Below are 72089 nucleotides of genomic sequence, written 5' to 3' on the forward strand. Positions count from 1 at the left end.
ATTAGGTATAAAAGGAAGCCTACCCTACCATTTGAAGGGGTTTACCTACAATTCAAGTGATCTCTTAATTACAAAATCAGTTCAATTCCAAGTGAACGTGCAATCAAGCATTCATCAAGAATTGAAGGAGAAATCAAGTTAATAAAGATATTTAATAAAGATATCATCTTTTAAATTAAGAAATGGGCAGGAGATTAAGAATACAAACCTTCCATATTGCACACTTCAAGGTATACTAAAATCAGTTTAAAGTGCATTCATTTAGGGACCTTTCATAAAATATTCTCAACTTACATATCATAAAAGGATCTGCTCCACCAATACTAGATAGAAGAGAAAGTACTTTAATGTAAAGCCATCGGGATAAAATGCTTTCAAGACATATAAAATCAAGTGATCTCTTAGTTATAAAATCAATTCAATTCCAAGTAAACAGGCAATCAAGCATTGAAGGAGAATTCAAGTTGGTGTAGGTGAATTTGGAAGATAAAAGGACTCAATGAAGCCATTAAAGACTTTTGAAGGTCTTAGGAGTGAAGAGCCAATCAATTATGCACACAATGAAGCCATTAAAGACAATCACCATTAGCATAGATTGCAGGATATGCGCAAGATGTGTTTGAAATGGATTTAGAAACTTCCAACCAAATGTGATTAGTGAGTATAGATGTTGTAGTGCAACTGCCCAGGTACACATGCATGCAAAATATGTAAGCTTAGATAAGGCACATGAACTATTTGACATAATGCCTCAAAGATCACCCAATATCCAATGACGGTTGGGAGAAAGAAAACATCAATTTTTTGATAATCTTAAATATTTCTTTATTCATCACTATAAATCTATTATGAATATAGTCTCAATATTGTAGAAATTTATTCTATTATGAATGCAATATTTAGGGATGTAATCTTTATATTTTTTTTTTAATTAGAAAAGGTCCTAATACAATCCCCAACTAATTAATCTATAGAAAGATACCACTAAAGAAAGAAATTCAATCCTCACCACTATGGTCTTGAAGGCTTTTAAGAAACTTGGATTCCTATTTTGGCCCGCTTTTCCTTGACCCTATGTTAAGATAGTAAACTAGTTTGAGAGAATCTATTGAGTGGGAAATTGTGTATGGTTGCAATTATTTTCATGCATGGAAAGTGATTTAAAGTTTGGACCAATAGAGGATAAGTATTTCTTGAACCTTCAAGGACATGTGTAGAGCACCGCATGGATGTTTCTCCATTATTGAACTCTTTGAATATGTAAGTAAATTATTTTTGGTTGATGATACAGAAAGTGTGGTATTTATCTTTTCGATATGTTGTGGATAATATTAATCAAATATGGAATTTTTTTGATGCTATATACACTATGTTTTGGATTAAATTTAGGTAAGCGAAGAGGTAATGGAAGAATAAAAGAGGTACACAAAGGAAGAAGAGTGAAATAGGTGGTTTGGGATGGAGGTTAACTCATCAACATGAATGAATGCCTCATCTACAGAAGTAAAAGGTACCTCTAATGGTTTCAAAATTTGTCAAAATAGTTATGATATACCAAATAATCAAGTGGAATATCCTTTAGGTAACTAATATTATCTTCAAACTATTTATTTTGATTTTCATCATATCCTTTCCATGTGCATTTCCCTTGGTTTTAGTCCCATTTTTTCTTTATTTTATATATATTCAAAACAAAATTTATAGATGCCTCTACTTGTCTCACCACTCATTAATTGTTTGGGATTTTCATTCCACTCACCAAGGTTGGCATCTATTCTAAGAATTTGTGTCATGGCCAAGCTAAATTATTATTCTCTCCATCTTGTTAATGACCATTTCATTAATGAATCCTTCCTCATAATTTTGGATAAGTGAGACAATGTTAGCTCAAGGAATCTTTTCAATCCTCTTTCAAGATTCTTTCCCAAGTAATAATCTTGCATATTGGAAAATAAATTATGCTTCTATTTTTCCAAGCTACTCTTCCTTATAATGTTTAGATTTATTCTAAAGTGCTCATTGTGACTCATGTTTACTACTCTACTTATTAGTCTCATTCCAATATCTCCTACAAAAATATGGAATGATTACATTTATATTTTATTTGTGTCTCCTAAATATCCACAAAATTTGGAACAATAATACAATTTTTCAATAATACTATGAGCATCACTTTGATGAAATGAGTACTAAGTGATCCATTCTTATGAGGGGTTCATAAGAACTACTCATGAGAATGGGTCATCTTGACTCTAAAACTATGCAAGTGAATCTTGATATAAATATCATAGTATGAAAGTCTTGTGAAAACACTCATTCTTCTAGCATTGAAAGTTGTAAGAGAGTTATTAAGGGGATTCTCGTGTGTATAGATTCAATGTATAAGTTCAAGACAGATTTTGAGGTGATATTTCTTTCCTTTTGGTACATCTATCTTTAACTTGGATGTTCTTTTGCCTTCATGGTAGGGAGTAAGTAATTTTTATGTGGGTTCCTTTTTTCATTCTTGGATTATTAAGGAAAACATAGTTTGTGAAGAGGAGGTTTTGCTTGTTATCTTATAAAAAAATTGGGTATTAGCTATTATAATAAATGATAGACAAAACAATGTCCTCTAAGGATGTTGAAAAGAAATATCTATATGATGGATTCTCTTCCCAATTTATCTTCAAAGTTATTTAGTAAATATTTGGGAAACCAAAATAGGGTATGTTGATTTGCAAAGGAAGAACTAAATCTCCCAAGCTTGTTCCAACAACCATAAAATTTTATGATTGGGATGCAAGGGAGATTAGTGGATTTGATGGGTTGGATTTGGCTAGATTCACCTAAGACAATTGATGGTTTATTAGGCATTGTTGTCGTCGATGCATTGTTAAGGTTATTATGGTTGATTATCAAAGCTAGTGGGATTCAAATATAGAGGCGTGTTTAAGATAATTCTTATCATTGGTTGGTTAATAAACATATGGTTTCAAGATTGATGCACAAACATATTAGAAGGGCACTTTTATGATATATGTGAAATAATCACATTATTAAGAAAAATAGTAGGTAATCTATAGGCAAGAATACTCCATATATAAATATTCTATATGAGGGACATGACTAATTCCACAAACTATAAGATTGACTAGGCTTTTCTCATTAGTGGAATCATATAATAGCTAGTGTGTATTGTTGGCTAGATGCATGAATTTGTAGTTTCCATACAACTAAGAAATGATAATGTTTCTAAGTACAAACCAAGTGGGAACTATAGACCCACTAATCTAATTTGTAACCACTCGCCATGACTATATTATGATAAATCTCTTATTGATAATAGAGAGTATCTAATGCATTTATTAAGACCCTGGTTATGGTCATGGTAGACCACACAAAGAATGACTTCCATAGGAGGCTAAGAAGGTGATCCATGAACAAGAGTTTGTTTCATTCAATCCTTAACATTAACTATCATTAAGGTGGAGAAATTTTTGAGGTGAGAAATTTAGTGAAATATTACTTAATATTCTAACTGGAGATATTACATACTAATCATGAAGTGTGAGTTCATATGACTCACTGATATATAATGATAAAGTATTACATAATTAAAATTGTAAAAAACACTACCTACTTGATATTAAATTTATTATTATTCTAATGTGCAAAGAATAAACAAGATTATCTAGGAATTAAATCTATTACAGTTTCATCATTAATAGATGGATGGATTGAATGAGTGATCGGTGAAATAGTTGAATTTGTGCTTATAATTCTAGAGATGGGAGAGTTTAAAAGCATTGCATGTACATCGATCATTGACGGCCGAATTAATGCATCTACTTGTGCACATAAAAGGCCCACATGAATGCATCTTAAAACTTACTCATTGGATATGCTTTCTACTATTGCTTTGTCAATCACATCCACAATATTTCCTCTCGCAAAAGATTTCCATACCTAAACAAGAATGACTAATACTCATCTTGATGAGATAAATAATATAATGTACCTCTCTATCTGGATTCTTTGTATTACACGGGGAGAAATGGGGGTGATGGGGGAGGAGATTACAATCTTGTATTAGGATGTAGATTTATTTTCCGACCATATTAATGTAACGAAAATGAACTGAAAATTATCTTGATTAATCTGTTCTAATACCCTAACTAGCAAGGAATTTTGTTGATACAACTGTAGCACAAGTTCAAGAAAATTTCACCGCCAAAATACCAGTCCTCAAGAGCGCTCGCATCCATAAATCTTTCTCAAAGATGACTTCTTCCTCTGCCCGTAGCTCTTATTGCTATTGATGGAGGCCCAAGCATCGCCATTTACACAACCCATTTTGGGCTCCCTTGCGGTCATCCTCACTAGTTATGTGCCAGCCCTTGGCACTTTGTGCCCATGGCACTTCATTCCCCCATTCCCCGCTGCGGCCGTGTTTGTCACCAATGATTGCTACAGAGGCGAGACGAATGAGATAGGCGGGATTTTGTAAAGAGGTGGGATTTTGGTCTTTTCTTTTTTTTTAAGTAATGCATGCATTCGTCGAAATTCCGATGAACACGGGCACTTTTTCAAAAAAACCCTAATGTCATTGGATTATCATCGGAATTCCGATGAAATCGGGCATTTTAAAAAAAAAAAATCAGGTTTGATCACAAAATACCTTCTCCATTGGAAACCTCCGTCAGAATTATAGGCTAAATGTATTAGTGTGAAAATTAAAATTGGTCCAAGATTGGACAGTCTTATTACTCAGTGGGTTGAGCTATCAAAGGCATCAATTCAAGGAGAACGATCACCAGAGCAGAAGATGCACTATATGACCGACATGATCCAGCAAACAAAGACTATCCTTTTTGACAATAAAAAATTCATGCAGAGCTTAAATCTACTTTTGGTTGACATTTTTCAACTTATAAGCAACCGGTTACAAGATATGAGGTAGCATTTTTTTATTCTTTTCTTTTTGACGTCCTTTGTCATTGATGTCAAAGGTGGAGTAGTAGTATGGAGAAAAATAATTGCACAAAGCAAATCACTTTCTCAGTGGGAGCACACATTTTTTGGATCAGATCTTGGAATTCACTTTTGGATAACAGTTTTTGAATTTTTCTCATGAGTGTTGCCATCAATGCCAAAGGGGGAGTTTGTTGGAACTCTACACTCTAATGAGAATATGGTTGATGTTGTCATTGATGGTAACCAACCGATATCTGGATTCTACATGCACCGGCATCACAGACATAATCACTGACAGGCACTGGCACCGAAAAGCATATTCATCGGCATCCAGATTACATCGACAATGAAGCATACGGGCACCCAGGTTGACATGTGACAAGTTTTGTTAATGTGAATTATATTGTAAATATAATTATCTGTTGTAAAGTTGACTTGGTATATTGTAAAGACTCGTATATGTATGAGATCTTATAGGTCATTTTGATGTGGTAGGCATGGTTGAATGTAATAGGAAATTATTGTATAAGGTGATATAGTGGACAACGAAGATTTTGGTTATGGTATATGACTGAGCTTAAACCGATACTGAACTAGGCATTAGAGATGCTATTTTGAGTAGTACATTATATTGGATTTAACTATCCATATTGTAGTCAGTGAGACTCTTCATTGAGTAGTGTGCTCTAGGCTATTGGCCTCCCTCCATGTGCAAGCCCCTATTGTAAGTAATATTTACTCATATTGGCCAGTGAGTAAATATTGTGGGTCACAAATCCCACCAAAGTTTTTCCCACACTGGGTTTCCTCATTAAAATATCTTGTGTTATGGTGTGCACTTATTCTATCTCTGCTATTTCTATTTACTACATTGTTTCTTATTTACTAGTACATTGATTTGGGTTGCAAAGTTATAAATAAGTTTAAATATTTCATACACCAGTTAGACACTGATTCATCCCCCTCTCAGTCTCTCTAGGACTGTCATTGCATCTAACAAACTAAAAAACAAGTAGTTCTGCATAAATGTCTAACTAATAAGAGATTTATAAGTACTCACACAAGTGACATCCATGGTTATAAGGTACAAGTTGCATGGAATGTTGCCATCTTGGTCAAAATACAACACTATCATTTTATGCACGAGGCTATAGCATGGCTAAAATTTGGTTGAAAAAGAATTTAATAGATTCCATGATAAAATAGATTGCCTGCAACATAGCATGGATTATTGATAGACTTCCATACTATTGGCATTATGGATGAATTGATTATGTGTGGCAATAATGTTTTGTCATTAATGTCAACACTAGCTATTAGTGGCAAATAGATTTACATTGGCTGATATGGATGGTTACTGGCAGACATGTTACCGGTATAAGATATAGTGTTACCAGTAGAAGATATTATCTAGTTGGCACTTCGGGCATGATTGGATCAGTGAAGTATATTGGATTTCATGTGTTATATGCTCCATAAGCATGTTTTGGTTAGTTGGTATTGGCTTGGTAATTGGAGATTATCATACACACTGGTAAACCCTTACCGGTACTAGTTTAAGGCTTTATCGGCATAGCTTTCAATGATGAATTATGACAGGATGCATAAGTGGTGTTGGTGCAGCTTCTTGATGTTGCTAAAGATGTTTGTTGATTGTGTTTTAATTGCTAGAAGATGTTGCTTTGGCATGGTGGACCCAAAATAGATCTAGTACCTATCTAGGTTATGGACCGATATCATGTTAGCGTTACTCTACACGTTACTTGGATGTTTCGAGATGGTTTATGGATTTTCTATTATTGTTTTGGTCTTAAGCCGACATGGCATATCATTGTAAAAAGGAATTATGTAATGATCTTATTGTAATATCTTTAGGTGGTCGACCTAATTGGTTTAGGCCTTAGGGTTTGTATAAATAAGAGGTAGAACACTTTGTAAAGTATCATGGTTATTGGAAAGGTCATGGTCAAGGACTTTAATGTGCAAATATTGTAATATCACTGAGGCAAAGGAGTTGGTTGATCATTGTTGATCGAATTGGATTCAGAAGAGGATTTAGTCCTCCGACATTGAGCTTAACCGAGACTGTAATCAAGCATAGTAGATGCTATCTCTAGTAGTTCACTCTATTGAATTGTTGTCTATTTATCTTGAGAAGGTTGTAGCCTCTTTGTAGTCAGTGAGACTCTTTTGTAATGAGCAGTATGCTCTAGGCAGTGTGCCTTCCTGCAAGTGTAGGCCCCTCATTGGAACACATACTTTCTACATAAGTATCATCTAACTGTGGGTAGCTTTCCCACCGTGGTTTTTCTTTCTTCGGGTTTTCCACGTACAAATCATGGTGTTGTGTGGTATGGTTTCTTTACATTGATTATTTGGTTAATTGCTAAGTTGTATTGTTATCGATATCTATTCCTACCAACATCTATTTGTGCTTTACCGGTACTTGATCTGTTTAAGGTTATATTGTGGATTAAAAGTTATAATCTATTAAGAACTGGTTCACCCCCCCTCTCAGTTGTTCACCAGTTATCCTAACACATACATCTCCTTTCCCTTTTTAACCTCCATTTTGGCTAGTTTCAGCTTCAACTACTGTGCTCTGCCTCCTCTCTAAAAAGTACTCATCTTCTTCACATCTAACTCTTGAATATCCAAGTATGAAAAAATCTCTTTATATTATTAATTGTCGCCCCCAACCTATTGTGTTTTACCCTCACTCATTGCATGCATTTATTTTGATTTGAATTGACCCAAAATTAGAAAATGTGACATAAAATTCATACCTGAGACTACTTATCTAGAGGACATTTGCAATTGGTGGTTGATCACATTTTTCAATGTACCATATAAAATCATTATTGAGGCCTTGGATTTGAAAATTCAACATCTAATCCCACAAATTTTCTATCCTAAATTTACCGGGTTTATCAAATCATGGTTTATTCTAGATAATATTATTTTTGTTTAGCAAGGCAGGGAATGGTCTTGTTGTTCTTGATTGCAACCCCTTTTTTTAAAGATTGAATTTTCCAACTTCTATGACCATATTGAATGACCTTTTATTCTAGCTATGATGGGTGCACTTCGTTCCCCCCCCCCCCCCCCCCCTCCCGCTTACTCAATCAATTAAGATATCATTTTGAGATGCCTTTGTGTGTATCACCACTAAAGGTTACTGATATCATGCCTTTGGACTTCACTCTTCCATTTTCTACGGTTGTCCTCTTGCTCCCTCTTTATATGTTCAAGTAGTTGAAGGGTTTGGGTATCTTCTAGTTAACATCAAAATTTGAAAATTTAAAATATATCAAACTGTGAACTAGGTTCATGCAAAAAATGGTCATATGACACAAAATGATGCTTAGGACTTGCTCAGAAAATTCTTTCCCTCATTTCTTTGTAATTTTTAAAACTCATCCATTTTTCACATTTTGACTGACATATTTATGATTGACGACAATGTAGGTTAGGAATGACAACCTTGGATCACATGCTCACTCATTTTGCAGAGATACATATTTGAGCCTTCATACAACATTGAGACCAATTTGAAGTTCAAATTTTGGGTATTATAAATATGGGACAACAATTATCAACTGTAAAATGAAATCCATTCAAAATATCTTTCCAAATCTCTTTTAAAAAAGTAATTTAGTAAGACTTCAAATTTGTGAATCAATAACGTTTAATATAAAGGGTATTTTTATCGTGAAATTATTATTTTTAAATAGCATACAAGTGTATAATATTTGCACAATTTCAAGAAAAAATTAAATGTAAAATAATTACAAAAGAATGATTTTTTTAAAAAAAAATCCATATAGAATTTATATAAAATTAAGTGTGAATACTAAAATAAAATAAAATTTTCATGAAAATGAAAATTTATATATCTATATAATAAATAAAAAATTTCTTAACATTTAAAAAAAGATGTACTTAAGATATCCATGCAAATTATATTAATTATTTTAACTACTACACTCAAATAAGAACTAGCATCTAATATAATGTGAAGTCTAATCTAAATAACTCACACATTAATTATAACAATTAACCAGAATAATAATTATTCAAATTTTAGTATCTGTTAAATAAAATTCACTTTGTTGTCAATTTCTCACAATAATAATGTGCTTTTTCATACCTACAAAGAACCTAACTTCAATTTAATTCTCTATGAATTTTACCCAACTTGTCCCACCAGAATTTCTAGCTTCTTATATAATTGCAGCAACACTCATTTTTTAAATTTATATTAAATATCAATAAGAAATAATTATATGTTTAATATAACTATTCTTTGATTTAACTTAATTTAATAATTATTTATAGATTTTAACCGATAAAACATAAAACAAGTGATTAAGATGGAACACAACTAGAAAGGGACACATCACTATAATAAAATTCACTTTGTTGTCAATTTTTCACGATAATAAATAATGATTTATTATGATGCGCCTTTCCATACCTACAAAGAACCTAACTTCAATTTAATTCTCTATGAATTTTACCCAACTTGTCCAACCAAAATTTCTAACTTCTTCTTATATAATTGCACCAGCAATCATTTTTTAAAATTTATATTAAATATCAATAAGGAATAATTATATGTTTAATATAACTATTCTTAGATTTAACTCAATTTAATAATTATTTATAGATTTTAACCAATAAAACATAAAACAAGTGATAAAGATAGAACACAACTAGAAAGGGACACATCACTAGGCTCCAAGATAATCACAAGAGGGTCTCATTCATCATTCACATTATAAACAATTTCCTCTTTTAAAGTTTATTCACATACAGTCTTTTGAAACAAAGAACAATGCCTGCAACTGGTGTAAAGGGAGGTACTTGCCACTTTTTCTTGTTCTAATTCATTTTACTTGTATTTAAGAAATCATTGATGGTGTCTATTGTTTATATCTAGATTCCCATGTCATCAATATTCAATATATAGCCTCATACAGTAGTCCACTTTGATTGTAGTTCATTGATCAGAAAAATAGGTACCTATATACATAAAATAATTCTTCTTTACATTGTTAAGAATTTCTTGAAATCATCATTCTTTGTTGGTAGGAGTTTTCTACATTCTATGAAATAGTGATGAAAGATTTTGGTCTATGATGGATCTTAAAAAGTGATTCAAAATCTTGACTAAAAAGTATATACAGTTTAAATCAAAATCAGTAGAACCAGAAATTTTTTTCAGAATTACAACAAGTTTATCGTTTTGACTGCCCTTCTGAACCTGCCAAGAAATGACAATTTCCTGATTAGAACTATTATCAACATTATATCTTGATACGTAATCTTAGAAAACTTATTTTTAATTGTACTTAAATCTTTTTTTAATTTTAAATCATCAAAAAGCTTTTGAACATTGGATATGAATACTCTCAATGTGTATTACGGCAGCATTAAAATCCAAGCTATTATTGTCCGTTGATGAATTGTAAATATAATCATAATAATAACCAGGGATTTAATATCTTTCAGCATAATCTTCAATGTTTCTACTTTATTGAGATGGTTGGAGTTCTGTAACTGCACCCAGATACTGATGTTTTTCAGTCTAAAATTACAGTCAATTCGTGCAAGATTTAAAACCAAGTAACGCGAACAAGGGAACTGATTTTTTTTAGGCTGAGATCATCAGCGTGTTTACTGGTACAACATCGCTTTCTTGGATTGCTCTGGTTTCCTAACCATTGTGATCTTATCTTTGAATTTAAAGCATTGACATTAATATGGTTGTGACAGTACCACATGGGATGTTATCAGGCAGCTATATTTTTTTGAACGATACAGATCGGAATTCAAATCATGGAGGTGACTCCTCCGACAAGAGTAAAATGTCTATTTCTTGCAATGCTACACTTCCAATTGAATTAGGTATGTGCTTTATTAATTTATCTATCTCAATTTATATATAGCTAAATTTTGATATGTTTTACTTGTATCGGTTAGATATTAATATTCTAATTAATTAATTATTGCTAGAGGATTGTTCAACATAAATTTACAGATTATACATTTAAAGGTTATCATTTGAAGTCTTTAAACATATTTACAATAATCTCTGTATGATACAGATTAATAACTTTTTGTTCAGTTTATGTAGCTTAATATAAAAAGATATACATACCCATAATCATAAAGTAATCTAAAATAATAATTTATAGTTGTATAATAATGAATATTAGAATATTGAAATATTAATTCTTAAATTAGGACAACAAATGAGAAAGATAAGGCACATATACCTTGAGTCTAAATATGAATGCCCAAAAGATGTTTGAAGACTAGAAATAGTAAATTTGTCAAAACTCTACATCAAACCATGAATGATGAATAAACTATCTAGTCATTTTTATACTTTTGTTGCTTCATTTATTGATGTTTTTTTTGTTTCCTTTCTTTACTCCACTATCTATGCTACCAATGTTTAGAATTACCTTTAAAGGATTACCGAAACCATTAGATTTCACATTGTACTATGCCTTTTCACACAAAACAAAATAATTTCTGATTGTGTCAATAAAGAAAAACACGAAACCTTATCCACACAAATTGTCTAGAATGATTATGTAGATCTGCATTATCTTAATTGCTCTAATATGTGTTACTAGCATTATTTTGCAAATGATATGATTAAATAAGCTCAAAATAGATATGATATGATACTATGATAAGTGAATGTAATTCGATGCTTTAGAATATAAAGACATAGCAATAAATTAGACAAACATATGTTCAATCCTTGCTAAGTAAGAAAACAATCTGTAAAATCGAGGTCAAATCCATAGCCACAAGATCAAATTGCATGTTATGGTAAAATGGAGAAAAAAGAAAACGTATTAGAATTGATGCATATATATATATATGAAAATATCAAAACATGTACATGTACATGGATATGTAAATGTACATGCATCTTATATATGTATGTATGTATGTATGAGTGTATGTATGTATGTATATGTGTGTGTGTGTTTGTGTTTGTGTGTGTGTGTGTATACATATATATGCATCTTCATAAATATGTCTACATACATACAGTTACATTTTCTCTTGATATACACAAAAATATAAATTCCATTATTACAAATTCAATGATAGAATAAGCTAGAGTAATGTGGACAATGTGTGTGTGGGTTATGTCAAAACTTGTGTCAAATAGCCTTATAAAAGAATAAATATTATACTTGTTCACTCACTTAGATAAGAATATACTTAAAAATCTAAAAATCTAAAAATGAAAGCCCAATCTAAAATAAAAACGACATTGAGAAACATGACTAAATTAATAATAAAAACAAAAGTTGTGAAACAATTAAAGATCAATTATATTTATAATGATAAACTTAATCATAAATTTAATATTTCACTATATTTATGTAATATAACTATAAATTTGACATTTATAAGATAGTATAAATCATTATATATTAGTATAATTTAAACATTATTGTAGAAATCAATGATTTCTAAGATCGTACTATTAATTTAACCAAAGTATGTATATAATTATAATTATAATAATTTATAATCTGGTTCAAACATCTCTAGAGTTAGCTCTCTGCCTTACACAACTTCTTTACTTAAACTATAATTTTTTTGATTTGTGAAATTAAACATATTTATATACATTAATATTTTAATAAATGAAGATATTTCATCATACCCTCTTTAGTAATCTTGTAATCTATTTGCTTTGTAAATGGCTGATCTCCTCTACAAGTTGGTTGGTTTGTTTGTGTTGATAACTATGCGTCTGGGATTTAACTATTGTGAGTTATTTTTTGTCTGATGCCTTGTGATGTATATAGCCTGGTAAAATTGGGTGGTGGACATCGTTTTTGGATTCAAGTGGTGGGATTAATTTTCACAATTCCGTGTGGTGGAAATCATTTTTTTCTTTTGGGACGTCTGCATTTCACATTCTAGATCTATGTATTTCTCCTTATATTTAATAAATTTTCAATTGTTTATGCCATTTTTATTCAAAATAAAATAAAAATTATGTATAAATATTTATACTTAAATATATTATTACTGTCAAACTAATAAATATAGGTGAATTCATTTGAAAAAAATTAAAACGATATTCTTGATGTTTTTCAATAAATTATTTTTAATAAGTTTTTAATAATTCTAATATTGTGGATTTGGTTAGCTTGATTTCTCTGGGATTGTTTTTCACTCTACTAGGGGTTTTTTTTTTCTACTTACCAATTTTTTGCATCTATCTTGCATCATACAACAGTAATTATAGGAATTTTTAGGGATTTTAATGGCCACAATCAACTTCAAACCAATAGTTAACAATGGTGTTGGTGTTTTACCATCTAGCATGAATTGCTCTACCAAACAAGGGAGACCAAAAATTTGTTTCAAATTATTTTCGTAAGGCATGCCTTCTAATAATCCATGGGATGTGGTTTTAATAGCTTCAAGATTTGATTTTGCATATCAATGGTTAGAGAAATTTATGCTTATTGGGTATTTTGTTCAGAGGATCCCCCCTGAAAGCATGCTTTGAGGTTGGGTTACCAAGTCATGGATACCTCATGGGATCCACCCCATTAGTGTCAAAAACCTTACCAAAGGATTTTTTCTATTTTTCTTTGTTAAAATTAACCATGTCCAACTCATTTTTCAAAATGGCCCATGATATGTTAGGTCGTCCTTACTTGTTTTTCAACCCTAGTCCAACGAATTTTGTTTCTTTGAAGAGAAGAAGATCAAAATCCTAGTTTAGGTTGAGTTATTGGGTCTTCTTCTGCTTTGTTGGAATTTTCTTTCATCCATTACTATTTCCCTTGGGAAGGTTGTTTATGTTGAACTAGACCAATTCTATCATGCTTGACCCCAAAAAGGGTCAGCGTTGAGGTTAACTTGTCTCATGACCTTTTGATCCTATTAATTGAGATAGTATTACCTCAGTAAAAATATATTCTTTATTTTTACCAAGAATTTATTATGTAATCCATGCTTTGACTATATTCTTGGATTATCAATCTTGTAAAATGAGATATTATTGAAACCCTATTTACATCACAAATATACAAGAATTGTTTTTTAGAAGTTTAATCTTAATCTTAAAGATTCATTTTAGACTAGTGCCTTATTAGGGAAACAAAGCCTAGTCAATAACCTAACATCCATACTTGCTTAGGAAATGCACCCCAAACCCTTAGCTTAGTGAAATCAATGCATTAGACCAATCATCCTATTATGAATTTTTTTATAGTTCTTAAGATCCTTGATATCACATTCAAAATCACTATATCCTAACTCAAGAAATTTAATCTTTCCCTTAGAAAGAAGCATAAATTAGAACATAAACCTTTATAACTCACATAGATGAAATATAAGAAAATTGTTCATTATATCTGAAAAGATTTGAATGTATTGTGATTGAGACAACCACACAAAATATATTTGAAAGTTCATTGTATTACTAGATTTGGAATTTACTTTACAACTATAGAATACAAGATTTTATCTTTTTTCTATATTGTCTTAGCTATGACATAGTATTAAACTACTCTCAAAAATTCAAAGGCTGAAGAAGGTACAATGACTTTGATTTCCCTTATATAGAAAATAAGGGAGTGAACAAGCTTCAAGAAAGTTATAGAAGTGTCATATTCACATTTGATAATCATTTCTTACAAATTATACCAAAATGTAGGATATCAGAAATTAGTAGAGGAATGAAACAAAAAGACAAGATGAATACATTAGGCTTACCCATTTTACAAAAATAGCAAGTTTGTTGCAAAGCCAAAAATGTTAGAGTATTCATTGCTACAAGGAGATAATTAAAATCTCATCTTCTCCAAGATTGTTGTTCTTTGACTGAGATCCTTTGACCATTGAAAATGACACATATTATTTAGTCTTCATCAAGATATATTTTCAAATATTTTCTAAACAAACATTGTAGTTATAATTTGCACCTTACCTTAATCCCACCTGATAGGTCCCTCTCAAATTCTCCTAACCCTCTATTGGACCCAAATTTGGTAATTGAGATTTATGGGGGCCCCATGGAAAAAACTAACCCTATTATTAGCTCCTATTCTAAAACTAAGTGCATCCCCATCCACTTTAATTCCTTAAGGGAAGTGAAGCATAAGCCTTCTACTCCAGCTCCTAAGAAGGTGGAAGTGTTGGAGTTAGGCGATGAGGAGGAGGTGGAGGTTTTAGAGTCTTCTTATGATTCAAAATTCAAATGGTCATCGGTGGCTTTTGGGAAGGCTGCCACTCTTCCCCCTAATGAGTATATTCATGAACATGAAAAGAGCCCCATTAATTTGGAATCTACTGCCTTAAAGCTAGAAGAGAATGTAGAATGATAGGAATTGGTTATCAAATGGCTTCTTTCACAGTTTGATGTGGTTATGACAAAAATTAATAGACTCGAGGCAGTGGGAGAGGTATCGCTAGAGCAGACAAATGGGTAATATGGCTAAGAAGATGAAATTTAGGAGAAGGTGGAAGGGAAGATAAAGGAGCTCTCATATAAGCTTATGTAGAAGGCCTAAGATAGGATGATTTTAGATTTGAAGAAAAATTAGGAGATCCAAAAAGGAAAAATCGAGGAGATGTATGATCGAAGCTAGGAGATGGTCCTCAAAAATTCATCTTCCTTGAAAGCTATACAGGAGGAGATTAATTGTAGGAAAGCCAAACAAAAGAGACACACTTTTTTCTCTTATATGTCTATGGAACCCCCTATGTCTGTGGTTAAAGATATTCTTGATTCGGGTACCCTAATTTCTACTAATGATTCCAACAAAAAATATATTTTTTTGATAAATTTCTTATTTTATGTAAGGATTGTCAATAAGGCAATGCCTCTGACCAATAGGCAATCCTTTTGTGTTTATGGAGGTTGGTTTGTTTTGGTGTAGTTGTTGGTAGTTTTTTTTGTTGTTCTTGTCTTTGGTCCTTTTTGTTCTTAGTGGTTTTCTGTTGTTTTCTACTTTTTGGTCTCTCTCTCTTTGCTAGTTGTGCACTTCTTATGTACCCTAGGTGACACTTTTTAGTGGATATGTGATGGTATAGGCCTAACCCACTTTTTATTAATTAGAGCAATGTATCTCAAATTAGTGAATCACTATTGTTAAATACAAAGGGTATTTTTATCTTGAAATCATTTTTTTTAAATAGCATGGAGGTGTATAATATTTACACAATTTTTAAATAAAAGTAAAACAAAATAATTGCAAAATAATGAATTTTTTCAGAACCAATTGTTAAATTTATCTAAATAAACTGGAAATAATAAAATAGAATAAACTTTTCATAAAAATGAAAATTTATATATCTATATAATAAATAACTTTTTCTTAACTTTTTCTAAAAAGATGTATTTTAGATAGATCCACGCAAATGATAATAATTTTTTTAACTAATATGCTACAATAAAAAGTCAGAACCTAATGTAGTGTGAAGTCTCATCTAAATAACTCACACATTAATCATAACAATTAACTAGAACAGTGACTATTCAAATTTTAATGATTGTGTCACTTCCTTTGTCAATTATCTACAATAATGAATGCTAAATTATTGCGATGTGCATTCCATACCTTCAAACAATCTAACTCCAATTTAATTCTGTATGATTTTTTTTCTAACTTGTCCAACCAAAATTTCTAACTTCTTCTTAAATAGTTGCACCAACACTCATTTTTTTAATTTATATTATATATCTATAAGAAACAATTATATGTATAATATGATTATTCTTATGTATAACTCAATTTAATAATTATAATACATTTTAACCAATAAAACATAAAACAAGTGACTAAGATAGAGCACAACTAGACCCATCATCAACATGTAATCAACATGTACCATACCATACATCATCACTAGAGTCCAAGATAATCACAGAAGGGTCTCATTCATCATTCCCATTATAAGCAATTTCAATATCCTCTTCTAAAGTTTATTCAAACGATATGGATTCTATTTTGGAGGGAAGGTACTTGCCAAGAAAAATGCTTGCAACTGTTGTAGAGGGAAGGTACTTGCCACTTTTTCTTGTACTAATTCATTTTACTTGTATTGAAGAAATCATTGATGGTGTCTGTTTTTTATATTTGGATTCCCATGTCATCAATATTCAATATATAGCCTGATACAGCAGTCCAATTTGATTGTATTTCATTGGTCAGAAAAATAGGTATATAGAATAAAATTCTTCTTCTTTACATTGTTAAGAATTTCTTCAAATCATCATTCTTTGTTGGTACGAGTTTTCTACATTCTATGAAGTAGTGATGAACGATTTTGGTCTATGATGGATGGCAAAATGTGATCTAAAATCTTGACTAAAAACCATACACAGTTTAAACTAAAATCTTCAATGTTGCTAATTTATTTATTGTTGCAGTTCTGTAACTGTACCCAGAGACTGGTGTTTTTCAGGTTAAAATTACATTCAATTGGTGCAAGATTTAAAACCAAGTAACACGAACAAGGGAACTGATTATTTCAAGATTTAAAACCAAGTAACACGAACAAGGGAACTGATTATTTTTAGGCTAAGAACATCAGATCGCGGCTTTCAATACGTTTTCTCCTCTCCAGAGTGATTAGTGTACTGATTCTTGAGCCATTTCAATCATAAAAGCCCAATTCAACTTGGCACTTCTAGATGTTCACTGGTACAACATCGCTTTCTTGGATTGCTCTGGTTTCCTAAACATTGTGATCTTATCTTTGAATTTAATGCATCGACATTAATATGGTTGTGACAGTAGCACATGGGATGTTTTCAGGCAGCTAGATTTTTTTGAACGATATAGATCGGAATTCATATCATGGAGGGGACTTCTCCGACAAGAGAAAAATGTCCATTTCGTGCAATGTTACGCTTGCAATTGAATTAGGTATGTGCTTTCTTAATTTATCTATCTCAATTTATATATAGCTAAATTTTGATATACTTTACTTGTATTGGTTAGATATTAATATTCTAATTAATTAATTGTTGTTAATGGATTGTACACCATAAATTAACAGAGTATACATTTAAAAATTATCCTTTGAACCACAAACATATTCTAATAGTTGGATAAAATTATTAACTCTTTCTTGAATTTATTATAGACTATTTAAAAAAATATACATACACAATAAAAAAGTAAACAAAGTTAATAATTGATAGTTGTAGTAAATATTAGAATATTGAAACATTAACTATTAAATTAAGACAATTAATGAGAAAGATGTGACAATTATGTCTTAGCGTGGAAATGATGTTTAAAATCTACTTTAGATACACAATTCAAGCTGTCTTAAGCCTATAAATAGTAAATTTGTCATAACTCTAGATCAAAGCATGAATAATCAATAAATCGTCTAGTCAGTTTTGTATGTTTGCTTCTTGATTTGTTGAGTTTTTACTTGGTTTATTTCACTACCTATACTACCAATGTTTAGAAATAACTTTAGAGGATTACCAATATCGTTATGTTTAACATTCTACTATGTTAACACACACACAAAAAAAAAGGATTTACGATTGTGCCAATGATCAAAAACCAATAAACTAGATCTATCGGAATTTTCTAGAATGATTATATAGATCGACATTCTCTTAAGTTCTCTAACTTGAGTGTTAGCAACACTCTTTTCAAATGATATGATTAGATAAGGTCAAGCAAGATGAGGTATGATAGTATGATAAATGAATATGATTGGATGCCTTTAAATACAAAGACAACAATAAATCACACAAACATGTGTTCAATCATCTCTAGGTAGGAGAATAGTGTGCAAAAGCTCACCATCTTTATGTCTTTCAACTTTTAGAGGTCAATTCACAATCACAAGTTCAAATTTCATGCCCACAATAATGATCAAGACACGTATATGGTAGAATTAAGATAAAAATAAAATGTATTAGAATTGATGCAAGTATATGTATATGAAGAATTGTTTTCAGAATCTAAAGAGATTAAATCAAGCATAAGATGCACAAAATCAACCTTAAAATAATGGAAAGAGGATGATTACATATAGCAAGAGTGATTGGGTTGAATAAGAAGTCGAACCCAACACTCAATGAGTGGTGGCAAGAGCCTTTCACTAAACTAGCATAAGGTGTCGAGACTAAGCCGACACCTCTCTAATCAACTCCTCGATGATCATGAGAACTTGCATGGAAAAGTGTCAAGTAGAAATAGATGACTAAGTAGGCTTAAGAACCCAAAGTGTAAATAATTAAATAATTACACTAACACCCCCCCTGTAAGCATAGCTTAGGAGGAAAATAAGAGATGGCTCCCGACTACTATCCTAGTGAGGTACCCATGTACAAGGTAATCTCTCATGAAGTGGAGAAAGGTAGAAAATCCAATGGGAAAAAAGCTACCCTCCAAAAGAGAGAAATTATGCATAAATATTATACAAGTGAAGAAGTAATACTTCTTTCACTAAGTACAATATATGATTCCCCCCATAAGAGAGAGAATGATATAAGGTTTATGAGACACCCCCATAATACATGTCCTACTACAGTAAGGCTAGATCATCGACAAAGGATCCAAACATAGATCCAAGAATGCAAAACAATGTTCCTTCCTTTGGGAAAACATGAAACCAACTGAAGATGTAGGATATCTCCCCATTCCGAATGGGAATATGAAGGAAGATGTATGTATGTGCATGAATCAAGATGAAGTTGATTCAAGGATAATGATGTCCATTGTGAAGTCTTTGAACTTTGCTCGTGTGTTCCCATGTCGATGCTGAAGGATGCCATAACCAAACCAGGTGCATGCCTACAAGATGAAGATGATGACAATCCAGAACCATGTGAAAATAGATGTAGAGCATGTGTATCCAAAGAACATAATGGTGATGTAACCTCATCAAAACTGTCATCAAATAGAAGATAGTTGTTCTCAATGTGTGCTTCCAAGTTAGTAATGTGAGACTCTACAAACAGACAAGAAATGTCAAGTAGAAATGTGTCCCAATCAACAATGTTAGTAAGAGAAATGTGATCCTACTACAAAGAAGTACTCAAAGTTGTTGAAGAAGCGACTGTGAAATCCGATGAAGCAACAGGAGGAGGTGAGTTCTCGATTTCCTCTATTTCAACTGGAATTTTTGTATTTATATCATAATGTGGAACATTATTTATGATCATTGCAGGATCGTGTGGGAATGGAGGAACATTTGTATCTCCATAAAACTCCCAAAGTTTGATCCATATTGCATGTGGACATTCAACATCCATGATGGCATACAAACCATCATCTGGAATATGTAAGTTGATTAATCAAGCAATATGATCATGAGTATTAAACCATTTATCCTTCTGAAGCTGTTTACCTAGCTCAGAGACAAGTCCATATAAATAGGACATGACATTATGGTACCTAAGATGTTTTAGGATGCCATCACACAGGACTTATAGTTACCCTTGCTTAGGCTGATTACAGAAGTATGAGTTTTATAGCCCATGATAAAAAAACAAGTCAATTCCCTTAGAGATAATATATCAACAAAATTTTAACCCCCTTGATTAGGCAACTCCCCTAATTTGGCACTTTATAAAGTAGTTCTTTTGCAAGAGTTTTGCAAAACTAATTAAGCCCACAATTTGCGGCCTCAGACGTCGATCCTGTGTGAAGCATTTTGGAGTTTTGTTGTATGATAGGCCGAGCACCGCGCATTACACCATGGATCTAGAGAATGCTGGTGATAGATGTGTTATAGGCATGTGATCTGGAGCACGCTAGTCTCGTGGCGCTTCCTTCACTTCCTTCCAGCATGCCACGCAAAGGTATCTTCCCTTCTAACAGCGCCGAGTCCATCGTGGGCGAGAAGTGCAACAAACAAATTTGACTTGGGCGCAGAGATCTCTTTCCACGTCCTCAACACAAGGTTTTGCCGCTCAAATTTATGTCGAGCTGTGAAGGGGTCGCTCAAATTTCCATCCAGCTACTGCGAGGAGGGGTCGAATGGCTCTACCGTTACTTGGTCGCAGAGGTAGTGTGGGCGCTGCCTGAGAATGGCAGGTCGTCGAAAACCAGGTCGACTGTGTGTGGGGGCCCATACTACCCTACCCGCTGCTTCGTACCAGACTTGCAGTCCGCCTCTGTTGTGCAGGTGCTGACAACTATCAGCGGTAGGGGTGTGAGTGGACCACAGTTGACGCAGGTGCTCCACAAGCTGTGGAGCTGTGGACCACTGCGGGCCACAGAGTAAGGGTTTGCACAGGGCCGTGGGAGCACCGTGGGGTTTGCACAGGACCATGGGACACTCTGCACGCTGTTGAGCCACGTTTGTAGTGGCTATCCTCCTACGCCATTTTGAATACCGCCCCTGGCTCTACGTATTCGGCAACCTGAGCCCGCCGACTAAGGTCCACTCAGCCAGTAAGTGCAGTGGCGTGGTAGCAATGCACGAAACCCTGACCTCAATACATAGACGTTATTCTTGTATTCAACTTAAGGCTTAAAAAAATTCCGAACTGCTCTGATTCCATGTAGAAAATCAAGATGGTGGAAAGAATATCAAATACGAGATTACAAGTCAGAACGAACAATTTGTATTTCCACAATACAAAGGATCGGTGGCCATATTCAAAGCAAGATAATAGCGTAACAACCCACAACTGGAGGTGAGGTGACGTGTCAAGTGAAATGCTACCTTTTTACAAATGACTCACCCTATTGACAAGGTCAGTTGACATGTGCTATAAGTCGCCTAACCATGATTAAATAAGTTTTTATCTCGTGTTTGGAAAAGGTTTTCTATGTTTTTGGTTCTAATGGCTTTCTATTTTGTAGATTTCTATTGTATTTTTTATTTTTTGTCGTATTCGGAGAAGGTTTTCTATGTTTTTGGTCTTAACAGTTTTCTCTTTTGCAAATTTACGTAATGTTTTTATTTTATGTCATGTTTGCAAAAGTTTTTTTTCATTTTTGGTCCTAACAGTTTTCTATTTTGCAAAACTTTGTTGCGTTTTTTATTTTTTCTCACATCTGCAAAAGGTTTTTTTATATTTTTGGTCGTAACGATTTTCTATTTTGCATATTTCTATTGTATTTTTATTTTTTGTCGCATTTGCAGAAGGTTTTCTATTTTTTTTTATCCTAACAGTTTTCTATTTTGTAGATTTTTGTTGCGTTTTTATTTTCTATCACATCCGTAGAAGGTTTTCTACATTTTTTCGTCCTAATAGTTTTCTATTTTGCAGATTTCTATTGCATTTTTATTTTTGGTCGCATTCGCAAAAGGTTTTCTACATTTTTTATCCTAACAATTTTCTGTTTTGCAGATTTTTGTGGCATTTTTTATTTTCTGTCATGTCTGTAGAAGATTTTCTGATTTTTTTAATCCTAACAACTTTCTGTATTGCATTTTTATTTTCTACTACGACTGCAGAAGGTTTTTTTGCGTTTTTATTTTCCGTCGCGTTTGCAAAAGGTTTTCTATGCTTTTGGCCTTAACAAGTTTCTGATTTGCAGATTTATGTTGCATTTTTATTTTTCGTCGCATCTGCAGAAAGTTTTTTGCATTTTTTTATCCTAATAGTGTTTTATTTTGCACATTTTTGTTGCGTTTTTAATTTTGTGTCACGTTCGTAGAAGGTTTTCTACGTTTTTGGTCCTAATAGTTTTCTATTTTGCAAATTTTTGTTGCATTCGCAAAATATTTCCTATGCTTTTGGTTTTAACAGTTTTGTGTTTTGTAGATTCTTTGAAAATTGAAGCTTCTACAAAAACTCATTTTGTTGAAGGCTCATTTTAAACATTTTGATTTGGATTTTCTAAAATTTACCTAACAAGTATGTTTGTAGGTGGGGGTGATTATCAAAACTACTAATCATTTTGTTGCAGGGGTAATTTAGTGTGTGTGTCTTTGCATTTCAATCCCTATCTTAATTAGGCTCACAAATTTTTATTGATCTTTTTCTTTGTTTGTTGAGAGTTAATTGACTTTACTTGAAGTGTCTTGTGCCTCTTGACACCCTAGTGTTGAGATTACAACCATAAAGGTGATAACAAAAGTATCCTCTTCCATTTCCTTTCGTTGGAACTTAGGAGTAAGAGAAATTGTTATTATCTTTTAGAGGGTCTTCCTCCCATCTTGTGAGAGCGAACGACCCAAGCGGTAATGGGCTAAAGCCTAGTCACCTCTCAGCTGCAATATAAAACATGTGGGATGAAAGTCTTCACAATAGGTGTTAATTGCCTACCTACGCCGACTTCCCCAGTACCTTTGTTCTACAAGAAGGAAGCTTCATGAGGGAGAAAGCATATATGGATGCCCGGAAGAAAGTTATACTAAAAATTCTTTTGTTTTAGAGGCCAAAATCCTTACATTTGATACCCCTCATGTACCCTTTCATGTTGAGACAATAATTCCTTGATTATCTTTAGCTCTTCAAGGTAAGAGAATCTAGTATGCCCAAGAAGTGTGTGTCATGGTAGGGGAGCCAGTGCTACCAAAATCTCTAGTTGTCCACTTGTTTGTGGTATTTCTATATTTCGAAGAGGAGGGGGGGGGGGGCATTGAATGGTTTGGTTTCTCTTTCCAACCTAGGTTATGCATGTTTTCAAGTGTCTTTGATTTGTGTTATACTAGTGGAAATATTTTCAACATACACACTAACATTGAAATTGGACAAAACACCTTCAGACATTGTTTCTTCAATGTTTGATGTGTTTTGTTGCCACAAGACATTCAACATTAAGATCTGGTCACATTCAACAATTGGAAAACTTAGACATAATTGTGCATAATGACCAGAAATGTGTTTATGTTCAAAGATCAAAGAGCTTCTAAGGTAGCTTCCTTTAGGACTTCATCTTTAGTCAGCCAATCTTTATCACGACTATGTCACATGTTTTCAATTATTTTCAGTCACCATTTGCAATCCTCATATCCATTGTTCAAACTTGAGTCAAAATATTGTTTAGTGGTCCTCATCATAACTTGTAAACACACTACAACATGTCACTAGGTGGTTCTCGCATTATATCTATCATATTAGGGTTCCATTTGGTTCTCTTTAGTCAAGGTCAACTTACCTCATCAAGAGATCTATCATCTCTTTGGAATCTGTTGACTAATTTCATGTCAACCTTGGCCATAAAATTACTGATCTGAGATCAATCCTCACTTGCTAAAATACTCTTATAAACATCGTATTAAAGCCATTAAACCCTAAACCCTAAGGTTTTATACCTTTTAATCCTTCTCAGGCTCTAATTATCTATTTTTTATTTGACTGGCTGAAAAGGTCAAATCACTTAAAATAACATGTCAAAGGGTCCTTAAACATTTTGGGGTTGGTTTCCCCTATTTCCCTACCGATTAGCACAAGGTTTCATGTCTTATCACTATTTCGCGGAGCAGGGAACTTATCTTTTTGTTCCCCTCGTGAAACAATGTATAAATGCTTAAGGAAATGCTATTTCGCAACAACATGAAAGAATATTCCATCTTTGGCCACAAAACAACGAAGAAAAGGACCAACATGAAGAGGGTTATCGCCATATTGTAATGGTTAAGACCGATGTAACATCTCAACCTATGAAATGGCAACAACTATGCAATTCGAGCAAAGAGGCCTTTATCACAGGATCGTGACGGTTAAGTTTTAACCCCTACTTGAGCCTACAATTTAGCGATAGACATCGTTGTTTCGTAGCGGTGAAATATAAAGGCATCCTCAAGCCCAAAATACCACGACAATGACCACAATAACATCATGGTCACTGCCATTTCGCTGGTGGTTAAAGAAATGTAAAATGTTGGGCTATGAAATGGTGGTAATGATCATGGTGAAGGAAAATGACATCATTGTTTTGCAGCGATGGGTAGTGAAGGCATTCTCAAGCCTACGAAATAGTGATACCTTTTTACCATTTCTTAGGGTCAACATACAAAGACTTTTTGAGCACTGCGAAGCAACGATAGATAAAGTGGACCCGTCCTACCACATGGCGCATTTGCAGACATGGATTTTCACTTAAAGGCAGTTAATCAATGATCATGTTTTAAAATCTTATTGATCCCTTTCGAGGGCCTCGTGGCATAATCTCATGCATCCATCTATGCACAACATGGATGATCCAAGGGCCAAATTTTAAACTTACTGACATGTGAAAATTTAAATTCTTTGTATAGGGTAGTTGTTGACTTGATGGTCAAAATCCAATTTTTTGCCCTGTCGATGGCCAATTCCAATTAGATTTCAACTCACCCACTCTTAGAGCTCCGCCATAACTCCATAAAAGACCCTATAGGATATTTCTAGATGCCACATGTGGCTCTTGAATGCGGATTGAAGGATTTTGTGTCTTGCAAGTTGATTCCAGAAATATCAATGCAAAGATACCTTACTTGTAGTGATCTTTTGCTTCTTCTGATGGATGAAGGACATTCTTAGAGTTGTTATACATGCCATCAAATCATTCTTTTGATTTGATCTTCCCTCTCTGATATTTTATAACCTAGCCTTAGGTAGGGTTAGGGTTTCTTAACTATAATCATCTTAGTTATGCTTGAACTATAAAGGAGATTTGGTAACCATGTTACAGGGATCATCTTTTCTTTTCTTATCTCAAAATACATGTTTTCTGCAATTTGTAAAAATTGTCTTTCCTTGCATTAATAAAATTAGCCTATCTTGCCTTCTTTCAATTCTTACAATTCGTGTAATTCTTTTATCTTATTGTTTGGATGCATTCTTGTTTGCCTTCCCGAGTTATTTGTGATTGTGTTAACCCCTCTTTGGATGTCATCTGTGAACTTTATCTCAATTTGTCTTACCATTTTACAAGAATTCCAACCTTCACTCTTCATTTAGGAAGCTAATTAGGATAGCAAATTCTGCATATATGGGGTAGTCCTTGTTCATGTTTTTTGCAGTTATAGGTAGGGAAGATCACAATTCCATCTAGGTGCAAACATTTTCCCTTTAAGAATTCCTTCTTCCCCTTTGCCCCCCTCAAATTAGTAAATTAAAATTTACTAGTGTTGGGTTAGTCCAACACCCGCATCAGATTGAAGTTGGCCTTCTCTAGAGACTCAACCTCACATTTAGCAAGGTCCCACACTTGAAGGTTGTTTCCATGTTTCATGAGGTTGATGAGTTCAATAATTCATTAAGGGTGTAAAATTTTGTGACAATAGAAGCCACACCTTACTTTAGATTACATATAGTTTGGACTCATAATTTTGGACATCACAAGATAACCCTAGATTATTTTCCATCTCATATCCTTCTTGGTCCTACATATCATTCACATTTTCTTCCATCTCTCATTTTAGCCAGGATTTTGTTCATGGTTGAAACCCATTCACAAAGGTCTAGAAGAGAAGCCAAGGAAGCTCTAAGATCTCTCAACATGAGTACCTATGAGTTTGAAGGAGATGAATTTTACAACCCATTTGAGAATCACAATAATATACCAAACAATGACAATGAGAACAACAATGACAATGGCAATGACAATGAATCTATCACCTCTGCAGACATTGAAGAGACTATCCTAGATCTAACATGATCAACAACAAGATAGAAACCAAGATCAAACCAATGCATACAATTATACCCAGGGGAACATTCAAAATCATGACACAAGGAGACCCCATGTCAGATTTGAGCGCAATATTCAAGATCACTCTTATGATACCCGCTATCATCATGGTCATGACATGTATAATCGATCTAGGCCTAGTACTTCTCATTATAACAACATACAAAGTTGTCCATATGATAGCTAAAACTATGTTCCTCCTCCATATGAACACATCTATGACCAATATCATCCATACATGCATTATATTCCTCCTCCTCCACCCAGTGTATCAAGCATGGGACTAACTCAAAGAGATAAGACACTGCCTAAGAATGACTTGCAACAAAAAATCAGGGATTTGAAAAATAGATGGAAAATATGCATGCACCAAAGCAAGATTACACAATGAATGACATATGTCCTTATCCGTTTGACAAGAGAATTCCAATGCCTCCTTTTCCTCCAAATTTTGTGACACCAAAATTTGACAAGTATAGAGGCAAGGGAGATCCAAAAGCAAATATAAGAGAATTTTTCATGGCATGCATTGAAGTGGCAAGAGAGGAACCATATTTGATGTGACTATTTCTAGAAATTTTAGGTGGATAAGCTATGAAATGGTTCTCAGAACTCCCACAAGGAGTTAAGTCATGGAGTGATTTAGAAGAATATTTCATACAACTTTTCTCATACAATATTGAAACAAATGTGTTAGTGACTACTTTGTGTAATACCAAGCAGAAAATGGAGAGTCATTTGCATCATTATTACATCAGTGGAGAAGTTTAACTAGTCAATGCTCTTGTGATATCCCACAAAAACAAATGGTTGAAATGTTCACTCAAAATGTCAACAAGGACACTAGATATGAATTAAGGAAAGCTTATTTGTCCACTTTTAAAGAACTCATTGAAAAGGGTTTGGCAGTTGAGAAACTCCTTATTGAACAAGGTACCATTAATTTATTCAAAGATAACAAAGATGACTCAAATGGGAAGGATAAATCCACTTTTGGAATAAAAATAAGAACATAGTTAATGATGGGGTAGTGGATGCAAATATGGTAAAACCAAAGATGACTTTCCTAGGTGCAAGTTCATCTAGTTCTAATAATCAAGTGAATGCTCAAAGGCCATCAAAGCCTCAAAGAAAATAAAATACCTTGGGAGAGCCAATTGAGATGGCATTCAAGAAAGTAGTTGCAAACAAGATTATAACTGTATACGGTGCATATGCAAATGTGAATGTATGAAATGTGGATGAATATGATAATGCAAATGACTATATACATGATGAGAATGTAAAATGTGCTAACATGTGTTGTGTGCAGGATGTGATGCAATTGTGACATCTATATGTATGTATGAAATGCTTAATATGTGGTAATGCAGGTGCAAACTACATGATATGCAAATATTTTTGGCATGTCATTATACTCAGTCATGTGATAGCTAGCTACACGAACTCAAGAAGGACGATGGAAGTCAATCAAGAAAGGGGGATGGAAGGTAGAAGATATGAAAGTGAAAGAGCTTCTTGTGTGTTATCATCATTGAGCTTTATTATGGCAAGTAGGTTATGACAATCGAGGCATATTTTCGACCTAGAAAGTCATTGTACCTATTTGCATGGAGATCAAACAGTCACAAACAAGGAATGCCCCAGTTCATACTAGACTCACAGTGTCCTCATATCCTTGGACAAGTCATAGCATTACTAAGAGACAATCCACAAACAACAAAAGAAAAATAGGTGACGATACCCCATCCTCGCCTTTCTAGTCAAAGACATCTTAGAGATAGAATCTCTAGTCAAAGACATCCTGGAAAAGTTAAAAGACATGTCACTAAAAAGATAAAATTAAAAAACTAAAAAAAAAAAAAAAGATAAAATTAAAAAACAAAAGCAAGACTTGACACCAACATCCACTGTAGTCCTCAAGTTTAGTGTCTCTTGTCACTTGTATAAGTCTATTTGATTGTGGTCACAATGTTTTCTTTCACAAACGGATAGATAGCACTGAACCATAATGTTGTCTGAGTCTGTTGAAAGATTTGATTTGTTGAAGCCCATTGCTGTTGATGTGTCTCATATGAAACTGACTGAATCCATGCAACTGATACTTTATTGTGGAGAAGACAAAACTTTATTGCAGATTGGCGCTGCAAATGTTGCTTTATTATGGATTGTGCACTGATAGACTAAAGAAAAGTGGAAAAAACTATACTTCTCAGAACATGTGAGGCTCTCAGTTCCACACCCATCACTAAACATAGGATTTGCCTTAGCCACAGATAGGAGCTGATTTATTATAGATGGAAAGGGGTGAAAAGGGAGGTTTATTATGAATGGTGAACCAATCTCGGGTAGATCAATAACATGCCATGATGGGAATGTGTAAATTATATTGTGGATGAATAGGTTGTGAGTGTGTGCAAAGTGAAAGGATTGTTAGTGTAGGTTTTTTATTTTCCTTATGTTAAGGGGTATTTATTTTTCCTACACATATATTATTTAAGCCTGCTTAGGTTAATGGGAGTGGTTTATATGAGGACACGTGGCGAAATACTTCAGCTATATGTGTAACTCTCCACCTCACATGGGTAGTTGAGTTACACACCCTCTTTTGGCTTGTTGTGCCACCTCTCATAACCACTATTTTGTCATTTCCTAAGTGAGTTATGAGGTAGTTGGGTTTCACACCCTCTTTTGGCCTTATGTGCCAACTTTCTCAACTCCTTTTTTGTCTTCATGTAAGGAGGTTATGCCACATGTTTTGGCATTTACCAAGAAGGTAAAATCTCCCACTTTTTATGGGGAATAGGAGTTAATGCACCCCTTGGATGTATATGCTTATATTTTTCTATATAATAAGCACTATACTCTCACCTTCACTAGTCAAGTAGGTGAAGTGATAGCTCAGTGAGAGTCTTCTCCAAATTCTCTTATTTGTCTCTATTTCTCTCTCATATTGAAATTATCTTCATTCAGCTATTTTGATCTTCGATCATCCGTTGTGTGAGGAGTTGCATGTGATCTACGACCGACATCAGATCTTGGCTCAATTCTTGCTTCTCGTAGAATCTCACATGGTATCAGAGCTTATTGTCTGGTATAGCTCATTGCTTTTTTTAATTTATTTGAGGGATTTGAGACTTTTATATAGCTAATATTTTCCTTAAAAACTAAGTATGCTTTTCTCCTGCATTCTCGTGTGATCTGGAGAATCATAATAGTTTAAAGGAAAATAGCTTCTAGTTAAATCTGGTTTACATGTATGTGTTCTTGTAAGATCTGGGTGATTGTAGCTTTGTGGTAATATTGGAAGCTTAATAATAATTTCCAAAGTGTCCATAAAGCTTGACAAAGTCAAAAGTGACTTTTACTTCACCAAAATCAGAGTAAATTTTTTTTACTGGAGCTATTTTCATTTCGGCTTTAGTGTTCCAACTTTTGTTCACTTTCAGAAAAAACGATTTCTGGGTTTTCTTTCCAACATCGAAAACATTCTGGGTTTCGCATGGTATTTCCAGAAAATGAATAACTTTTGCAGAAATCGAGCTTGAATAGGGCCTAAGCCATTTTTCTATCAGGGAAATTCAGTAACATTTCTTAAAAGTTGCACAACTTTTGCCTCGAGTGTCAGATTTTTGCAAACAAATACTTGACAAAAAGATGGAAATGAACACTCTCTATTATTGCAGGTCTAATTGAAATTTTTTACATTTTTCTATCAGATATTAAAGGTTGTATCAGCTGCTTCTTTTTCTCTTCAACTGGTCATATCTTTCTCCTCACAACTCTGTTTTTCAAAAACTAATAGTTGTTGGAAAGGTATTGAGATAAATTAAGCAGTTATAAGGCTGATTTGTATTTGAAATCTCTATTGGTTTCTTAAAAAATTGTAATCTGATAAAAAGCCTTGTAAATGCACTAATTATAAAGTGCCAACCTTGTAATATTTGGGGGGGGTGATTTCTGAGACTAGTGAAAAGGGGGGTTGTCTCTTGTTCCTTCTTTCTAGTACTTTTCCTGATTCTTTGCAATCTTCTTTTCTAATATCATGGATGCATCTATAGTTCCACTTTTAACACCATATAATTACTTTGAATGGAAATCTAAGATGATAATATATCTGAAAAGACATGGATATCATCATGTTACTATGGGACTTGAAACTGAACCTCAAGATGCTGCAGAAAAGATTAAATGGTTTAATAAATGTGATGACGCTTTTGGTACTCTATGTATGTCAGTCTCTCCAGACCTTCTTTTTCACATTGAATCTACCACTACACCAAATGCAGTGTGGACCACTTTGGAAAACCTCTTTGGTAAGCAGGATGAGCTAAGAGGTCATCAGTTAGAGAATGAACTCATAGGGTTGAATCCAACCAATTTTGATACTATACAAGACTTCTTCACTAAACTTAAGTCTGTAAGATTGCAGTTGGAATGGTGTGGAACTAAGAAAGATGATAAGCAACTGATCTTGAGTATTCTTTCTAATCTTGGTCCTAACTATTCAGTGTTTGTTTTTACATTCTATGCTACAAAATGTGCTCTAGGTACCACATTCAAAATGCCTTCTCTGGATGAATTTGTTGTAGAACTCACTAGGGAGCAAGACAAATTGGTTCAAATGGGTACAATAAAACCCTCTAAGTCACATGCCTTAGTTGTAAATCAAGGCATGAAAGAACAAAAAGGGTCTAGTAAGCAAGATAAGAAACAAAAGAACCAAGGAGAGAAGAAAAAAGATCAGAAATCTGCTACTTCAAAAGTTCATCAAGAGGTGAACAACCTAAGAAGGAGAAGGTCAAGTGTTCTTATTGTAAGAGGCCTGGTCATGATGAACATAAGTGTTTAAAGAAACAAATTGATCACCTTTCAAATCTTCTTGAAAAGAATAATATCAAGGTGTCTGATTCAGTCAAACAGAGTTCATCAAAAGGATCTTCTAAGGATACAGATAAGAGTAAAGGGAAAGGAAAGGGTAAGGCCCTAGTTGTTGTTGCTTCACAACCCAATTCTTGGATAATTGACTCGGGTGCTTCACACCACATGGCTTCTTCAAAAGATGATTTCACCTCTTTAGAGCCATGTTCTATGCCTTCCATACTAATGGGTGATGACACTCCTGTTGAAGTGCATGGGAGAGGGCCTCTTGATGTGGGTGAAGGAACATTTAAGGATGTCCTTTGTGTTCCATCTTTATCAACTAATCTCCTATCTGTTTATCAGATCACTCACACTGGTTCTAGCAAGCGAGTTGAGTTCACGCCAGATATAGTGGTAATCAGTGAAATGCATAATGGGTCTACTATTTCTGTGGGAAAAGCAGATCATCAATCCAGATTATATCAGTTTTCTCACTTTGTTCCTGACTCTCCTTCAAAAATTTTACTCACTCATGCAGATGAGATTAGTTGTTTGTGGCATCAACGATTTGGCCACTTGAACTATCGTTACTTGCAACAACTCAGTAAACAAGACATGGTTTCAGGGTTGCCTTCTATTCAATTTTCTGATGGAGTTTGCCAGGGATGTAATCTTGGTAAGAATCCTGAGGAGAAGTATGATAAAGGCAAAGCATGGAGAACTCCACAACTATTGGAGTTGGTACATAGTGACTTGGCAAGACCATTTCCACAACCATCTTTCAGTAGGGCTAGATATGTCTTAACATTTATTGATGACTTTTCTAGATTTACATGGGTTTACTTTCTCAAACAAAAGTCTGAGGTATTTGAGAATTTTCTAGATTTCAAAGCTTTTGTAGAGAAACAATCTGGGAAGTTCATCAAGATTCTGCATACAGATAATGGGGGTGAATATGTTAATAATCAGTTTGAACAATTTTGTGCTTCAGAAGGTATCAACATGCAGCACACAGTTCCATATAGTCCTCAGCAGAATGGTGTCGCTAAATGGAAGAATAGGTCCTTGAAGGAGATGGCAAATTGTATGATTCACTCCAAGTCTTTGGCACCTCAGTATTGGGCAGAGGCCATCAATTGTGCATGTTACATCCAGAATCGAGTTCCTCATAAAGTTATGAAGGGGGTAACTCCTTTTCAAGCTTGGACTGGTCGGAAACCTACAGTTAAGCATTTCGGAGTGTTTGGTTCTCTTGCATGGTCCCACATTCCAGCAGAGAAACGTAAGGCTATGGATCCACAGAGCAAGCCTTGCATATTTGCTGGGTATCCAGATGATGTCAAAGGGTATAGACTTCTCCATCCCTCTACACATGAGTTGTTCATTGAGAGGAATGCTCATTTTGAGGAGAGTTCTTCTATTTCTTCTCATACCACTTCTCCATCCACTATCACATTGGAGACATTGCATGATGATGATAGTTCTTCTGAGGATCTTAATCCTCCTAATCCTATTGAGGAGTCTTCTTCCTCCACTTCAGATGGTGACAATGATGGTGAGGATTCACATTCTTCTCATAGTCATCCTTCAGAGGTTGATGATTCTCCCCCAGACTCTCCAGCTTCAGTGCCTCTTTGGGCTCGACAAACTTTTGAGTCAGCAGGAGATTGGCTTGGTGATCCATCAGATTCTAGAAGAACTAGGTCACAATTTCAGCAAGCTCCACATCTCTTCATTGCTTCAGCTTCTGATCCACAGTCTTTTTGAGAAGCTACAGGTGTTCCCGAATGGGATGCTACAATGCAAGAAGAGTTTAATTCCTTAGAAAGGAATCACACATGGGATTTAGTTCCTCTTCCTAAGGGAAGGAAACTTGTTTGATGCAAGTGGATCTATCGAACAAAATTTGCAGCAGATGGGTCAGTTGATAAGTATAAGGCTTGCTTGGTAGCAAAAGGCTTTTCCCAAGTTCCAGGGGTTGATTACTTTGAGACTTTTTCTCTAGTTGCTAAGATGAATTCCATCCGACTTGTCCTTGCTATTGCTGCAACCCATCGTTGGAAAGTTCATCAAATGGATGTCAAGAGTGCATTTCTTCATGGTGACCTTCAGGAGGAAATCTACATGGAGCAGCCACAAGGGTTTGTTCAAGATCCTTCACTTGTGTGTTGACTTCGAAAGTCTCTCTATGGCCTCAAACAAGCTCCTCAAGCTTGGTATGCCAAGATGGACTCCTTCCATTCTGATCCAAACATCTATATTCTGCACCAGGATGATACTCTCACATTTCTAATTCTCTATGTTGATGACTTGTTGATCACAGGGAGTCACTCATCCACCATCAAGGTAGTGAAAACTGCTGTACATGATAGATTTCTGATGTCAGACTTGGGTCTTCTACATTACTTCTTGGGAATTGAGATTACTCAATCTTTTTCAGGCATCTTTCTTGGACAACCCAAGTATACACTCGATATGCTCTCTAGATTTCGCAGGGCTGACTGTAAGCCTGCACCTACTTCTTTTTTGCCTGGGGTCAAAATTGAGGCTAAGTGCTCTTCACCCTTGGTTGATAGCACTTTATATCGACAAATTGTTGGGAGCCTCATCTACTTGACTCATACGAGACTTGACATTTCATATGTGGTGGGCATGGTCTCTAGATTCATGTAGGAGCCACATGAGTTGCATTGGAAAGCAGCTAAGCGGATTCTCCACTACATTCAGGGTACTCACAATTATGGAATTTAGTATGCAGCAGGCATGGATATTGACTTGGTGGGATATACGGATTTAGATTGGGCGGGTGATTCTCAGGATCGCAAATCCACTTCAGGGTATTCCTTCTCACTTGGTTCTGGTCCAATTTGTTGGTCGAGTAAGAAGCAGTCTGCAATTGTTCTTTCATCAACAGAGGCTGAGTATCGAGGGGCAGTTAATGCCACCATTGAGGCTATTTGGCTTCAGAATATTCTCACTGAGTTTGGTATTCTAGTTAGGAAGCCTACTATCATCTTTTGTGATAATCAAAGTGCTATACAGATCTCAAGAAATCCAGTTCATCACCAGAGGACGAAACACATTGAGATACATATGCACTATATTCGGGAGCTCATTTAGGAAGGCATCATTGATTTTAAGTATTGTTCTACAATGGAGCAAACTGTGAACATCTTCACCAAACCCTTCATCGAAAGCAAGTTCCTTCATTTGTGATCTCTGCTTGGGATGTCACATGTGTCTACTGTAGGAGGGACTTCTTAGCCCTTCTTTCTTTCTCTCCTTATTTAGGAGGGGGCTATTCCTCTTATGGGGGGCTTCTTCTTTTGGGGGGGCTATCTATGTATATGGGTACCTAACATGGTTGCATTTTTCGGGACCAATATTTTTATCCACCTAAGCTACGCTTAAGGGGGGGTGTTAGTGTAGGTTTTTTATTTTCCTTATATTAGGGGGTATTTATTTTTCCTACACATATATTATTTAAGCTTGCTTAGGTTAATGGGAGTGGTTTATATGAGGACACGTGGAAAAATACTTTAGCTACATGTGTAACTCTCCACCTCACATGGGTAGTTGAGTTACACACCCTCTTTTGGCTTGTTGTGCCACCTCTCATAACCATTTTGTCATTTCCTAAGTGAGTTATGGGGTAGTCGGGTTTCACACCCTCTTTTGGCCTTATGTGCCAACTTTCTCAACTCTTTTTTTGTCTTCATGTAAGGAGGTTATGCCACATGTTTTGGCATTTACCAAGAAGGTAAAACCTCCCACTTTTAATGGGGAATAGGAGTTAATGCACCCCTTGGATGTATATGCTTATATTTTTCTATATAATAAGCACTATACTCTCACCTTCACTAGTCAAGCAGGTGAAGTGATTCTCCAAATTCTCTTATTTGTCTCTATTTCTCTTTCATATTAAAATTATCTTCATTCATCTATTTTGATCTTCGATCATCCGTTGTGTGAGGAGTTGCATGTGATCTATGACCGACATCAGATCTTGGCTCGATTCTTACTTCTCGCACAATCTCACAAGGATGAAATGGAATCCTGAAGGAGGGAGGAGCAATGTCTCTACATATGGTGCCGGTGACCCGGTTTTCACCATGGTACTTGCCCAGGGCACCATCAAAGTGGTTTTCACCGTTGGACGAAATGTTTTTTCTTTACTTTTTTTATTTTTCAATTTTTTTTTGTGTCATGAGGCGCCTATTTGCCAGGTTTTCATCAAGTAACGATTTTTAATGTTTAATGTTTTTTTTTTTTGTTTTTTTTTTGTATTTTTGAATTTTTCTGATTTTTTTTTGTATTTTTGAATTAGGATACTCTGATGAGCTATGTGTAAAACCTACGAAGGTGCATGCTGTTGATAGGATCCTCCAAAGGTTCACCCTCTATGGTTGAGAGCTGATATGCACTAGATCCATATGCTACTGTGATGATGTAAGGACCAAGCCAGTTTGGTTCAAACTTGCCCTTCTTCTGTGTGTCTTGTTGATTCTTAGGATTTTCCTTGAGAAGTAAGTCACCCACCTCAAGTGTATGAGGGTTTACCTTATGATTGTAGTTGCATTATTCCTTGACTGAATGATGTGTAGCTTGAGTGATTGTCTTCCTTGATGAAGGAACCGAGACAAAATTACTAATGTGTGGATTACGTAGGTCCATATGTGTGTCACCTAAAGAAGTTTGGGCATCCCTGATAACAAAGTCCCTTGAAGAAGCTCCATTAAAGGTCCATGGTGTATCACCAGAAGGGAAAGGATGTGTGGAACAAGTGGATGAGTTATGAAGGCTTATGATTGCGAAAAGAAGTGAAAGTAGGATAGCATGATGGAGAGTTAGGATCAACAAGTATTCTTTTTGTCTTGAAATTATAAAAATTTTGCCCCCTAGTTATTTTGATATTAGAGGAGATCATCTCTTGTTCTTTTTTCTTCATAGAATTTTTATCCTTGACTTTGATTTTTGCAGAGTCCAATAGCTTTTGATTTTGATTTGGACTAAAGGACTTTTCTTTATTTTTGACTTTTAGATTTTTCTTTTCAAAGCTTGATTTTTGATCCCTAATGAGTAAGGGCTTTTGTAATTCTTGTTGATCCAAGTCTGGAAGTGGAGTGGAAATAGAATGAATGGATGAAATGGTAAGGCTATAAGAGTTATCAAGAGGGATGACAATAGGCTCAATAGATTCTTCGTTGGAACCACTCTTAGGACTATTGATATCAAGAGCTGCTTGCACCACTAGAGGAGATTTGCATTCAGACTTAGTAGCCACAACACTAGGTGGTTCATACCCAATTCCTTGGCATTGAAAATTGTTTGTAGGATGTTCTTGTCGACTGAATGTCTTAGGAGATAGTGGGAGTTGGTCAACATGGAAGATATACTCACCACATCCCATGTCTTTAAACTTGAACTTTTCTTTTAGCTCTGCTTGTTTGGATGTAGAATCTTTCAATGATTCTGGATCCACATAGGCTGATGAAGGAATAGCTTGTCGATTGACTGGGATTGTTATTTCTGATCTAGGTCACAAATTGTTGTAATATATGAATGGATTTGGATCCGCTTTTACAGTCACTTCAACTCCATTGTGTGGAAACTTGATACATCGATGATACATTGAGGGAACAACTCTCATTTCATGAATCCATGGGCGTCCTAGCAATATGTTGTATGTGGGATCCAGGTCTAGGACTTGACAAACCACATCCTTTGTAACCAGTCCAACTCTGAGAGGCAAGGTGACTGTGCCTTTGGATGAACGCTCTTCATCATCATATGCCTTGATGGTAATTTTGTTTGTAGAATTCATAGCTTTATCTGAATATCCCAATTGTTTAATAGTGCTCAATGTACAAATGTTCAGACCTTCTCGTCCATCTATTAGGACTCATTTTATTTGGTGTTTGTGTAGGAAGGCTTCAATATGTAAAGGTGTATTATGAGGCTAACTTACAGAGGTGTCATCGGCTTCTATGAATGTAAGGGAGTGTGGAATGGAAAGGTATCCCACCATGGCTTGAAATTGGTCCATGTTCAGATTAGTAGGGATAAAAGTGTCTCTCAAGATTTTATCAAGAATGGCTTTATGTGCAGGGGATATGCGTAAGAGCTCAAGGATTGAGATAAGTGTCGGTGTCTTCCCTAACTATTCTACAAGATCATACTCAGGTTTGCTTGATGAGGAAGAAGTGTTTTTAGCTGGAGCACCTTGCAAGGTGAATTTACCTTGATGAGTTGTAACATTACATTCAGAGGTAGGTTCAGAAGAAGATCCAATGCCTTTTAGGACAATCTTGGGTCTTTGGGTAGAATTCTCAAGCATTTTGTCCTTGATGATAATGTTAGAGACATAATTATCCATCGAAATGTGGCTGATAGTTGAATCATAGTTATAAGATGCTTTGGTATAGTTGGTTTGGTCATCTGTGGCTTTAGCTTTTCCCTTGTCATGTTTTGGGAATGGTTCTTTAAATATTTCATGTTCCTGATTGGATGAGTATCCCTCAATCTCAATGTCACCTCTATCAATAACATCTTGTATGATGTTCTTCAGCCGATGGCAATTTGCTGTCTTATGACCCTTACTTTTATGAAATTCACAATACTCATCATCATTCCACCAATTTGGTTTAACCTTTGGCTCATATGGAGGTAGATTTGGAATCGTTATTATTTTTTTTGTCATGAGCTTCTTGAAAACTAACTCAAGTGGTTCTCCCAATGGAGTGCACTTCCTTCGTGACTTGGAAGTTGTTTGAGTATTCACTTGATTGTTTGTAGAGCTTGATCCAGAAAAAACAATTTTGGGTCATACTGTATTGGCATCCACAACACCATCATTGACTGTGTTCTTATTTTTATTCCAAAATCTTGGATTGTCTTTTCCTTTAAAGTCATCTTTGTTTTCCTTGAATATTTTAATGACTCCTTGCTCAATTAGGACCTTCTCTGTCGCTAAGCTTTTTTCAATGACATCCTTGAAAGTGGACAGGCAAGCTTTTCTTAGATCATAACCAATATCTTTGTTAACATTTTGAGTGAACATTTCTACTATTTGTTTTTGTGGGATTTCACAAGAGCATCTACTGGCTAAATTCCTCCATCTTTGTAAGAATGATGAAAAAGACTCTCCATCCCTTTTCTTGGTGTTGCACAAAGTAGTGACTGATATGTCCATCTCTATGTTGTATGAGAAATGTTGGATAAATGCCTCTGCTAAGTCACCCCATGATTTAATTCTAGGTGAAAGTTGGGAGAACCATTCCATAGCTTGATCACCTAAGCTTTGTGGGAATAATCTCATCAAATATGTCTCTTTTGCTACTACCTCAATGCAAGTTGTGAAAAATTGTCTTATATGTGCCTTAGGATCCCCTTTGCCTCTATATTTATCAAACTTAGGTGTCACAAAGTGTGTATGAAATGGAGGCATTGGAATTCTTTTATCAAATGGATAAGGACATATGTCTCTCATTGTGTAAGTTGGCTTCGGTTGATTTATGTCCTCTATTTTCTTTTGTAAATCCTTGATTTTCTATTCCAAATTGTTCTTAGGTGGAGACCGACTTCTTGGACCATACCCCATGCATGAAGCACCAAGTGAGAGAAGAGCATGTTGCATATATGGTTTATATTGATCATACACATGTTCATATGGAGGAGGTCTATAATGATGCTGCGTATATAGACCACTTGGTATAGATTCATGATGAGGAGCGGAATATCTACTTTGTCCTTGTATACCATACTCTACAGGCATATCATGAGTTTGTTCTAATGTGTTATCCCAAAATTTGACACGGGGTTTCCTTATGTCCAAATTTTGATCGTGCCTTTGGATATCCAATTGTTTTGGTGGTTGATCCTTAGCATTGGTATGTGATTGAGTATATTTTTCTGCATAAGACTTCCATAATGATCTGCGAAGGTGAGTATCATATGCTTGACCATGTGTGTATGGGACCTCTAGTTTTTGAAACAAAAATGATTGTGATTTAGGCACAAGATGTGGTCCTTTATTGCCTCCACTATTAGGCCTCCTTTGATTCATGTTGAGGTGAGGTTGTTGCAAAGGTTGATTTTCCATTATTTGAGACATATCAAAATCATGAGGGATCTTGGCTCCACTTTGTGCCATCACTTGTAAGAAGTATTTTCTATCTCTCTTCATTATTTCCTCAACCAATCGATTGAAATGGGGATCCATAATGGTGTCTTCCACTTATGTTGAATGTACATAAAAGTTGTCCATATTGTCATTGTGTGTATCATTGTTGTTTGTAGTGTCCATGTTCTCAATATTTGGAATGTTTTTATAGGCATCCATGTCAGGTAATGTAGTATGATCAGAATTGAAGAAGATATCATTGCCATACTCATAAGAACTCATGTTTGTGGACTCTTGAGCCTCTTTAACTTCTCTCCTAGATTTTTGGGAACGAGTTTCAACCATGAACTAGGTATTGACCAGGATGTGTGAGACTAGATGAAAATGGAAAGAGTATGGAAGACCAAGAGTTGGATGGAATGTAAATGAATCTAAGGTTTACTTGTAATGTCCAAAGCGTAAGACCAAGTATGTATGTAGTAGAGTAGGTGTGACTTCCAAAGAGATGATAGTTTCTCTTGATGTGGTAAGTTGACCTTGACTATAGGCAAGACCAAACGAGACCCAAAGGTGATAGACCTTGATGAGGGACCACTTAGCAAAATGTTGTTGTATGTAGTGTGTTGACAAAGCAAGATGAGGACAAGCAAGTGACCTTTCGACTCAAGTTTAGACAAATGTGAATGTAATGTAAGATGTAAAGCAATGATGTACTTTGTGAGACCCAAACATAGGTTGAATGCTAGATGAAAACCTGAGAGATAACCTAGGAAGCTCAATAAGTCTGAAACTGACTGTTCTTGTTTGTTGGACTATAAAAAATTTTCAATTCTGAATATAGATGTGCATGTATACTTCACAGGCATGCTTAAATGACACAGACGTGATTCTGTCAAACACAGACGTGGTTTTGTCAGACACAGATGCATTTCTGAGATGATGTAAGTGCAATGTTGTTCAAAAGACACAAACACATTTCTACCCTTCACAGACGCGGTTATATGACACAGACATGTTTCTGCAAACTAAGATCGATTTTTCCAATCTGTGAAGTTGTTTTGTTGTGACCAAATCTGAATGTTTGACTATTTTTTGTGACAAGAGGACACAGTGTTGATGAAGACTCAATGTTTGCAGGTGTTTAGACTCAAAATGACTCAAAAGAAAGTGTGTTGTTTGATGTAAAATTGTTTTGAATACACTTGAAGACACAAAAGACACAATGTTTTGATGTTTGGTCTTGAATGTTTGATTGTTTAAAATAAGTCAAGCACAATTCTTATGGCTGGCTAGGACAATACTTGTTGATTCCCACATGAGGCTACGCTATTTAGAGTGGATACTTAGATGCTTGACCCCACTGGCTCCACCCTTGGCACTTACTTCTCGAGGTAGCCAAGAATCAGTCCCAACGAAAACTCCTCATGGCAAACTTTGTATCTCTACCAAGAACCGTATGTGTGTGGGCTGCTCCAGAGGTCCGACCTCTTGCCCCAGCAACTAGAAGGATTTTGGCTTCTAAAACAAAGAGGTGCTAGTAAGGGCATCTGCTCGTGTGGCCATACATGCGATACTTTCAGTTCTATAAATATAGAAGGCTCCCAGCCGGTAGGGGTTACACCCTACAAATGATCAAATAAATTTGATCAAATAGGTTTATGGGGAGACATAGTGTCGGTATGAACTAATCGGCACACGTTATCCATAGTTTTCACCATGAATACAGTTGTTTATAGTGGTTCGGAAGAGGTGGGTTTTCCTCGCTACCACTTGGGCCGTTCTCTCCTCACTAGTAGTCCTAATGACCACATAGGGAGACAGGCCCTCTAAAGATGAAACAAAAAGAGCCTATTGCCCAAGACACAAAGGACACTGGTTCAATTTTAGTGCACCAATTGAAGTGTTTACTAATCTATGAAAACAAGGCACACAATGAAAGATCAAAAACCCTTGTCAAGATCCTGCAACAAAGATTTGTTAGTCATTTGGATTGTTTCAAATGATCACCCCTTCCTACAAGCACACAAGTTAGGTAAATTTTAGATCCAAAAGAATTTGTGAAAATAGGGGCCTTCAACAAAATGATTTTGCTTTCAAGACAAGTTGCACCAATTTTGTTATCTAGATCTGAAGATGTTAGTTCAATATAAACCCGATCTAAAATCCGAATGACAAAAAACCAAATCAAAGAAACCAAAATGCAACAACTGCACACAAACACGGTTATCAGAAACACAAACATTATATAAATTCACATACATGGTTAGATTTGACATAGATGCGATTCCTGACCACAGACGTGGTTCCTGAACACAAACGCGTCAGAAGACTTCACAGATGCGACTAGGGAGAACAGACGCACTTCTTGGAATCTGCAAAAAAAAAAAAATACTGTCGAAGGCGCAGACGCGACTCTAGATGTCACAGACACGACAGGAAATCAAAAACACGATCCGAAAGTATGCAGATGCGAAAATATCAAAATGTTGTCAGAAATGTCAGATCTGCAACTTCAAAAACACAAAATCTACAACAAAAGATGTTAAATGCAAAAGGGACAAGAGTCCCACCGGGCGTGCCAAAATGTATACGATGAAAATGGATAACAACAATATTGAAAGACTAAATGAATTCAACCACAAAACCCTAGCCTAACAACAACAAAGATCCACCATAACATCTGAAGATTACCTAAGACAATGCAAATCAAATGAAATCACAAAGATTATACCATCACATGTCCAATAGGGTTTGGATCTCCATTCTTCCTATCTCCATTGATCTTTCTTGATATATTTTCTCTCAGATTTTGTGTGCACAAGAGCTCAACAAAGACCGGAAATGTGGTTGCAAGTAGGATCACATATGAAAAATCGAATGCTAGGATGCTTGATTAGAATGTATATGTCTAGGGGTTGAATGCATAGAATCTGTAGGGTTGATAATGAAGGAAACATCTCCTTATATAGAAGACACTATAAGAAATGGAGGGATAAGATTGAGAGGTGTAAAAGATAAATGGTCAGCTATGATTAGAGGGTAGGTAGTGTATGAATTAAGAGATGAATGACATGTGTCATAAGTAGAAAAGGCTAATGAATTAATTAAATAAATAAAGATTTATTTAATTAATAGAAGAAGTGGGATCAATTAAATAAATAAGATATTTATTTAATTTGGGAAAAGGATAATTTAAATAAATAAATGAATGTATTTAAATGAGAAATAAGGCTAGAAGAGGATAAATGAATTAATTAAATAAATAAAGATTTATTTAATTAATAGAATAATTAGGCTAAAATAATTAAATAAATAAAGATATTTATTTAATTAGACTGGACGATTTTAGGTGTCTACAATAACAATACTAGACAATCCACCTTATGAACCAAAAGTGAAACCTACATGGTGGAATGATGATGAGTTTCATGAGTATCACAAGAGTAAAGGACATAAGACTAGCAATTGTACTAGATTGAAGAACTTTATACAAGATCTTATTAACAAGGGCAACATAGAAGTCGATGGTCACACTTCTAATGAGAAACATGCAATGTTTAAGGAACCATTCCCAAAACATGATAAGGAAAAAGTCAAAGCAAACAACCAAGCTAATTGTGCTAAGATGTCTTATGATTATGATTCCACTACTAACCATATTTCAATGGACAATCATGTTTCTACCATCATTTTATCAAGGACAAAACTCCCGAAACACTAAAGTTGTTTTGAAAGGTATTGGACTTGCATCTTCCTCATCTAATGACGAAACCTCTAAATGCAATGTTACAACTCAACAGGGTAAATTCACCTTGCAAGGTGTTCCATCCAAGACCACAACTTCATCATCTACCAAGAATGAGTATGACCTTGTAGACTAGTTAGGTAAGACACCTGCTTATCTCCATCCTTGAGCTTTTGTGCATCTTCCCTTCAAAACAGGCTATTCTTGATAGAGCATTGAGATAAACCTACATTCCAACTCATTTGAATGTGGACCAGTTTAAAGACATGGTGGGATGCCTTTCCACTCCACATTGCCTTACATTCATAGAAGCCAATGACCTATCCCCATGTCAACCACACATGCACCCCTCCATATTGAAGCCTTTTTCCATAAGAACCGCATCAAATAAATCTTGATAGATGGAGGAGTAGGTCTAAGCATTTTCACATTGAAAATAATCTTACAATTGGGATACTCTGAACAAACTATGGATTCAAGAAATAAGATCACCATTAAAGCATATGATGATGAGGAACACTCATCCAAAGGAACAATCACCTTAACTTTGAGGGTTGGTCCAGTGATAAAGGATGTGGTTTTCCAAGTCCTTGATTTAGATCTCACATACAACATACTTTTGTGATGACCATGGATACATGAAATGCGGGCAGTACCATCAACATATCATAAATGCATCAAATTCCCTTACAATGGAATTGAAGTGGCAGCCAAAGGTGATCCAAACCTCTATATATTGTAGTAACCAGTGATCTAGACCTAAGCTATTAGTCCCAGCCAATAGAGAAGCAACTCCATCTTTAGCATATGTTAATCCAGAATCATTGTAAACTTCTACATTGAAACAAGGAGAGCTCAAAGGAAAATACAAGGACAAAGGCATGGGAGAATATAGTTTGAATCAAACCATGTACCTAAGACAACTAGTAGATTCTCCTAAGGACTATGGATGAACACATCCTTCAAATAAACTATGCACAATCATAATAAAATGGGATTCCATTACATTCAAGAAATGGGGTGAGATGGAAGAGGAAGATGTTTACAAAATGTTTTATAAAGAAACTGGAGAAGAATATAAACAAGACCACATCGCAATACCATGTTAGAACTATGGAAAAGGTTTTAAGTCATTACAAAAGTTTGGATACGATGGAAAAATCCCTCTTGGGTTCCAAAAGAGAGGTATTGTTGAGCCCTTGCAACTAGAGCTAGTATCAAAGAGGCAATGCACCATAGGACTTGGATTTGCACCATTGATATTATGTGGTTGGGTGAACTCACAATAATGGTTCCTACTTTTTGCCACTTTTGACACTCAGATGAACATTTTTAAAATAATCTTCAATTTCCAACAACTATAAATTTTAAACTATTAAGAATTTGAAGATCATGTAAATTAGTGATTTGTAGCATTTTTTCTATAGATTCTTTTATTTTTTTTGAAGATTTGTTTTTTAAAATTTCCATCTCCTTTGAAAAGTAGTTTTTTATAGAAAACTACATTTTTTAAGAGTGATGTGCCTCCCGAAATGCATAAATTTTTTCTATAAATGATACAAACTCAATTCTTTCGAATTTTGGTTTGTAACATCAATATCTAGGGCTTGTAGTTGGTTTGATAGTAATATGTTGAATATTTTTCATTTTATTAAGTTTTGAAGTCCAACTTATTATATTTTAGAAATAGGTGTATGTTTGAACACATGACTTGTTCTATATAATCGAAATTCAATTTTATGTTTTTTGTTAGAAAGAAGACATCAATACCTAGCGCATAGATATTTTTCAGACTTTTTTTGAATTAGTTTCCTAGTTTCCCCAATGCATTGAACAGAGAAGTTCATATTCAGTGAAAACCAATATTTTGTAAAATTAAAAAAATAAGATCATAATAAATTCACAATGTAATAAAATTATACTCATTGGAAATCTTGCTCTAAGCACTACCATCTTATATTTTTGGGTTATCAATATTATCTCATTAGAACCTCAAACCAGAGGTTTGAAGTGTTGGCATTATGGATGAATTGATTATGTGTTGCATTCATGTTTTGTCATTGATGTCAACACTAGCTGATGTAGTTGGTTATCAGCACCGACAGACTCGTTTTAGTTACCGGTAGGAGGTCTAGTGTTACCAGTAGATGAGACTATCTATTGGACACTTCCAACATGTTTGGATCAGTGAAGTATATTTGATTTCATGTGCTATATGCTCCATGAGTATGTTTTGGCCAGTTGGAATTGGCTTGGTAATTGGATGTTATCATACACTCTGGTAAACCCTTATCGACACTAGTTTAAGGCTTTACCGGTAGAGCTTTCATTTAGGAATCTTGGAAGTATGCATAAGTGGTGTTGGTGTGGCTTTCAGATGGATTTCAAGATGTTGAAGATGTTCTTTGATCGTACTTCAATTACTTGAAGACATTGCTTTGGCGTAATGGACTCATAATAGGTCTGGTACCTATCTTGGTTATGGACTGGTATCATGCTAACATGTACTCTACATGTTACCGGGATGCTTCGAGATGTTTTATGGATTTGTTATTATTGATTTTCTCTTAAGCCGACATGGCATATCATTGTAAATGGAATTATGTAATTTTAATATCTTTAGGTGGCCAACCTAATTGGTTTTGACCTTAGGGTTTGTATAAATAAAAGGTAGAAACTCTTTGCAAAGTATCATGGTTGTGGAAAATGTCATGGTCAAGGATTGTAATGTTCGAATATTGTAATGTCATTTAGGTAGAGGAGTTGGTCGATCATTGGTGATTGAATTGGATTCAAAAGAGGATTTAGTCCTCTGGCATTGAGCTTAACCGGGACTATAATCGGGCATAGTAGATGCTATCTCTTGCAGTTCACTTTATTGGATTGTTGTCCATTCTTCTTGAGGTGGTTTTAACCTCTGTAGTCAGCGAGACTCTTTTGTAATGAGCAGTACACTCTACGTAGTGTGCCATCCTGCAAGTGCAGGCCCCTCATTGTAACACATACTTTATGCAGAAGTATCATCTGACTGTGGGTAGGCTTCCCACCGTGGTTTTTCCCTTTTTGGGTTTTCCACATATAAATCATGGTGTTATGTGGTATGGTTTTTTTGCATTGATTATCTGGTTAAGTGTTAAGTTGTATTGCTTACCGGTATCTGTTTCTACTGGCATATGTATGTGCTTTACCAGTACTTGATTTATTTAAGGTTGTATTGTGGATTAAATGTTATAATTTGTTAACAACTGACTCACCCCCCCTCTCAGTTGTTCACCGGTTATCCTAACAACTGGTATCAAAGCCTTGGTCCTCTTTTGTAGAAGTTTAACCACTTGAGATAGATCCTATGGCTACTAACACTTCTAATCCACCAACAACTATTTTCAGAAGAGAAATTCCTAAGCTTGATGGAACAAAATATGGAATATGGAAGATCGAGATGGAGAATCATCTTAGATGTCTTGGCAATGATATTTGGGAGATCACTGAGAAAGGATATACACCTTATGATCTGACATCTGGTAATCCTGCTCCTGTAGACTTGGATAAGAACACTGATAATGATTGCAGAGCTAGAGAAGCCCTCTTGTGTGCACTTACGGATCAATAGATTATGGGATTGACTGCAAATTGAATCAGCAAAGTTTATGTGGGATAAATTGCAGACTCTGAATGAAGGTGACCCTACTATGAAAATTTCTAAACTTGATGGTTACTGGGTAAGGTGTGAAAACTTGAAGATGGAAGATAATGAAAGAATTTCTATGTTTATGGAAAGAGTAAATGAGATTGTTATGGGAATTCAATGTTGTGGAGGATCTTTGAGCGAACATGAAATAGTTTCCAAAGTCTTGGGAGCCCTTCCACTACTTAAAAGTTGAAGGCAACTACTATTAATGAGTTGAGAACAATGGAAAACTCTTCAGTTAACAGAGACATTCTGATTGGGAAATTATTTGCTTTTGAACTTGAAGAATTTGGATCTTCTGGAGCTGTAAAGTCTAAACCTGCTTTTCATGCATCATCATCAACATCTACCAACAAGAGTGATTGGAAAGCCCTATATGCAAAATAACTGGAAGACATGAGGAAAGAAGATGAAGAATTTGAACAACTTGAAGCCTTATTTGCTAGAAGAGTACCTAAAGGTCCGACTGGAAGTAAGTATGAAGGAAAATAACCTTTTAAATGTTTTTCATGTAATAAGATTGGTCATTTTGCTTCTAGATGTACTGAAAGGAATGCAAGATTTGAGGAAAGAGTTAAGAAATATCTTGAGCCTAACTAGAATGGATATAGATTCAAGAAGTATAAACATTGCTACATAGCAGATGAGGAAGGAGTAAGTGATGACTTTGGAGATGAACCGACAGAAGATCATGCTAGTGCATTCAGTAATGGAAAGGAATGGGTGTTATATGCTTTGAAGGAAGATGAATTGACACTAGCTATCAAGAATGAGGAAAAAGCCTTGGCAGCAAAAGTTGAAGATAAGGATGAATGGGTAATTGACAATGGATGCTCACACTATATGACTGGAGATAAAAGTAAATTTCTATCCCTACAAGAATTCAATGGAGGTCAAGGCAGATTTGGAGATGAGAAGGCATGTATGATCAGAGGTAGAGGTATTATTTCTTTGGATGACAAGTATAACACTGATAATGCCTATTATGTAGAAGGTTTGAAACATAAACTTTTGAGTGTTGGTCAACTGGCTGATAAGGGATTTCAAATTCAATTTAAAGATAGAAAATGCAAAATCATTAACAAGATTGGTTTGGAGATTGCAACCGGTATTCAAACTGGAGGTAATATCTTTCATTTGAACACTGGTAACAAAACATGTTTGATTTCTCATATTGATGAGAGTTGGCTATGGCATAAGAGGTTGTGTCATGTTAATATTGATTGTATTGTTAAGATTGGTTCTACTAAGGAAGTTAGAGATATACATAGGATTGTGAAGCCTCATAATCTGGTATGTAAGGAATGTCAATTGGGTAAGCAAGTCATAAGTTCTTTTAAGAGAATACAAGATAAATCTAATGATGTACTTGATTTGATTCACATTGACTTATGTGGTCTAGCAAGGACTAGAATTTTTCAAGGTGATAGGTATTTCATGATGATTATTGATGACTATTCTAGAATGATGTGGGTGACTTTTCTTAGGGAGAAGTCTGAAGCCTTTGAAAAATTCAAGATCTTTAAGGTGAAGGTTGAAATAGAAACTGGATTGAAAATCAAATGTCTGAGTTCAGATCATGGCGATGAATTCACTTCTCATGAATTTAACAGTTATTGTGAGACAAATGGAATCAGGAGACAACTATCTACACCTAGGACTCCTCAACACAATGGAGTAGTTGAAAGAAAGAACATAACTATTTTAGATGCAACAAAATCTATGATGATGGAAGCTAAATTTCCTCATATCTACTAGAGAGAAGCAATGAGTACAACATCCTACACATTTAACAGAGTTCATATCAAAGGTGAAACTGGTTAGACCCCTTATGAACTATGGTTTGGACATACACCTACTGTTAAATATTTTAGAATTTTGGGAAGTAAATGCTATATCAAAAGAGATGATTCAATAGGATAGTTTGATACTAGATGTGATGAAGGGATATTTCTTGGTTATTCAATTCAAAGTAAAGCATATAGATGTTATTATAAAAGATTGCAGAAAATTGTGGAGAGTGCTAATGTGAAAGTGGATGAGAAGTATAGAAATCAATTAATATCATATGATAGGGAACCGACAGTGGAAATGATCATAACAGAACTGGCAATGACTCAACCGGTACAGGAATCTGAGACAGTTACACTGACAATATCAGAAAATTCAACTGTGATTGATGATCAAAGTAGTGAACCTAAAACTCAGAAGACACCAAGGTATGCAAGATTAAATCATTCTGAAGATCCAATTATTGGAGATAGGATCAAGGGAGTTATGACAAGAAGTAGACTGGAAAATGATGAGGTATGTCTTATTTCTCAAATTGAACTGGAAACTGTTATTGAAGCTTGTAAGGATAAATATTGGTCAAAGGCTATGGAAGATGAATTAGATCGGATAGAGAGGAATGAAACTTGGACTTTAGTTCCCTAGCCTAAAAATAAGAATGTTATTGGAACTAAATGGGATTTTAGAAATAAACTGAATGAGGATGGTAAAGGTTTAAGAAACAAAGCTAGATTGGTTTGTAAAGGATATTCTCAAATGGAAGGAATTGATTATGGTGAGACTTTAGCACCTGTAGCTAGAATTGAAGTTGTTAGACTATTTCTTGCCTATGCAGCTTATAAGAACTATAAGGTTTATCAAATGGATGTCAAAGGTGCATTTTTGAATGGTGAACTTGAGGAAGAAGTATACATTGAGCAACTTGATGGATTTTCACTGATAGATGATAAAGATATGGATTGCAGATTGAAGAAAGCTTTTTATGGATTGAAATAGGCTCCTAGAGCCTAGTATGCAAGGTTGGATAAATATCTTTTGAAGCTTGGTTTTACTAAAGTTAGTGTTGATAGTAATTTATATTATAAGATCACTAACAATGATATTCTGATTATTGAAGTATTTGTTGATGATATCATTTTTGGAGGAGAAAATAAATTGTGCATGGAATTTGCTAACAATATGAATTTGAAATGTCCATGATTGGTGAAATGAAATATTTTGCAGGTTTGTAGATTACTCAAACTGATAAAGGTATTTTTATCTGTCAAAATAAGTATCTAAGGAATTGTTGAAGAAGTTTGGTATGGAGAATTCCAAACCAGTAAGTACTCCATGGTAAAAAATGAGAAATTATCTATCAAGGATACATCTACACTAGTAAAACCAACAAGGTATAAATCTATGATTGGTGGTATGTTATATCCAACTCAAACTAGACCTAATATTATGAATGCAGTAAGTATTGTTTCAAGATATCAAAGTAATCCTAAAGAAAATCATGAATGTGCAATAAAGAGGATATTCCAGTATTTGGAAGGAAGTACAAAATGCAGTTTATGGTATTCTAGGAATGATGATTTCACTTTATGTGCATACACGAACTCAAATTGGGTAGGTGATACTGATGATAGGAAGAACACTTCTAGTGGAGATTTCTTTCTTGGAAAGAAATTGGTTTCGTGGATCAGAAAAAAAGTCATGCATTTATTTATCTATTGCAGAGGTTGAGTATGTTGCAGAAGCAACTAATTGCACTTAGGTCTTGTGGATGAAGCAAATGATGAAGGATATTAGGGTAAATTGTTGTGAACTGGTAGTTATCTACTATGATAACTCTGCAGCTATTGGCATGTCTAAGAATCTGGCATTTCACTCTAAAACTAAGCATATTTCAATGAAGTATAACTTTTTGAAGGACAAGGTTGAAGGAAAGGAAGTAAAATTGGTTTATGTGAACACTAAAGAATAGATTGTAGACATATTCACTAAACCGTTGTCTAAGGAATCATTTGAATATTTGAGAGACAGGTTAGGGGTTTCTGCCCCTTCAGAAGAGACTTGATTGATGAAGTTTTTCATTAGTCCGACATGTATTATCAGAGACATTATTCATTCTAGCACTAATGAATGGTGCTACTACTCAGGGGGAGTAGTTAGCTTTGTGATTCTGAGGTTAATATCATTGCTTTGATATTTCTGTGAGATTTATGGCATTGATGTCAAAGTGGGAGTGATAGTAATGTGAAGAATCATTCAGAACCTTACAGAGATATCATTCACAGGGGGAGATCTATTGATTGGTTGGTTGTCTTCCATAGGGGGAGACTTGTTTGGCATCTATTGGTACTTAGATGTTTTTCACATCTAGTGTTGTCATCAATGCCAAAGGGAGAGATTGTTGGTATTATGGATGAATTGATTATATGTTGCATTGATGTTTTGTCATTAATGTCAACACTAGATGATATGGTCGGTTATTGACATCGACAAACTGGTTTTAGTTACCAGTAGGAGATCTAGTGTTTTCAACAGATGAGACTATCTATTGGACACTTCCAACATGTCTGGATCAGTGAAGTATATTTGATTTCATGTGTTATATGCTCCATGAGAATAGTTTGGTCAGTTGGTATTGGCTTGGTAATTGGATGTTATCATACACTCTAGTAAACCCTTACCAACACTGGTTTAAGGCTTTACCAACAGAGCTTTCATTGAGGAATCTTGAGAGTATGCATAAGTAGTGTTGGTGTGTCTTTCAAATGGATTTCAGGATGCTGAAGATGTTATTTGATCGTACTTAAATTGCTTGAAGATATTGCTTTGGCGTAATGGACTCAGAATAGGTCTGGTACCTATCTAGGTTATGGACTGGTATCATGCTAGCATGTACTCTACACATTACCGGGATCCTTCGAGATGTTTTATGGATTTGTTATTATTATTTTGGTCTTAAGACGACATGGCATATTATTGTAAATGGAATTATGTAATTGTAATATCTTTAGGTGGCCGACCTAATTGGTTTTGGCCTAGGGGTTTGTATAAATAAAAGGTAGAAACTCTTTGTAAAGTATCATGGTTGTGGAAAAGGTCATGGTCAAGGATTGCAATGTGCGAATATTATAATATCATTCAGGAAGAGGAGTTAGTCGATCATTGGTGATCGAATTGGATTCAGACGAGGATTTAGTCCTCTAGCATTGAGCTTAACCGGGACTGTAATCAGGCATAGTAGATGCTATCTCTTGTAGTTCACTTTATTGGATTTTTATCCATTCTTCTTGAGGTATTTTTAACCTTTGTAGTTAGTGAGACTCTTTTTTAATAAGTAGTATGCTCTAGGCAGTCTACAAAAGTATCATCTGACTATGGGTAGGCTTCCCACCGTGGTTTTCCCCTTTCCGGGTTTTCCACGTACAAATCATGGTGTTATGTGCTATGGTTGTTTTGCATTGGTTATCTGGTTAAGTGTTAAGTTGTATTGCTTCTCACTATCTGTGTCTACTGACATATGTATGTTCTTTATCGGTACTTGATTTGTTTAAGGTTGTATTGTGGATTAAAGTTTATAATCTGTTAACAAATGATTCACCCCCCTCCCCCCCCCCCCCCCCCGCCCCTCAATTGTTCACTGGTTATCCTAACATGAATGCCAAAATTTCTCAGAATTCAAAAGAATTTGGGGAGAGATGTCAAAAAAGGGTAGTTCGTATGAACAAGGGTTTGAATGAAGGGGGGTTTGCTAAAACCATATGGGGTTCGTTTGAACCCCCTTGGAAAACTAACGACATAAACATTCACATAATGGCATGGTTAGAATGAAGTCGACCTTTTGTAATGGCTAGTGTTCGTTAGAACCCCAACCGACCCAAATTTTCATTTACTATGTCATATAAATATACATTATTTTTTTCATTTTTTTACACACAAATGATCAAAGCAATTCACATTTTTGAATGAAAGAAGACATTTGAAAGTTATTTTGAGGGCAATAATTTGAAGATATTTGAAGGTTATTTTAAAAGCATGGGGAACATGAAGAGAAGGCAAAATAAGCCTTTAAGGAATTATTCACCCAAAAGAACAAAGAAGGCAAAGATATTATGATGCAAGTATGTATTTTTATTTAATTTGTATTTAATTTTATATGTATTACGTACCAAAAATTGTGTTTATTTGATAGTATTAGTTAAATATTTTTTATGTTATAATTTTATGAAAATTATGTTAAATAATATTAATTTAAGCTAATTAATTTAATATATATATAATAATTCTATCTTAATTAATTTTGAATGATATTATTTTTATTAAATAAATTGGAAATTGTAGGATTAAAAATAATATTGTTTTAATTTAAAATAATGTGTGTATTTGCATTTCAAATTCCATTAACTTATTTGTTGTGTAATTGACATTTTCTCTCCCCCTTTAGTCCATTTATAATAGATAATTTTAATTTAAAATTTAGATCTTTAGGACCCCTCTCTTTCCAATTTATAATTTATTATTTATAATTTTATTTAGATAGTCCATAAATATATAATTTAATTTATATTTTGAAACCAAGTGTCTTTTTAGTTTAGCAAACACTTCAATTGGTGCTCTAGAATTAACCAACTTGTCTTTTGTGCCTTGAGAAATAGGCTCTTTTTATTTTATCCTTAGAAGGGGCCCGCCTCTCTAGTAGAGCATAAGGCTCGGTGAGAGGGAACAACCCAAAGTGGTAACAAGATAAAGCCAAGTTCTTGCAAACCACTATAAATAAAAGTGATTGTAATGAAATTTGCAAGCAACGAGTGCTAGAATGGCATAGGAACATTAACTCGTCAGATCTATGCCCACCTGAATGGATGCCCTTACTAGTGCCTTTTTTGTGTTAGAAGCCCAAAACCTTCTAGTTGTTGGGATAGGAGGTCGGACCTCTGGAGCAGCTCACACACATATGGTTCTTAGGAGAGATACAAACTTCGCCATGGGGACTTTTCATGGGGACTAGTGCTTGGCTACTCCAGAGAAGGAGTGTTATGGAGAGGAGCCAGTGGGGTCAAGCACCTTAGTATATGTTTTTAATTGAGTAGTTCGAAGTAAGCCCCCAAGTGAGATTCAACAACTATTGTCATGGCCAGCCCTAGGATTTGTTCTTACATCATCAAAACAATCAAACACTTTCAAACGAACAAACATTGTGTCTACTTTGTTTTCAAGTGAATGCCAAAATATTTCACGTTATACTTGAGTCCCCTTAAGGCCTATATTATGTGATACTAGGAACTATTATATGCGATAATACACATCTTAAATATGACATAATAGAACCTATTATGACATAATAGGTCTTATTATGACTTAATAGGACCACGTATGCAAACACATTTCACATTATATACTTGAGTCCCCTTAAGACCGATATTATGTGATATTAAGGCCTATTATGTATGTGATATTAATGACCTATTATCTCATTATTGAGGTCATAATATCACATGTACTAGGTCCTAAGGGGACTCAAGTATAATATGAAATGCTTTTGCATACATGGTTATATTAAGTCATAATAAGACCTATTATGTCGTAATAGGTTCTAGTATGTCATATTTAAGACCTATAATCACATAATTGGTCCTAATATCACATAATAGGTCCTAGTATCACATAATATAGGTCTTAAGGGGAGTCAAGTATAATGTGAAATGTTTTTGCATATGTGGTCATATTAAGTCATAATAAGACATATTATACCATAATAAGACTTATATTAAGTGATATATTATGACCTATTGTGTGATATTAGGACCTATTATGTGATAATAGGTCTTAAATATAACACAATTTTATTATGACTTAATATGACCACGTATGCAAAAATGTTTCACATTATACTTGACTCCCCTTAAGACATATATTATGTGATATTAGGACCTATTATATGATATTAGGACTTATTATGTGATTATAGGTCTTAAATACGATAATAGGTTCTATTATGACTTAATATGACCACATATGCAAAAATATTTCACATTATACTTAAGTCCCCTTAAGACCTATATTATGCAAATATTAGGACCTATTATGTGATAATATGTCTTAAATATGACATAATAGTCCACCTATAATGACATAACATTTAGGTCTTATTATGACTTGGAAATTTGGTTTCCAACTATACTTGGAATTTCATTGCATTAAAAATATTCTCTGTCATCTTAAATTATGTGCATAATGAGCTCGAGAAGAAGGAAGTTCTCAAGCAGGAGTTGAGGCAAATGAACCTGTTGAAGAACATAAGGAGGAGCTTGCCCAAGTTGAACCAATAGAGGTTGAAGGAGAGGGTTCAGGCTCCTTACCTCCTACTGGTATGGATGAACATATTGTGGATCTATCTAAACAGGTGAAGATAAATATTTCTTATAAAAATTTAGATCATTTACTTGAAAAGGATGTGAATGAGTTGAAACATCTCAGTGAAGAACCTAGACATACTAAAAGTAGGTCAATGATAAAAATGCAAAATAAATAATGTCTTATTTCAATAATCTTGATACTACACTAGAGAGAAAGCTCAATTGTTATAAATTGTACTTACTCGTAAAGACTTAATAGATCCACTTAAACTGTTGGGTATAGATACATCAAGTCAAAAGAGGAAAAATTCTCAACTACAAAAATCTATTGTTGATAATGTTAATAAAGGTTTGGTGAACATTGGTAAAAAAATATCAAATAGTAGATAAGACCAAATGTTCAAGAAGAGTGATGTTGACATCTTTAGTAAATGAAAGATTGCCTCCAAAAAGGCAAATCTCTTCATTATCATCTAAGTTTGGTTTTAGTAGAAGAACAATATCAAAATATGTGAAAAGGAGAAAGAGTTTGGATGATACTACCTCAGAAGGGAATTGGAAATTATGTGTAGAGATCCTCATTTTGATAGAACTGAAGATGTTGTTAGGAACTTGGTGACAAGTTTTTGGAATGATAATACTCATCTTTCCTCAAATGGTAGAGATGTTATCAAGAAAAGGATTTGTCCTGATCGTTATGATCTCCATGTAAAACATTGGCTAGACACAACAAAACATGAATTATATGTATTATTTACTAAAACAAACCCTCATATAAAGATTGGACAAACCATGTTTGAAAGATTGAGGCCATATTATGTGAAGGTAAACAAATTCTTCGAAACTTGTTATCTTTGTTATCACATCGAATTTAATCTATGCTATCAAGTGTTTCAAAAGACTAGAGAAGACAGTGATGGTTATGAAAAATATCCTCCTAAATGAACAAGTCAATTCATAACATCGATCTTATGTGATAAATCAGATGATAATGCAACCGGTCAAATAAGTTACAAAAGGAATTTGTAGAACATGTTGGGAGTTGGCTAAATTTCCTTTGAGAGATGAATATGCTGACATGATGAAGATGGTAAATTGCAAGAGTTACAAGTACAAAAAAATTGAAACAAAATTTGGTAAGGAATCTACAAGGTTAGATTATGTAGAAGACAAGATACCTATTGGAACATTTATGGAAAATTTTCGTAACTTGATAAAACCATACATATACCATGTTTTTTTTCCAAGTGGCAAGAACAATAATTTCAAATATTAAGAGACACTTTCCCACCTGGAACTATTCTATCCATAGTGGACTTCACAAAAAATTACTCATTTGCACATCAAAAAGAGATTCAATCAAAGTATTACTTTTCAAAGAAAATCACTATTACGGTGTGTGTGTTTTATCAACATGCACAAATAGATTTGGATGGTGTTGATCTAGTATATTTGAAAATTGTGTCATTAAGAAAGAGTAACACTTCTATATTAGTGATGATAAGGATCATGACACACTTTTTGTACAACATTTCTTTAAGAAGTTTTTTTAATATTTGAAAGAGAGAGGCATAACAATAGTTAAACATTTTGTTTGGTATGGTGGATGTGCAACACAATTCAAATATTCAAGGCCATTTAATGGACTATGCAGATTTCATCGAAATGACAAAATACCACATGCTTGGAGTTTTTTGAGAGTGGTCATGGAAAGGGTGAACATGATGGTGCAGGAGCTTGTATCAAACGTGCTCTAAGAAAGCATCAAATAAATTATACAAGAGATCGTATAGATGATTCACATGATGTTGTTAAATGGTGTAATAAACACTTTGTGCAACCTAATTATCTTGATTCATCATTGAGAACATACAAGCTCATTCCATATAGAGTGTTTTGGGAGATAACTAGTACATGATCTCTTTTAATGTTTTAAAATGTTTTTTTAATTTTTAAAATGTTCACTTCATATGTTTAAAAACAACTTGATATGTATGTTCATGTACACATGTACATTTCACAAATGTGGATAGAAGATCAATGCATGGATGCAAGAGAGTGGAGAGGACAAGATCTTTGCATTGTGTCAGGGGTACATATAATCGCCCATGGACATTGTACACTAGGGATTATTCATGTTTTTTTCTAATTGCATTTTGGAAAATATGTTGATTGCAAGAACCAAGAGCTTGGATATGTCAGTGAATGGAAATGGGTACCACTAGATGTTACTGACACATATGAGGAAAATGAGGATGAAATCTTTGAAGGCATTCCTTTGATTTTTGTTGATTATGACCATATTTCATGATTGATTATAAAATGTATACATATTTATTATATATATATTTCCTTTAAAAAATGTTGTGTGCACATGTATGTAAATAAATTATAAAATTTTAATCGAGTACATTTTAAATTTCTAACTTGTTTCAAATTGCAAGAGATGGAAATATAGAAGGTGTTAGTTATTATTTATTGCATTACATAGAAGAGAGAAAGAAGTTAACAAAATCTAAAATGGCTGATGGAATGTCCTTTCTCATAGGTTTGAACCCATTTGAACGTTTAAATTAATTAATTTATTTTAAATGCACATGTTCACATTTTAATTTTTATACATAGGTTACACAAATTTTTAATTTCTTGTTTCTTATACATGTGCAGGCTCAGTTGTAGTGCAAGGGACATTTTTCAAACAAGTTAAAATTATTCAACAGGGGATTCATTTCATTGAATACCAAATTGACAACAAGGTATATCAGTATAGCCACTTGGTCATTGTTGGTGGCCTAATTCTTCATATAGTTCCACATCGCAGGTGGTCTCAAAAGTGGAGACTAGATAGTGAAGATCATGAGAAAATATTAAGTGTTATTGAAGAGTGGTTTGAACCACTTGATGTGGTATTAAATATTTAGTACACCTAAGTAAATGTGTTTGAACCCATGAATTGATTTTTATATAGCCTGTGATATTAAATAATAGTACGTGTGTACATGTACAAAGTAAATTGTGATGTGGATGAGTTGAAAATATGGATGTACACACAATTAGGATCATGTATATCTTTCATTTTTTAAATGCAGATGCATAATTTTTGTAAGTTATTAAAATTATTTAGCATGTATAGATGTATTCATTAGGACATGTACATGAAATAAATTCGTTTCATAAAAAAATGCATAATTTGATTGAAATTAGGACATGACATGTAAACTAGGATACATGTGTGTCTGTGTAAATTAGGATGTATGTGTGTAAATTAGGATATGTACGAAATTTTCTTTAAATTATTTCTAGTGCATTTTTGTATTTAAGTTTAAATTAGTTCATGTATTCATTTTTAATTAAATGCATTTACAACTATATGAAATTTTTAATAGAATTTACTTCAATATTTATTGACTAGTAGTTGAATTTTTATCGTGAATGTGAATGCCACAAGTATTTAGTCAATCTTGTGTTCATACTCAGCAATTGCAAATAGTGTGTCTTCTTTGTGTGGTTAGTCTAAGAAACTTTTAATTTATTATTAAAAAGTATAAATCTTATTAAGTTGCCCCAAAAGTGGATGTTCAATCTATTGTTTATGACTTGAATCCTTTGAAGATTTCAATTATTTGTAGCACTATCGTTGTGTTTAGTTAAGAAAAGATTAGTTACATTGAGATCTATCTGCTTATGGATTCTTTTATTCCAATAGAGTTTCAAGATGAGGATTTATAAACCATATTCCTTTATTACCCCATCTTTTGATATTTTTTTATAAATAAAATTTAAAATCAAAACAAATATTCAAGAGTGTAAAAAAAGATATCTGACCCAATTTTTTTTAATAATCAAATATAATCAAATATGACATCAAAAAACCATTTAAGGGTTCGGGATACTACAAGTACAATTTTTTTATATATCTAACCCTCCTATTTAATATGTTCGTGAATAATTTTGTAAGTCCCTCTATGTGACATGAATAAAATAATGAACAAGTAGATTATACAAGTCAAGGCCTAACTAAAAAGATCTTTGGGGTTAATCATTTTATATTTTAAATATTGATACCTTTCAAGAGAGATGTGGTTTCATTTTGGATTCTCATCTAATTTGAGATTTGTTAAAACATCAATCAACAAGATCTTCATGTAAGAGTTGATCTAATAAAAAATGTCCCTTCTACAATAAAAGGTGTAGATAGAAACTAATTCACATGTCTTCCAAAATGGAGATAATTGGGAAAGCAAAATTAGAGACTTGTTGCAGAATCTAGGTTGTGGTTGATGGTCAAGATCATAGAGATGGTGACTAGACTATACACACTATAAGGGAGGATGTTTCTTAGTGGAGAGGATGAAAGAAGCTATAGGAGGAGCTTGGTGTCAAATATTTGTCACTATCTTAGAGTATTGCTCTATATATTAATATATATAAATAAATTAACTATCAATTTACATTAATTTAACTCTCCTTTTTTATTAAAATTAATTTTTTTAGTTATTTAAGTTATATTTTATAGATCAAATATAATGTGATGAAATAATCAATTACAATATAATAATTTTATTTATGCAATCCATCCTTTCATTTTTCCTATATTGACATTATTTGATACATCTATCAATGTATAATAAATCAATTTTTTTAATTAACTCATAGTAATTGATGCAGGAGCACCAGAGTAGTTCAAACCGGCACCTTGATTTGATCTCGGTGAGACACCAATCCCGGTATTGGTGTGGTATTGGTGTGATCTTACCGGTTGGTTTTGGGTGTGAAGGGAATCAGGTTATGAGTGATTTCCATGACTTATGGATTGATGTTTCTTTGAGCCTTGTTCAATGTTCCCAGAAGGACCACGTGATTGGAAGTTGTTCTTGGTGACTTGGGCTGACGTGTTATTTATACATTTCATCATGAACCAATTGGTGTTTAGCCGACTTGATCGAGTTGTTAATTCTTGCGGATGGTATAAAGGGAAGGTTTAGAGATTTATTTTAGGATAGAAGACGATAGATGGAGATCAGGGAAAATAGAGATCAAGAAAGATGTAGTTTTCAGAGAGATTCTGATTAGGGGGGACTGAAGTCCAGAGGGGTGGAAGTCTGGATTAGTGCATAACAGTGTAGACTATTACCGAAGACCTATTTGTCAAGAAAAAGATCTACACATCTTAGATTTGTATGTTGATGGAATATTTTGTAACCCTGGGTTGCAGTCTAGCATGTGTAGCCGCTGAAGGCTTATGTAAATCTTTGAATGATTGTAATGATGGAATTATTTGTTACCAGTTATATTGTGTGTTTCTTATACCAGTCAAGGTTGCTTACCGGTTAAACTCTTTGTTCTATTACCAGTTGTCGGTATCTTGTATAGTGTTTTGTCTTAAGCCGATATCTTTCATTGTGTTTTATCTTATGAGCTACAAGGCAGGTATGTCCTTCATTTGATCTCCCTACCTTGACTGTACCAAGTGGTATCAGAGCTGGTTTGTGAACCTGTTGATTGAGGAAGACCTGGTTATGTACCAGTTGGTTCGGAAGGAAGTTGAGGAAGCTTGTAGACTTGTTCAGAACGTCGAATGTGAGGTAGTACAAGTCTTGTAGGTAGACCACTAAACCTAGAGCTTGAGCTTGAGACAGTTAGTGGGTGGAGACTTGAACAGATCACCGAAACAAAGTAGGCTGTAGAGTGGACTAGTAGATTGCCGAGGAGAGGCAACCAAAATATGTAGACAGACCTTAGAAACCTTGAGGCAGTTGCAAGTACCTACTGATCGATTGTTGAGCCAGATCAAGTGATGGGACTCACTTTTAAATTAACCTAGAGAGTTTAATGTAGGAACACTAGAGTAGTTCAAACTAACAACTAGATTTAATCCCGATGAGACACCGATCTTGATATTGGTGTGCTCTTACTGTCTGGTTTTGGCTATGAATGGAATCAGGTTGTGGGTGATTTCCATGACTTGTGGATCAATGTTGCTTTGAGCCTTATCCAATGTTCCCAGAAGGACCACATGATTGCAAGTTGTTCTTGGTGACTTGGGATGACATTTTATTGTTTATATGTTTCATCATGAACCGGTTGGTCTTTGCCCAACTTGATCGCGTTGTTAATGCTTGTGGATGGTATAAAGGGGAATTTTAGAGATTCATTTCAGGACAGAAGACAAAAGTTGGAGATTGGAGAAAATAAAGATCAAGGAAGATGTAGTTTCCGGAGATATTCTGGTTTGAGGGGACTGAAGTCCTGTGGGGTAGAAGTTTGGATCAGTGCAAAACATTGTAGACTGTTACCGGAGACCTATTTGTCGAGCAACAGATCTGCAGATCTTAGATTTGTATGTTGATGGAATATTTTGTAACCCTGGGCTATGGTCCAACATGTGTAGTCGTTGAGGGTTTATGTAATTCTAGAGATTATTGTAATGATCGATTTATTTGTTACCGATTATATTGTGTGTTGCTTCTACCGGTTAAGGTTGCTTACTAGTTAGACTTTGTGTTTTTTTACCGGTTGCCGGTATCTTGAATAGTGTTTCATGTTAAGCCGGTATCTTTCATGGAGTATTGTGTTATGAGGTGCAAGGTGGGGATGTCCTTCACTGGAACTCCCTACCTTGACTGCACCAGTAATACTATTGTATTTAGCTCTATTATTTTTATTTATTCAATCCAATTAATGATTGGAAATAAATATGAGATGTTGGCCCTCACATTTTTTTCATTTCTAACATTCATTTAGCTTTAATATTTATGTTTAAATATTTTAAAATAAACATGTTTGACTTAGCTACTAATAATTGTTTTCAAACAGTTGATATCAATTGTGAGTTTCACTGGATTTATGTCATTTTACAATTTAGTGTTGTTTAGAATGTTTTTTTAACAATTCTATGGCTTTAGAAATACTTAGATGATGTGGAGGAAAAACAAACTATTAAAAAAATGTTGTTTTGTTCATCTATTGTATTCAAAAAAATTATTTACAATAAAAATAATAAATCAAACATGCAAGTATGATCAAACACAAATTGCATAAAGTATAATCTAACGTGCACATGATATAATTTGAATACATAGCAATGTAAAGTCTGAATGTAGCAATACATGCATGTCTAGATGAAATTCTGGAATGTATATAAAAAGATAAACATATGAGCTATAAAATGGAAAATCAGCATGCATCATGTTGGCCATGAACAAAGTGACCATCTGAGTGAGAGTCTTGGTGAGAGTCTAGATGTCCAATAGACCCCTATCAAACTAGAATTTATATTTAAATATTAAAAATATCTCTACATGTATTAATCTTATTTAAATAATCAAATAGACTAGTAAATTTAAATATACTATAACACACATATACGTACAAAATCCATAACTAACCTATCCACTAGCAGGTGTAGTATCGAAAGAATCACGCCTACACAGATGCTCTGTGCTCAAGGTAGGAGTGAAATGAGGTAATTGTTGTACATACATGTGTATTTTAGGATTAGTTTGAACAATAAATAATACTTATTTAAAGTTATTTTTAAATCTAAAAATTACATCATGTACATCCTTCCAAAAATTACGCGAACATACATACTTGGTATGAGGAGCCTATATAGTCTGATCATCTCCTATGATCATATCAACCACATCAATTGTGCTTGCATATCTCTTTCTTCTTGTACGAATGACTAAGGCTTCTGTAAGGGGCTAATTAGATGACTGGGCATCGATGAAGTGTGTGATGCTAGTAGCATATCCATAAAATCAGTATGTCTCAAACCTCATAGCTTCTCATCAAATGAATATAGTCCCTCATCTATGATATTGACCTAATTAGCCTATATCTCCTCCTCTGCAGCAATAGAGTAATATATAGGTGGGTCACCTAGAGAATATGTAGAGTGATGAGAATGTTGTGACTACCCTGGCATATGTGTCGATGCAGTAGCATGCATGTCTCTGAGAATCTCATCTCTAACAATAGCCAATGGTATCCCAAGTCGAGATGAAATGAAACAATATGAATGTCGTAGGTCCTTGGATAAATACTGTGACATCTGTACATGTCTACTACCTCCTACTATAGCCACTACATCATCTGGCGAGGGGATGCCAACAGTAACATACTGATTGAAATTGGAAGCCACCCTGTGACTGAAAGATGCATCTATGGATGATTTGGAACATGGTCATCTCATCATATATCTACCCAACCTATATGATGATATGGTGCCTACTGCTAATGCAATATCTCCAATCATATCAATTTCTTCTCTCTGATAAGCAATCACAACATGATCCATTGTGGGGATGAGGGTTGGGACTATCACTAGAAATATCTCACTAACAAGCTCCCTATGTCTAGGAGGAGCTCTATCATGCCTACGATATGCATCTCTATTAGCAATCCTTCCCCTCTTATATCCAAATTATCCGGGAAGGTTAAGGTAGTTGGCTTTCAACTAACAGTGAACCTCAACATAGACCTATTATGCAAAGTATAATTGTATCTTGTGGTATTAAGACAGCGATCACGGGCAACTTAGAAGCATGGGTAAATCAACCCTACAACCTATGGATCAATGCATTGTGTCACCTAGTTCTACTCCTAATACTATGGAAAACATCTCTCCTTAATAGTTTCCTTCGAGACTACCCTCAATGCATCAAAAAAGGAATGAGGACCCCTCACCTCAGTCCTCAACTATCTATAGATAGAATCTATATCCCATGGCAAAAATGAGGTGTGGCTAACATGATGATCCCTCAAAGACTATAAACTCTAAAAAATGCATTTGCATGTGTTTATGGTGAAATTGGATAAAACAATAATATTGAAAGACTAAATAAATTCAACCACAAAACATTAGCCTAACAACAACAAAGATCCACCATAACATATGAAGATTACTTGAGACAATGCAAATCAAATGAAATCACAAAGATTATACCATCACATGTCCAATAGGGTTTGGATCTCCATTCTTCCTATCTCCATTGATCTTGCTTGATATATTTCCTCTCAGATTTTATATGTGCACAAGAGCTTAACAAATAATGGAAATGTGATTGCAAGTAGGCTTGATCGCATATGAAAGTTCAAAAGTGTAGTGTAGTCGAATAATCATCAGGGGTTGATAATGAAGGAAGTATCCTCTTATATAGAAGACACTATAAGAAATGGAGGGATAAGATTGAGAGGTGTAAAAGATAAATGGTCGGCTATGATTAGAGAGTAGGTAGAGGAAATAAGAAAATAATGAAAGGGTAGGTAGTGTATGAATTAAGAGATGAATGCCATGTGTCATGGGTGGAAAAGGATAATTAATTAATGAAATAAATAAAGATTCATTTAATTAATAGAGGAAGTGGGATCAATTAAATAAATAAGAGTATTTATTTAATTTAGGAAAAGGGATAATTTAAATAAATAAATGTATTTATTTAAATGAAAAATAAGGCTAGAAGAGGATAAATGAATTAATTAAATAAATAAAGATTTATTTAATTAATAGAAGAATTAGGCTAAAGATAATTAAATAAATAAAATATTTATTTAATTAGACATGACAATTTTAGGTGTCTACGACATGTACTCTTGTACATGCCATCTGCCCTGGGTCATCTAAAATACCTCTCAATTTCTGCATCATGGTCACTATGATAAAAATGGTACCGATCAGGGAGAGGGTCTTGATCAGGAGCCTATGGAGGTGGATCCTGATTAGGAGCCTCTGCATGAAGATCTAGATCAGGCATAGGTACATGGAGATCCTGATCCTCCATCTATTTAGGTAGATCATAAAGTTAGAATTTACGTAAGCACACACACATGAAGTACATTCAATTTAAAACATTAAATTAAAATCAGTTAAATTAAAGACAAAGACAAAGAGAGATCATTAATCTTGAGTTCATTAAATTAAAATGTACACACGAAGTTCTCACATAGTTCATCTATACATGAAGTTATTTAATAATTCAAATTTAAATAAATTATTTTAAAGAGAGCGAGAGGCAGGTTATTAAATATATACTAATTCAAACACATGCGGAGAAAAATAAGGGACTTGAGAGAAAAAGACTAAATCACAATGTGATAAGTATGTGGTCAAATTGGGTCCTAAGGGGTACATTATAAACATTAGGATGTTATAAGGGGTCATAAGTGGTCCTAAGGGATCATGCATGTGTTAGAACACATGTGTGAACCCTTAGGACCACATATGATCCCTTAGGGCACTATTTGATCAGTATGTGGTCAAATTGGGTCCTCAAGGATACATTGTAATCATTAGGATGTTATAAGGGACCTAATCATAAGTGGTCCTAGGGAATCACACGTGTTCTAACACACATTCATGACCCCTTATGATACTATATGATCAGTATATGGTCAAATTGTGTCCTAAGGGGTACACTGTAAACATTAAGATGTTATAAGGGGTTATAAGTGGTCCCAAGGGGTCATGCATGTGCTCATAAGTTAAATTAAAGACAGAGACAAAGAGAGATCATTAATCTTGAGCTCATTAAAATAAAATGTACACACGAAGTTCTCACATAATTCATCTATACATGAAGTTATTTAATAATTCAAAATTAAATAAATTATTTTAAAGAGAGCGAGAGGCAGGTTATTAAATATATACTAATTCAAACACATGCGGAGAAAAATAAGGGACTTGAGAGAAAAAGACTAAATCACAATGTGATAAGTATGTGGTCAAATTGGGTCCTAAGGGGTACATTATAAACATTAGGATGTTATAAGGGGTCATAAGTGGTCCTAAGGGATCACGCATGTGTTAGAACACATGTGTGAACCCTTAGGACCACATATGATCCCTTAGGGCACTATTTGATCAGTATGTGGTCAAATTGGGTCCTCAGGGGTACATTGTAATCATTAGGATGTTATAAGGGACCTGATCATAAGTGGTCCTAAGGAATCACACGTGTTCTAACACACATGCATGACCCCTTATGATACTATATGATCAGTATATGGTCAAATTATGTCCTAAGGGGTACATTGTAAACATTAAGATGTTATAAGGGGTCATAAGTGGTCCCAAGGGGTCACGCATGTGCTAGAGCACATGTGTGACCCCTTGGGACACCATTTGATCCTAAGGGGTATGTTGTACACACTTGGATGTTATAAGGGGCCATATATGATCCGAAGGGGTCACACATATGTTCTAACACATGCGTGACCCCTTAGGACATTGTTTGATTCTAAGGGGTATGTTGTACACATTAGGGTTTTATAATGGGTCATATGTGGTCATAAGTGGTCACGCATGTGTTCTAACACGTACTTGACCCGTTAGGACCAGATATGACCCCTTAGGATACTATGTGATCCTAAGGGGTATATTGTACACAATAGGATGTTGTAAGGGGTCATATGTGGTCCTAAGGGGACACACTATGTTAGAACACATGTGTGACCCCTTCAGACCACATATGACCCCTTAGGACACTATGTGATCCTAAGGAGTATGTTGTACACACTAGGATGCTATAAGGCATCATATGTGGTCGTAAGGGGTCATGTATGTGTTAGAACACATGCCTAACCCCTTAGGACCACATATGACCCCTTAGGACACTATGTGATGGACTAAGGGGTATGTTGTATATACTAGAATGTTATAAGGGGTCATATGTGTTCCGAAAATGGTGTCTAAAACTTGCATTTACATGAGGTTACTATTTCTAGTAAGTTTTCATTTGAGCACAAAATGGTGTGAAGTTATCCCCCAAGCTTCTTGTTGGCTAGATAAGAATTCCAGTAAAGTTACATCGCAAGATCACAGCTAGTTTTGAAGATATTAAATTTTCTATTTTGGAGGGGTCAAATGAAAGGTTTAACTTTAATTTTGAGGAATTTAGAGGCTCTAAAATGCCCTAAAGAGTGGATGTAAATGGCATAGCGTTTTACAAGGAAATAGAGAAATTTGTGAGCTTTTCGGCACTCCAAACGACTCATCAATAGGATACATGGTTCTCAAGTTATGGCCTCCAGAAGTTTGTACTCCTTAAATAGGAAATATAAAATATATCGGACACATAAATGAGTCGTAAAAAGGGAGGGACACTTCAAAGGGAATCAATAAATGAGATAAGGTCGGCTACACCTTATTGGGTGGTTTTAGCCCATGGTTTTGTAATACCGTTTGATGGTTTCATGTATTGTAACTCCTATATATGTGGTGTATGCGACAGACATTGTGTATAAGAGTCTTATAGCTATTAAATTACCTCCAAATCTTTGATTAGTGGTACTCCTGTGAAGAGTTTTCTTTGCAAGTATATTCGAATCTATTTTGATTGTAGAATAATATATTGGGTGGCTTTTGGAGTGTGGATTTTTTCTTTGAAAATGGTTTTCACCACGTAAATTGTTGTGTTATGGTTTGAATTTTATTATATTTGTTTCTGTTTTATGTAACTATTGTGACAATTTGTAAAAACTTTTAGATTACCCTCCTACTACTGAGTTATTGTGACGATCTATTTTTTAGTGTAGGAAGTTGTTCCACTACTGAATTTTCTTACAAGTGGTATCAGAGCTTGATCACCTTTGGTTTCAATTATGGGTTGTTGGGTTTTTTGAACTAATCCAATTTTGAGTATGAGCTTTTGCAGAAGACACTTTTTGATCTTGTTGCAGGAATTTTTAGATGGCAAGTTTGTCAGGGAAAATAGAGGTAGAGAAATTTAATGGAACAAATTTTGGGATGTGGATACCGAAGATGGAAGATCTGCTAATAGATCAAGATCTATGAGATGTTCTTGATGTGAATCTCTAAAGGCCCTCTAATCTTACTACGACAGCTTAGTATGATGTTATGGATCGAAAAGCCAAGGGTCTAATCAGACTATTCTTGGCAGACTCTATTTTGATCAATGTCCACAAAGAAAACACTACAAGGAAGCTATGGACTAAGCTTGGTGAAATTTATCAAGCAAAATCTTTATTAAATAAGATTTTCTTGAGGAAGAGATTGTATTCCTTGAAGATTGAAGAGGGTGGACGAGTTGTAGACCACCTAGAAGCATTCAATATGTTGGTGGCTCAATTAGTATCTATCGATGTTAAGATGAACAAAGAGGAGAAATGTCAGATCTCGCTTTTTTCTTTGCCTGATTTGTAGGATACTCTTGTTATGGATATTGGTATTACTTTGGTGAATAGATGTGAAGGACAGTATCCCATAGTTTGAAGGAAGCCCTAACTATTCATGGAAGACATAAGGAGAAAGGCAAGAATAATGAGAAGCATGATAAGTCCAAATCGAGAGGGAGATTGAAATCTCTTGGAAAGTCCAAAGTCATTTGTTGGAATTGTAGTAAACCAGGTCACATCTGTAAGGACTGCAAAGAAGAAAGAAGAAGAAGTAGAAGAAGATTGATTTTGATTCTAAGTCTGAGAAGGAAGATGGTGATGCATTTGTTGCAGCTTTGGTGACTCAGGTGCATCTTTTCATATGACTGCCAATAGAGATTGGTTTTCTGAATATGAAGAATTTAATGGAGGTAAGCTATGCTTGGGTGATGGTTCACATTTAGACATTGTTGGTTGAAGTAAAGTTAGAATTGGGTTTTCTGATGGTAGAATAAAAAGGATTAATGGTGTGCTGCATATCCCTAGTTTAAAACGAAATCTATTATCTGTGAGCAAACTGCTAGATGCAGGTGTGCAGGTAGTCTTTTCTGAAGCAAGATGTAAGATGATTAAGGGTGCTATTATAATTGCTAGAGGTGTCAGGTTTGACACTTTATATATGTTATACGCATACAGTATTGAGTGTAATAGCACTTCTATAAAAAATAAATTTGTGGAAGATTTGAGGGTTTCACCTTCAACAGATGGAAATGGCTTTTGGGTACCTAAGGGTGCTCTTTCTTATGAAGCAAAGTTACCGACAGAGAAGACTCTGCTATGGCACCAGAGGCTTGGTCACATTGGAGAAAAGGGTCTAAGGACCTTGAAAAATAAAAACCTTGTTGAAGGTTTGAATGATTGTAATCTTGACTTTGATTTATATGAACATTGTATTTATGGAAAAAAAAACGCATTCAGTTTTACCCAAGTTCTCATAAAACTTGTTGTGTTTCGGCTCTTATTCATTCTGATGTGTTTGGTCTTGTAGATGTTCCTTCTATTGAAAATCTATATATTATGTTTCATTTATTGATGATTTTAATAGGACATGGGTATATTTTCTAAGAGTAAATATGAAGTTTTCTATTGATTTAAGGAATTTAAAGCAATGCTTGAGTTGCAGACTGGAAACAAAATTAAAAGTTTGTGGATTGATAATGGCGGTGAATTTTGGTCTAATGATTTTGATAGATTCTGTAAATACTGTGGCATTAACAGAAAAAAGACAACTCCATATTCTTCATAGAAGAATGGAGTTGTAGAATTCCTGAACAGGACACTGATGGAGAAGGCTAGGAGTATGTTGAGTGGTGATGGTCTAGAACAAAAATTTTTGGGCTAAAGTTGTCACCACTGCTTGCTACCTAATTAATAGGTCTCCTACATCAACCCTTATTGATGAAATGCCTATGGAAGCATGGTCGTGTCATAAGCCTTCATTGAGACATTTTAGAGTTTTTGGTTGTGAGGAATACACACATGTTCCAAAGAAGAAAAGGACAAATTTGGAGAAGAAGGTTGTGAAATGTATCTTCATCGAGTATAGTTATGGTGTGAAAGGATACAAGCTTTGGGACCCAGTTGTAAGAAAGTAAATTAATAGTAGAAGTGTTATTTTTAGAGAAATTAAGTCTCCTTCTATTACATTGCAGCCTAAATAGACTAAAAGGAAGATGTGATTCAATTTCCTTCTACACCTGAAAGAGTTGAATCGAGACCCCTAAATAGGCAAGAAGTTGAGGAGAGCTCATCTATCTTTGAATCTTCAGAATAGGAGGAAGAACCTCCAATTCAGCTTGTTCGAAGGTCTACAAGACATAGACAACCACCTGAAAGGTATTCATTTGGTGAGTGAAGATGTATTTTTTCTTTGAATACTAATGTGGATGAACCAAAATTTGTAGAAGAGGGAGTAGGTATGAATGATGCCGAATCCTAGAAAATTGCTATGGAAGAAGAAATGACAGATTTGGAAAAGAGTGATACACGAGATCTTGTACCATTGCCTGAAGGACGAAAGCTTGTTGGTTGCAAATGGGTGTTCAACAAAAAGATTGGTTCAGATGGAAGCATTGAGAAGTATAAAGCAAGGTTGTTTGCAAAATGCTACTCTTAGGTTAAGGGCGTTGACTATGGTGAGATATTTTCTCTTGCTTCCAAAATGGCATCCATTAGATTTTATTTTTTCTGTTGCTACTGCATATGATTTACAGGTTGAGAAAATGGATGTGAAAAATTCTTTCCTTCATGGTGATTTAGAGGAGGATATTTATATGACACAGTCAGAGCACTATGTGGTGAAAGGTAAAAGTAATTTAGTTTGTAAATTAAAGAAATCCCTGTATGGCCTCAAATAGAGTCTTGGGATGTGGTACCAAAAATTTGATACATATGTGTTGAGTTTGGGATTTGAGTGTTCTAAATCAGATTAATATGTTTATTATAAATCTGATGATCATTTCCTGTACATTGCATTGTATGTTGATGATATGTTATTTATTGGTAAAGGGAAAGGTATGATTTCCGAACTAAAGTCTTAGTTCGCTGCTAAATTTGAAATGAAAGATCTTGGTGTAGTGAAACACATTCTTGGGATGAAATTAGAAGAGATAGAGTGAACAGGAAGATATGGCTAGGCCAGAGTAAGTATGTGAATTCAGTGTTACAGAGGTTCAATATGCAGGATTGTAGACCATTGCGTGTTCGTTTTATAGTTGGAACGAAATTATCCTGTTGTAGATTGTCCTACATCCCCATCAGAGAAGGAAGACATGAGCATAGTACCTTACCAAAGTGCAGTTGGAAGTTTGATGTATTCTATGGTCTGTACTAGACCAAACATTGCCCAAGCAGTGGGAGTTCTATCCAGATATATGTCTAATCCTGGTAGAGTTCATTAGGATGCAGTCAAAAGACTATTCAGATATTTCAAGGGTACCTCAGAGTATTCTTTGTGTTATCATGGTAATTCAGTTGGAGATATTATTTCCCTTGATATTCATGGTTATGTGGATTCAGACTAGGTAGGTGATATTGATAGTAGAAGATCCACGACTTCTTATGTGTTTACTTTATTTGGTGGTGGAATTAGCTGGATGAGTAAGTGATAGGTTATGGTTTCTTTGTCCACTACCTAAGCAGAGTATATGGCATCTACTCAAGCTTTTAAAGAGGCCATTTGGCTTAAGACACTATGTTTAGATATTAGAATAAAACAAGGAGTCATGAAAGTTTATTGTGACAATCAGAGTATGATCTGCCTAGCTAAGAACTCGACATTTCATGCCCGAACCAAGCACATTGATGTTTAGTATTATTTTATAAGGCATATGGTCAAAGATGGAAGGGTGAAGCTGGTTAAGGTAGAAACTTTGATGAATGTTGCATATTATTTAACTAAGGTTGTGAGCATAGAGAAGTTTAGATGGTGCTCAGAGTCTATGGGCCTCATGGCCCCTAGCAATTGATTCATTCTATTGATACTCCATTTTCTCTTGCAAGGTGATTGACAAGGATATTTGTTTGGAAAATGGTGTCTCAACCTTGCATTTACATGAGGTTAATATTTATGGTAAGTTTTCATTTGAGTACGAAATGGTACAAAATTCTCTCTGAAGCTTTTGGTTAGCTAGATAAGCATTTCAGTAAAGTTACGTCAAAATATCATAGCTAGTTTTGAAGATATTAAATTTTCCATTTGGAGGGGTCTAATGAAATGTTTAAATTTTATTTTGAATACTTTAGAAGGCCCAAAATGTCTTGAAAAGTGGGCTTAAATGGTGTAGCG

General features: G+C 34.5%; 1 long non-coding RNA gene across 2 annotated transcripts; it reads left to right on the top strand.

Moving 5' to 3' along the window:
• Positions 1-9773: 9773 nt before the first annotated feature.
• LOC131056240 (uncharacterized) lies at positions 9774-58168 on the top strand. Of its 2 annotated transcripts, none has more exons than XR_009108591.2 (6): positions 9774-9818; positions 10559-10641; positions 10735-10866; positions 17425-17663; positions 17778-17888; positions 57794-58168. It is a non-coding gene; the product is annotated as an uncharacterized LOC131056240 (long non-coding RNA). The 2 variants fall into 2 exon arrangements; XR_009108592.2 differs by having other exon boundaries at positions 9782-9818; positions 10756-10866.
• The last annotated feature ends 13921 nt before the right edge of the window (positions 58169-72089 follow it).

Source organism: Cryptomeria japonica, chromosome 7 (genome assembly GCF_030272615.1).
Source record: "Cryptomeria japonica chromosome 7, Sugi_1.0, whole genome shotgun sequence".
Classification (NCBI taxonomy): domain Eukaryota; kingdom Viridiplantae; phylum Streptophyta; class Pinopsida; order Cupressales; family Cupressaceae; genus Cryptomeria; species Cryptomeria japonica.